Genomic DNA, 64,771 nt, shown 5'->3' with positions numbered 1-64,771 from the left:
AGTTCTAGGAGAAAACTTTCACCTTTTTTTTGTGTGTGTGTTTGTTTTTTTTTTCTTTCGTTGTTTTGGTTTTTTTGTTTTTGTTTTTTGTCTTTTTTTTTTTTTTAGAATATCGAAGGTTCCAATCATTTAAAAAGTTTTACGAAAAGCTGGCTCTCTCTTTTAGATGAATGTAATTTTGATACAAAAGAGTATCACTAAATTGCTACGTGCTACGTGCTTCAAAAATCCCTACATAAGATTTTTCTGTTTAGAAGGAAATGTCCAGCTCAGCTCACAAGGAGCAGCTCAGAGAAGGCCCTGATCAGGTGGCACAGCATGCACTAACACCTGGAGAACCTGCCTGTTCCAGCATCTCAGCTGCTTCCTGAGGAGCATCCTCTGTGGGGAGGAATAGGCTGTCAGTGAGCAGGGCCTGCAGCCCCTGGAACCGAAAAGAGCATCCTGGCCACCTCTGAGATAAACAGTGATGGTTTGTAAATACATTCCATGAGAAGCAAAGCAGACCAGTTTTTCCCAGCTGGAAGCACTCAGAGCAGAGTAAGATGGGAGTGTGCAAAGGTAAAAGGTGAGAAGATGCTGGTGTGTGGGCAGGCAGAGCTGCACACCCATGCACAGAGGCACCTCCTCTCCTTCCCTGACAAAAGCAATGCTGGAATGGGACAGGAGGAGCCCTTACTGCTGTCTGCTGAAGCAGTATATAGATATGTATAACACAGCCATGGAAGGCTGTAATTAGCAATAGTGTAACCATTAATGGTGAGATACCACTCATTAATGCAGGTAAAGTAGCCCTCAGTGCAAGTTGGCTTCCTGAGCAGAGGCAGCTGCTGCAGGATTTAGCACAGAATCCTGGCAGCACAGTGCCCGGCCTCTCTGGGCACATCCCCATCCTGCAATATTGAAGGGAAAGCAGCTCCTTCTTTCAATTATGTGTTCAGTTCTCCATTGAAGTCCCTGCTTTAGTTTTCCCAACACAGGCATTGGGAAAGACAAATTCATCATGAAGCACATAAAGTGATAAAAGTGATTCTGATTCTTCCTGACTAGTATCTTTCTATTTTTAGGGATTATTTTTCTTATGTAGGATCCAGGTATTGTAAAGTGAGAAGGATTACACAGGTCATAGGAATATATAGCAAAACTCCTTCACTCCCACTCTTTACAACAACTGGTAGCCAAGCCTGTCTTTTGAAAACCTGCTCCTGGTATATGCTTTTAGTCCCTTTTCCCTAAGGACATGCAAACTCCATGAGAAGTGTCTCTCTCTCTCTCTCCCTCTCTCTCTCTCTCTCTCTCTCTCTCTCATCTTCCATCAGTTTCTGGACTGTTGCCTAATTTCAACCAGAAAGCCAGGGGTTTCAAAGAGATCCAAGTTTCTGCTGATCTCAAGGAAAGAGTCAAGAGGATGGCTGTGAGACAGCAGGGATCCCAGGAGGGAGGCTTCCAGAGGGGCCTGTGAAGCCCAGGGGACTAAGCCTGCTGGTGAACAGGTTTTCCAGCCTGGGTGCTTGCTGCACTACACTTTTGGGCTTTATCTGAGCTGTCCCTTGTGAACTGAGGTGGACATTTCTTTCTAAACAGGAAAAACTTACATAGGAGTTGCAGTGAAGCGTGTAACAATTGCTACTCTTTAATCTCAAAATGACTTTCTAAAAAAACCCCAACCAGCCTTTTGTAACACTTTTTAAGTTTCAATAACTTAGACATTATGCTCAAAAAAAGCCATTATTTTTATCAACACTCAGAGTTTCAACAACAATTGTGATGATTTTTTCATTCAAAAAGCATGTAGATTTTGAACACGGTGAAGCTTTTGTCCTAAAGCTTTTGTTCTTTTCCATGCTGTTCAAATCAAGCCTTCAATGTTATGAGCTAAGTCAGATGATTGACAAATGAGGAGATGGAGCCCTTGATATCATGGCTGGGTTTGTACACCGGAAAACCTCTGTTAGCAAAGGCAGCTAGAAAAATTACCCCGAAATTTATGGAAAGATAATCAGTGTGAAACACTGCCACTTGCAATTCCAAGTATTCAATCCTTCAAAAAGGCCTTTTCAAATTAAAATCTTTTGAGGTTTCCATTTTCTGCAGTCTGTACTGAATACCAAGCCTATTCTCTAACCAAGAAACATGAGCCAATATTTCCAGGAGTGTGGTTTTGGTATGCATGGTGTCTAGACACAACATGACGCTAACTCAGGTGATATTTGAACTACCTAGGTAAACCTTAGATCTATGGTGATTATTTTTCTGAAATGGATTCAATCAGTTTGCACTTCTGAAATCCATTTCTTCCCAGCTGGCAAGGCAGCATGGGAGGGAAGTGAATTTGCTCTGGAGTGAAAGTTTTGCGAGTCTTTCTGCTGATGTATGTCCAAATCACCACCAAATGGCTGTATGTGCATAGGGAAATACTTGGGCACTATGTGCAGACCTTGCTTGGAAACCAAGTTTACAAGAGCAAAAACAGGGAGGAGGACCTTTCCTGTAGGAATTTGAGTACAAACCTGGCAGGCTTTGGTGGTGCTACCAGATTTCACACTTCTGCTGCTTCGTGACCTTTTCAGGTGAAAATTAACTCTCTGAGAGAGGAGTGTGTTAAATAAAATCCTGGGGGCTTTTTTTTGAGTTAGTCAGTTCTAAGTGATCTCTAGAGCAGCTGACATGAGACCTGTGTTAACCTGTTTGAAGCCCCAAACAGTTTGGAAGCATTGTTTTCCCTTGCATGTCGCTACAAAACCTGCGCAGAGTAAGCAGTCAGGAGTACGCCTCCCGTTTGGGACCTTCCCAAACATGGGCGAAAGCTCTGGATAGCCACAGCTATTTGTGCTTTGTCTGTCAACAGGGTTATTTATGCAAAGAAAGCAGGAATTTGTTTCCATCAGGTTTTTTGCCTAGATGCAATATATTCCTGAGCATCTCCTGTGTTATAGGAGGGAGAAAAAGGAAATTAGGAAAAAATAAGGAATTAGGGGAAAAAAATGAGATGCAGTAGGGTAAGTCAACCTCCTGAAATGTCTTCCAGTCACTCAACGTGCCTCCCCATCACTGCCTTTACACCCCATGGTTGTCACAGCATGAGCTATAATTGATATTGAAGAAAGAAAAGAGAACCTGGAGGAATAATAAGGACAACTGATGCAAATGAGCTGCGTGTGCAGTCCTCCCCACAGCTTTCCACTCCTCTCTGAGGAGCCCTAGTAGGATGTGCTCTGCAATTAGTATTTCATCAAAATGATAGCTTTTTGCTGCAAGATGGTTACAGCTGGTGGTAGCTTCTTAATACAGTGTGCAAGGTCTGGGGGTCTACAGAGATTTCATGTTCATGCAAATGAATGCAAATGATTTTACAAGGTGTCATGATGTTGCTGTGCTTGTTCCTTCCCTACAATATGGGGACCATGCTGTCCTGCAGAAACTCAGCCTCTTTCCCTTCCTTGCTTGACAAAATAGCCACTAACCCAAGGCACTTGTGGCTTGGCCCCACTGACACCCAGGAGGATTATCCATCATTCATTTTGCAATTCTGTTCTCACATGTTTCCACAAATAGTGCAGTCATTCAGGAGAGGAACCATTAAAATGGCCAGGTCTGTGCATGTATCCACCTGCCTTTTATTTTTTTTTTTTGCTTCTGCCCAATGCCAGTGTGAGTTTTGGGCCTATCCTGGGGCAGCCCTGAGCTCTCCCTGGCTGCTGCACACTCTGTGTGGTTCTGAGATGTCACTGCGTGGTCAGTGCCATCCGAGGTCTACAGGTACTTGCATATATGACTTCAGCAAATGGTTAATAAATCTTTCCAAATTGTTTGGAAAGATTGTTTCAAAGGAAAAATGCTGTTTCAAAGGAAAAATGCCGTGTTGTACTGCAGAGACTGTACCTGGCATGCAGTGTTTTTATCTTGTGTATGAGTGTACAGTGGGAACAACTTAAAAGTGGGAACAAAAGAAAAAACCCTGTGTGTCAGAAAAAGAGGTTGACCCTGATCATCTTTGTGGAAGTACATTCCAAATCTGTCTTTTTTTCCTAGGACCTAGTGTTTAACTTCCCTCATTGTAAAGCTCTACTGAATGATTGCAGTTCTCTACTGATACGACACAAATGGTTACAGGAGATTTTCTCAATCTCTTGATAATGAAATCTCTTAGTTTGCTGTGTCAAGAGGATTTGTCAGTGTGATGTTTCTGTGTCCTCTTGTCTCAGGGTGCATTATCTTCTCCCACCACAGAAGTGATTGCTCCTTCCAGAGGAGCAGTTCACATTGCCATCTGCTTCTGGCAGGGACTTGTTTCTCACCAAATACCAAACAGGTTTTCTCTCAAGTCTGTCAAGTACTTGAGCCTTTTTTCCCATGAAAGTTATGACTATCAAATTCAGACCAGCAGATGAAAAGGCTGTATCCTGCTGTCTTTTGGCAGCTTTGCTATTTTTACAATGTGCTTATGGTTTTGTTTTTTTAAAATTATCTTTAATACTTAGTATTATTTATAGGTTAATGTTCATTCGCTTTATTCCCATCCTTTTACCTTCTGTAGGTTGAGGGCACTCTTGTTTATTTCTCCTTTTATTCTCTTCCAGATGGTGCTTTCCAGTCCTGTATTAACCCTATGGCTTTTCAGTTGAACCCTGCAGTGTATTTCGCACAAAGTTGGTACTTCTGCTTTTGTACTGCCATGTCTGTAACCATTTCTGTGCTGCAAACCTTAAGCTTGCAGAAGACATCACATGGCTCCAGCCACGATGCAGGAATGTGTCTCATAGCCACACCCTTTCCCAGAAGCAACATCACTGGGCTTCTTGAACTCTGAGGGCAACTATGAGATATTGGGAGGGAGAAAGGCAGTAGTATTTCCCTGTTTGTAAGAGCAGTGCTAGAACAGTTGCAGGAGCATGTGACATGGATGTCAAAACAGGCCCTGGTTGTACTGTTCCTTCTAGTTCTGCACAGACCTCACAAAACACAGTACAGATCCCCACCGAGTGATTCTGGGCAGAAATGTAACAATTACTGGTAAATCCAATTCAGTCCTTCTGCTGGGGTGGTGGCCTGTGTGGATGCTTTTGTTGTGGAATAAATGCAGCACTGTTTTTTCATTTGTTTTAGACTGACAATTTTAGCACGACATAAGCTAAACCAGAAAAATCCCTGTGTGTCAGAAAAAGAGGTTGACCCTGAGCATTGCATTGGTGGGACAACAGCAGTTTGAGCTCACACTGTGGCTTGCCTTTGCTCTGCTCCTCTGTGTAAGCAGATCTTTGAACCAGTGACAAGACCTGGTCCAGCTCAGTTGCACAGAACTTGACTGGGCTTAGGGGGTTGAGAGTATTTTCCTCCCTTCCTCACTTGTTGGAGAAAGTCCAGAGAAGAACCACTAAGATGATTAGAGGAACAAAGCACCTCTTGTATGAGAAAACGCTAAAAGAATTGGGATTGTTCAGCCTGGAGATGAGAATAGTCTGGGGTGACCTTATTGTGGTCTTCCAGTACCTGAAGAGAGTTGACAAGAAAGATGGAGAGAAACTTTATACCAAGGGCATGTAGTGACAGGACGAGGGGGTTAGAGTTAGGTTGGTTAGAGTTAGGTTTAGATCAGAAATTTGTAAGAAATTCTTTACCAGGGTGGTGAGGCATTGGAACAGGTTGCTTAGAGGAGTTGTGGATGCCCCATCCCTGGGATTGTTCAATGCCAGGTTGGATGGGGCTTGGAGCAACCTGGTGTAGAGGAAGGTGTCCCTGCTTATGACAGGGGATTGGAACTAAAGGATCTTTTAGGTCTTCTCCAACCCAAACCATTCTATGATTTGATGATGATGATGATACAGGGCAAAACCAAGAATGGAAGACAGCAGGAAGCTCTGTATCTCTGGAGATGTTGGGGCAAGAATATCAATGCTCCTCTGCCATCTGCGGGCACATGTCAAGAAGAAACAAGAAAGAGTAAATCCTTTATCTCTCAAAGCTGTTTTTCTTTTCATCTTGCACTTCTACATTGTTGCCTTTTAATGACTGTGTTCTTAGCACTTGTTCCCACTGATGGAGCACTTTGCCTCTCTCCTCTAATTTTGCTTTTTCTTCCACAACCTCTGCCCTTGCATCAGGGATGCAACCCCTGGAGTAGAACAGGAGAAAAAACTTGCTGATGGGAAGGGTGCTGGCACTTTGTTGTTTTCTTCACCAGAAGAACCCTCTGGGATTCATCTGAGATACATCATGTACCATTTCTGTTACCTTGAAGGTCTTTCATGTTAAAAAAGTCATCCTCAGGCTGCCCACTTTTCATTAAAATGGATAGCAGTGTTCACATAAAGTCACCTTTTCTCTGGTTGCTGCCTGTGCTGGAGCAGTGCCAGACAGGTGGATATCCCTCTCTGAGTGCAGTTATGGTGCTTGGGAAGGTGACCCTGGCACAAAGGAAAGCCAGCCCTGGCAGCTTCCGTGCTGTGGCAGTTGCTGTAGAATTGCCTCATTTTTGATGTTATAATTTCTTTGCAGAACAACAGCTATGGAGAGATGGATTTTGTTTCATGCAGTCCCAAGCCTTGGAGTCTGTTTTCCTAAGGAAGTGCAGCTCATGCTGTCACACTGTGTGCCCACACCAGTATGTGCATCCTTCACTGCCCATCCTGGTGACTGCTGAACACATTGGGCAGCTCCTACCAAGCCTGCAGACCAGTACCAATCTCTGAGACTATGTGTTCCTGTGAATTCTAGGAAAGGTGCAGCTGGGGAAAAAATAAGTCTCAAGCAGGGAGAGGCAGCAGTTTGAGTAAGCTGCTCTTAGACAGCAAAAACACTGCCCAGGAGAGAGAGAGGGGCCCAGCTACATAAAAACTTCCAAAAGGAGTTTGTTTGTCAGAAGTAAAGAGACAGACAATCCACCAGAATCTGATTTCTAATGAAGCACTCACCCTTCAGTCATACAAAAATCACTCAGCCACAAGATCTGAATTCAATGTAAACAGGTTGTCTTAGATTCAGTGCTTTGTATGGGCTTGTTTTTCTGTTCATATCTCAGAAAGAGCTCTTCTGCACCAAAAATTCAGCTTGCCAGACAAGTTAACGATGTCAGGAGCAGCCTTGGCAGAAGTTCTGCCTCAGAGCACATCTATTATTCACGGGGTTTGCAGAGTGCAGGGATATACAGAAGTCATGTCCTGCCGAGGCACAGAATGTCTCAATGACAGACAGAAGGAGAATAACAATATTTTCTTCCAAGGCACATGTGGCCCTGAGCATCTCTAGGGATGTGCATTTGGTAGTTGATTAGAAACACACTTATTTTATTCCTGCCTGCATAGAAAGCCCTGATTTTTTTTTTTAAGCCAGAAAAAAAAAAAAGAGAGAAAAACATGCTTTCAGCAAGCTAGGACAGGTCCTCATTTCTTCCTTTACACTCACAGGAGCATTATGAGCGGGCAGGGAGGCTTGTGCAGGGAGGGTGTGTTGCAAAAACAGTTATGAATTGGCCCTACTTGAATGAAAAGGGGCGTTGGAAAATAATGAGTTACAGGACTAATTGCAGCCAGAGGTTGTCACTGATCTAGTTAATCACGACTGCTTTATACCAAGTGCTCCTCTGTCATTTTCACTCTACCGAGCACTCAAAAAAAAAAGTAAAAAAAAAAGTATTATCGCCTGGCTAGTGCGAGGCCGATGTGACCACCAGGTGCCACTCTCGCTCCACGGGGAATACGAGGAGACAAGGCTGGGCACCGTCGGCAGGAAAAGCCAAATCGGGCAGCCATCACTCCTTGTGTCCGTCTCTGGATTTTCCTACCGGCTGTACGTAGCTGGGACAGCAGCTTCTCCCCATCCTCCAGTGAGGAGGATGCTGGAAAACCGTGAGTACCACTAAACCTGGTCTACATTTGTTTGCCAGCAGCGCTTTTGCACAGGGAGGCAGGGATGCAGATGGAAAGCTGAAAATATGCTGCTTGAGAAGGCTCTTTGACCATCTCCTCATTTTGCCTTACATGGGAGAAGTTGGTGCTTTCTCCAGCCCACATCCTGATGAACACCCTCTTATTAGCACTGAACAAAGATTTTGTAGTTGCTTGGAGTGCAAGAGCTGCCCCTTCAGTTTTGGCTATGGAAACCTCAAGCCTGAGGTTTCCACCACGTAGCCTTCCTGGTTTTGCTCATCTTGTGGGCACAATTTTCTGTGTCCTAGGGAACAGGCTCCTGGCATTTCCTGGTCCTCATGTTCACTCATGAATGAAATATACCCCTCCTGGAGCCACAGCCACTGCCAGTCTCTTGGGCCCCAAGTACACTGGTTTTCATGGAGAAAAGCAGATTTTCCTACCTGCCTGCCACATGAGAGTTGTCCCAAAGGCTAACTGGTGTTACCAGTGCTTCAGGGGACAGCCTGTGATGGTGTGCCATAAGCAACAAAATTTTTGAAGATGAAGGGGGTGGTAAAGCATGGTTTGCACTTTCACTCTTGATTTTTCTGCTTTGGTGATCAGGGCAGATGTTTGAGTGCATCAGGGTTGAGAAGCAAAGGGCTTCTAGAGCTCTTAGGGTCAGATGGGTGCCAAGTGTACTTCTGTAAGTAAGTAACCCCAGTTCACTTCAATAAGTTCTGTTTTGCCTTCTGCTTGCCTTGCTTCTATCTTTCTGCAGGTCTCCATTCTGTCCTGCCCTTAAATGGCTCATTAGACTTGTTTTCTGAGGTAGCCTGTAACATCCCAATTCACTTCCCTAATCAGATCTCTTTCCATTTGAGTTCCCCATGGGCTAAACAAGTCTGACATTGCCCTTCTTGTCTACTGGTTTATCCTTTATGTGTTTACCTTTTCTCTTCCTAGTTCATGAATAAAGATGTTAAATACAAGGTCACTGGGGGCTGCTGATTTCCAAACCCAGGAGCTAGTGATATTTCAAGATCAATTCCATTATGTGATTATGTTTCCCTTACTGAGTTTTCTCAGGGAAATCATTTGTCACAGAACAGCGGGCTCCAGCTTCCTGTAACCCTCTTAAATCAATCCCATCATATCACTGAAACCTTATTTTAATATATTCCATTGTAATTGTTTAATTGTTTACTTGAAGGAGCCTTCCTGGTGTATTTAGTAGCAATCAGGTTTTTAAAATAGATTACTATTTTTAAACAAAAGAGCTAAAAATGCCACCCCCCATTAGCAAAGAAACATCCAAACAAATCCAGGTTTTCTGGGAAAATGATGAACTGGAAAATCTGTTGAAAACTGCCATCTCATGTTGATGCTGGCCAGCTCTTTGGGGTCCTTCAGGTAGTGGGTGAGGTACCTCATTTAGGGTTAATAGGAGTTTACAATATGTTACAGGGTGAAAAGTGGGGAATTCAATGCCCTTATTTGAATCTAGGGTGGTTACCCCATGGAGATTTTTGCAAGCATATTTTCATATTCTTGTTCTGATGTGCTCCCTGGAGAAAACTGGATCAACTGATCTGCAGAAACATTTAAAAAGATTTAAATCTGCTGTCTTATGTTTTACATGTGTGTCCTGCAGAATCTATGCTGCTGTTAGGACAGGGTGATGTGTTTGTTGAGCTCAAAGTGGTATTTCCAAGGGAAAAAAAGAATCATAGTCTCAAGAAATCTAAGTCATTGGCTTGAGATCCTGCACCATATCTGATGTGAAGGATTTATGTCAGGGTGGGGAAAAAAGCAAGTATGCTGTGGCCTTTTCAACAAAGTTCAACTGCAGCTGTTTGTGCAAGGAGGAAAAGTTGCTGCTATTTCTAAAATAGTGGGGTTTTTGTTGGGCTTGGAGACCACTGTTATCTGCACACCTCTGCCAGTTATAAGGACTCTATCCCGGCTGTGGCAGTTTTTGGTTAGCTGGAACATTTCACTCTAGAGTGAACACTTTCTTTGTAGTATCTAGCATCAAAACCCTTCTACAGGCCAGCCTACTGGTGTGTTTCAGTGTAGAGAGCACTCATCTATAGATTTGTCTGCACCTGCAGACAGACCTACCTGTTCTGCAGAACAAGTTCTTCCTGCAGTGATAAACACGCCAGGGAGTTTAAAATGCAAAGCTATTGCTCGAATAATCACAATGGCTGATCAAAAGTTGCACTTTGTTTTCCCCTCTCACCTCTGTTCCCAAGAGAAGTGTGCTTGTGCAAGCAAGAAAGCAAATACCTCTGACTGTTTTCTGCATGCCTAGTCCAGCTTGCCTCTTTGGAAAGGCCCTTTTCCCATTCTGAATCAGGAGTCATCTATGGAATTAGCCCTGGATCTCCTGCTCCATCAGAGGCTTCTGATCTCATCTTCCACTCCTGCTCCCTCCTTTAACAAGCTGGGTGAGCCCAGTATGTGCCATCAAAGTGTTGTTTTTTCACACGAGGTCCCTCAGTGTGGTGAAAGAAAGGCATTAATGGAAAGAACTGTTCATGCCTCAGGGCTGGGGTAAATGCAGTGTGCCAGCACTGGAAAGACGCAGCCTAGGCATTCTTTCTAGTTCTCGTGTCATGTGAAGGCAATACAGGGTTATCAAAACTATCTTTTTTGTCCAGGTGAAAACCTAACTGTGATCACATCATGGGGGAAAAACCCCAGTGACTGTAACTCCTGAAAGGACAAACCAGCACTGCCTGTAAAACAAAACAAAACAAAACAAAACAAAAACAAATAAACAAACAACCAAATAAAACAAAAACTCAAGCAAAAAAACAAACAAGCAAAAAACCAACCCAAAACCAAACAAACAAAAAAAAAACCCAAACCAAAAAACCCTCAAAAAACCTGGTGCATTTAAATGACCAGCTGTGCATCCAGTGATGCCTTAGTCTATAGGGTTGAATGCCTCTCCTAAAGCAGAGCTTTCCCTCATCTATTCTGAATTAACTGCAGCCATTGTTCTTTTCTCTCTTGAGGGCTATACCTATTCCTAGAGCTAATTCAAATTAGCTGTCCCAGTTAATTAAAGCATCTTAATTAATGGAAAAATACAGAGTCTTTATCAGGCTGGAACACAGCCTAAGATACCACAGCTGAGCAGAAGAGAGATATTTTCTTTTATGCTTTAAATAGCTTGCCAATATGAAAATGTGGTTATAACCAAACTCTTGTGAGGATGAAGTTGTTTTCCCACAGCTATAACCCAAATGTGGATTGTTACTCCATTTCCACTTGAACTCCCACTGAAAGCAGGGTGGTGTTGCCTGAGGAAGAGTTGGTTTTGTGTGGGATGACTTGCAGAGGAAATGCAAGCAAAGATATAAGCAGGGGAGAGTGTGAAAACACTCTTACTCACTTCCCTGTGAGAGGAGACAGGGGGTGACCACTGGAAGTGGCTGGTGTTCTTCCCCTTTGCCTGCCCAGCACTGTGGTCATCAGCTGGGCCAAAGATGGCAAGGGGGAGGACAGGGACAAGCCAGGGTCCTCCTTGCTGAGACACCTGCTCCAGGCACAGGGTGTGACAGCCAGTGGAGCCATCCAAACAGCCCCAGATGAGCCCTGCAGCTCCATGGGCCAGGCAGCCAAGGGCACAGGCTGACCTTCCACCAGGACACGTACAGTTGCCTCCTCACGGAGACAATACTCTTCTCTTGCTGTTTCCAGATTCACCAACTCAACAGGAGAATTTTATTTGGTCAGTAACTTCCTTCTCTTCAGGTTTTCTGGGAGTTTCTCCATTCCTGTGTAGTGCTTGTGGCTTCTCTGTTGCTCAGGGTCATCTGGCTCCCAGCAGAAATGGGTCTGAGCAGCAAAGGATGCAAGTGTTGGAACCCGCAGGAATTCCCTCTGAACAGCAGCAGCAAAAAAGAGAAGCATTTTATAAGCACTCACCAGTATAACAAATAACAATGGTACCATTTTTAGAGGACACATTAAAACAAGCAAGGTAATTACTATGCAGTTTAATTAGCTCAGAAATTTAATCACCCTTACAATTGAAAAAAAAGATCAGAGTCTGTTTCTAAATTAGGCAGTACAAAATTTCTCAGTGCCTGTCCTGGAACATCAAGTAGGTAAATCTATGTACCTTTTATCTCTCAAGCATGTGACACAATCATCTCTTTTATTCCGCATTCCATCAGTGATTCCAGTGATCCACTGGATCCTTTAGAACAATCTGCAATAAACAAGAGTGATTGTGAAGCCCCCTGAGTTGCAGTTTATGCAATACTTTTTCCAACACTTAATTTTTTCTGCCACCACAGATAAAAATGTACTTGGCTGATATGAACAGGACAATCCCATTTTTATTTCTGCAATGTTTGCAGGAGAATGCCCCAACCATTCCAGTTTAGAGAGGGAGAGGGATGAGAAGCATTCCCCTTGTGAACATTTTGCTGTGCAAAGGCCATGCAAGATGAATAGTTTTTGGCCTGTTACATCAACAAAGCAGATAATTTCTTCCATTTCTTTTTCAAGCTGTTGTGAGCTTCTTTATGCTTGGCTCAGACCAGATCCCTCTCTTCCAGTTGGCCTTCATTTTTCTTTCCTGTTTTGGCTTTTGCTGAGACTGGGAAACTGTCTGACAGTCAGCTGGTGCCCCACTCAGGTGCATTAGGAAAAGAGAGGGAGGATTTTTCCAAATAGCTAAACACATTGTGTTTTGCTGTATGGGATGCAAGGAAGGTAGGAACACAACTGCAGTAGGGTGTTGTAGGTCTAGCTACCCTTATGGATAGATGGGCAAGAGGAGTGCATTGAATGAACCCCAGGGACATGAGAATAGAGGTGAGTTGGAATGCAGATCTGCAGAGTGTAACAGAGGTAGCTGGAGCTGCTCTGAATTAAAAAATCCAGCTGATGAGGGTCACTAATGGAAGAATCAGAAAGTTTTAAGTAGAAGCAAAGTGGACTTTAGCAAAATGTTACGAAGAATGAGTATAATGAAGCATGAAATCAAGTCAAAGATGATTCAACCCAAGAGAGCCGTGTGCAATACTCAGCTTTCAATGTCTGCTTCTTGGTATTGGCCATCATTTAAGGTGTCTGTAGCTGTACTGTTAATGTGTCAATATGTCCAGGCACTCCAATGAAGAGTTATGTGCCATGCATGGAATCAAGCACACCACTGTCCTAGGAGCCCTACTCCAAAAACACATGTGAGGATACCCAATGCACACAGGAATATATATATATATATGTCTGTGAAGAATAGATATATACATATATATATATATATATATATATATATATATGTATACTTATAAGAATGAATGTGTGTGTATGTGTGCATAAATGTATGAGATATATATGAACTATTCTCTTATATTTCCAAGAGGTGTTGAGAGTTGCCTTGTCTCAAGACCAAGTCAAACAGGCACAGCCACCCAGAACTAGTTAGCCTGTGTGAAGGAAGGAAGGAAGAACCAGCAATCTACTTTTCCCAGGCTCTTCCCAGGAAGAGGTAATCTTATTTTCTCTCAAAGAATTGTTAGAAACTTATTTTACCATTCTGGATTATTTAAAACTTGCTCAATTTTGCAGTGGGTTCGCTGGGATTAATATTTTGAGTGCTCCCATAGTGAGCATTAACAAAATTTGGGAGAGGCGATTGCTGCCTTGTTGGATATTGATTTCTGTCGATAAGGAAACATTTTAACTGTGTTACAAAGTGTCCTTCTCTAAGATGCTTAAAATAGGACTGAGGAACCATTATGATATAAACTAATCTGCTGGACATCAAATTCAGAGATGATCCTGAAATTGTTTAGACATCGATTCTTTGTTATCTTTTCCTGTGGAGCACATTGCTCAATTCTGTTACCATTGAACTGCTGTCAGAAGGAAATTTCAGTGAGCAGCAGCAATACAGAAAATTTAAAATTTAGCTGCTTTTTTTTTCCCCCTACAGAAGACTTTGGTCTTTTTGCTATTTTCACAGTAGGGGTGTGTAATCAGAGAAATTGCAGCTTTTATATATTTTTACTGCACCTCAGTGGAACAAAGTTATTATGGTGACTAAGCCAGCTGGGCATGAAAGAATGGATGTTTCAAATGTGTCACAGTGCTACTCTCAAAACTGTAAAAAAGACACCAAATTAAAGGATATCAGGAAGTTACCTAATCCCATAGAATTGGTCTGTGCAAAAATAGGGAAAAACTGTGACCTTTCTTCCCCTTCTGGCTTCATTCCTATTTGTTTACTACTTCTGAGAGCCTAGAATGAGAAGAGCAATCCACAGCATGTGCAGTGGAAAATATCTTTCTTGGGAGGTGGACTAAGATTGGTATTAATCACAGACTGCCAAACCTTAAGTGGTTGTGTCTGTGCTAATGCAATGTTGTATTGCATAACAGGCCCTGCTCTGATCTAAATCTTCTCTTTCTTCCTAGAAGGGGTAGGTTTTATATTTTAAAGTGCCACTGGCATGAAATGAACAGAATCTTGCAAGAGCTGTGGGAAAATGTTCTGGGATCCTTTTTGTATGTGAATATGGTCTCATGAGTTTCTCAGTATTTGTGCATCTGAGAGCAGGTTTCACCAGGTGAATTAGAGCCCACCGATGGTTCCATGCAAGATGTGGGAGATCTTTCATCTGTTGGGAATAAGTAAAGAAATTTGGTTTTTTTCAAACTGACCCAAACATCTTATAACATTCTAAAACCAGCAAGGAAACTACCTGGAAAAAAGCAAAATCTTTGTGTTTCTTAGCTTGTCTCACCATCCTACCTGTGTTTGTTCTTCCCCTCTTGAATGCATTAACTTTTTTTCCCCCCCATTTCCATCTCCAGCCTGTCAGGTCACCACGCAGGCAGTGTTGTGGATAGCTTGACAGTATTCTAAGCAAGCTGGAGCTGCCATTTTAAAACTCTTCTTCTGAATCATGAAGACTATGAAATAACTGATCCCCCAGGTATTCAGAGTGGCACAGCTCTGTCCTGGCTGCATGTACTCTCGTACTGAAGGTCTAGATATAAAGCTAATGCATTCATAAAGAGACCCTGGGAAGAAATGCTTGTATTTTTTAGGAGACAAAATCTTGTTCACTTTTTTTAAAATAGGTGTTTTTTCCTCTTTGCTCAGACCACATTCTATTGCCTTTCAGGGTGGGATTAGCTGACAAAACCAGTCTAACCCAAGAGCCTCGACCACAAACCCTGGGAAGGAAATGAGGTTTTGCCATAGCTATTTCCTTGCTACCTGTATCCAGAGACAAGATACTGTGGTGGAACCTTTGCTGTCCTTACTCAGTTGGTGGTTAAGAGTAGAAGTCCAGACCTAGCAGAGAAAATAGGTATCTCCCACACATTTATCTCCTGATGGAGAGCACAGCCATCAACTAGTCCCTGTGGCTCTCTAGATTGTGCATGGAGGCAGAGAAGTGCCTCCAAACAGACAACTCCATGATATCCTCCTCAGAAATTACAGCCACAGAAAACAGAGAGGAAAATAGAGAGGGGTAAATCTTAGTTCCTCCTTGTCTCCAGGAGGGAAGAGCCAAACTTTGTGTCACAGAGAACCACCTTGTTCCATTCATGTAATGGCAGCTTGTCCTCCTTTCCCCCAAATGGGTATCAAGGAATTTTTTGGGAACTGGCAAAGGAAAATTATCCTTTGAAGCTAAGCAGCTGGCAGGTGTTTTATCCTTTTTGCCAAAAATAATGTCTGTTAAAAGCTCTCTTCCACAGCATGAGACACCCAGACCCAGTCATTGTCTCTTTCAGTGAGGATTGACATGGACACATTCCATTTCCCACAACAACGTTGGGACCAACAGGCAACTAACTATTGGGAAGGGCAGGCTGGGAAAGCACTTTCAATCTTTCCTGTTGAACTCAGCCCATTCTTGCATTTTCACCATTGTTTCTGTGGGCTGATTTAATGTCATTTTTGCTGTAAAGGATATTTTTGATTTGGAATGAAAATTTTGATGAAAAAATGCCAATCCTATTGAGAAATTTTCACCTCCTAGCAGCAGACTGATTTTTAAAAATACTTTTAGGTGAAGAGGATTTTAAAAATCTCTGCAGAAAGCAGTAGTCAGTAATGAAATTGTCATTTTATGAAGAGACCTCAATGTAATTTTTATTACAAGTGAAAAGACAAATACATGAGAGTCTTCTTTTGTGTCTCATTTCCAGCCTTAGGGAGAGAATGTATCCAGAAGCAAATTTAACTATCAGTAAAGAAAGAGAATTATATGAATTTGTTGTATAAGCTAAGTTCACACTGTTACCTTGTGTGTATGAAAAAAAATCTGCAAAGAATGGGAGAATTTTGTCTGTGAAGTTTAGCTTTGTAAAATTTATGACTACAAAATGCAATAGAATCAGTAGAATTGAATCAATAGAGAATTCAACTTCAAAAGAATGAATATCCCATGGTCTCAATGGACCAGCTTGTCAGTGGGCTGTCAGCTCCTAGAAATCAACTGCATTTGCTCTGGAAAACAGGGGTAACTGTAAACAACTCTAACAGAAGTTTTAGAAAATATTACATTCTTTCATGTCTGGGTTTTCTGTTTCATGTACCCCTATCTAAATGAGGCAAAATTGCTAGTGACTTGGAAAGTGTGTTGGGATGTCTCTAGGTAAAAGGGATGAGACAGGTGTTGGGAAGTGGAGTGCAAACAGCTGAAAGAACTGAGAACAACAAATTTGCTGTGCATTTTCTGTCATTTTCGTCTTATAGAAATATGAGGTGCTTAATGAGAGCTGCTTCTCATAATACCATGTTTCCATGCCCTTGGCAGCACTACAGAGGTCAGATCTTCTCAGAACAATTATTTGGTGATCTGTCTGATGTGCTGAGCACAAACATGCTTTTCTTTGCCCTGGGCATGCTGTACTACTTCTATTCCCACTTGCTTCTTCAATAAACGTGTGTACTGTATCAGAAATGGAGAGCTCCCACTGGCCTCATTTCTGCAAGCTGCCTCTGAGTCTGACTCAATGTATTTCACTGGGAGTCTGGCAATTCAGGAGAGCACTTCTCATTTGAGCAGTTCCTTAGTTTCCAGTCTGTCACCTTCAGTGAATGGTGGCATAAATGTGGATGATCACTGCGGGCACACATGACAGCAGTAGGTGTCATGTTTCTTAATATTTCACCCTTCCCAGGTGACAGCAGCAAGCCTCTTTTCTGAAGGAGACCAGAATGGAAACATTGTGGGTTTGCTTGAATGTTTGAACTTTCTTTCACTTTATTTTTTTGGTTTGCTACTAGGATGAGGTGGCACTAACAGTCTAGCTCTCTTGCTAGATTTTTCTTGTAACTGTGCTCAGGAACAGATGCAATTTCCTCATAAGATCAGGTTGTTCTAAAAGTCTGTGCAGAGTCATACAAATGTATATAATTTAATGCAAATGTGAGTCTTTTGTTTCTCAGAGTGTATAGGCTGAGACTTTAACTCTTGTTGGTTGTTAAATTCTGACCCTGAGAGCCCCTAATTCACACGGTTTTTTCATGTGTTTTATTGTCCAAAACTCTAGTAAAGTTATACCTTGTGTAAATTAAAGTCTGCTAGAAACATGAAGGAGTGGTCAGAGGGACCTGCAGGAGGTGGCATGTGGGTCACAGACCAGGCCCAGGGTGAGTGCTGACAGTCAGACTCCCAAAAAGATGTGAAGTTTGAAATTCACATTTGGGTCAGAAAGCTCTGCCCAGGTATGGCTGTAAAAGCAATCCATGTAATCAAGCTGATTATGAGACAATTTAGTACTGATGAAATCCAGCTTGTGCAGGGAGCCAGCAAAAAGCCTCTGTAGCCCATCACACTCCAATTAAGCTCTTTTTGCTGCTGTATACACCTCATGAAAAGACATTTCACACACAGCAAAGGCCACATACACACACTGAGATTTTCTGTGATGCTGTTGGAGTCTGGTGTTCTCTGACCAGGCTCCTTCAGATAATCCATGAGTGGGGTTTAAAGCTCAATATCAAATTATTAGTGTACAGACTTTTCTAGTCTTACTTGGGCTTTCACAAACAGACTTAAGAATTTAAAGCAGTGATGTTACAGCAATTCATATTTTCATTTTTCATCTCTACACTAAAACTAATAACCCTATCATAAGCAGTAGGCAAACATAAATATACCCCCAAAAAACCCCCAACAGTTATAAAAATGGATAAGCATCTACATTTATGAAAGAATTAAGCAAGTCTCAGATAATTTAAAGAAATAAATTTTTGGACACGTTTCTCTGTGCAAGTCTAGACCTTGCTGAGAGAGCCAGGCTGTTTAAACCAGATCCTTTCTGGCATTCAAGCTCCATTTGAACCTTTAAGAAACAGCCAGGCACCTTGTGGATTCGCCTGCTGCACAAGCATTTGCTCAAAAAGCCATCAAATATATTCAGAGGCAGAGAGGTCTGTGAGGTGCTATTAGACCAGATATAACATCTGGCTCAAGGAGTCTCTAAGGCCTGAGATGGCAGCAATTGAGAGGGTATTTCAGAGGAATTATCCACTTGTGGTAGCCCTGTCTCAACAGCCTTCTCATCAACATCTGCTCCTACTGATGCTTAAAAAGAAGGCACATCCACCTTCTGTCTGATCTCAAACATCTGTTGGTTCTTTTCTTTTAGTCTTGGAAAGTGGGGTTAAATTACTGTGTGAAAAAAAGAGAAAAAAACTGAAAAATACAAAGTGTTAAAGTATGCAGAGACACACTCCCAAAATACAGCTAACCTTGCTCAGCAGATAGAAGTCAAAATGAAAATGCCTGTCTGGCAGCCTCTCCCATGTAAAACCTTGCATATACAGGTTTATGTAAAAAGCTGTATATATAGAGTGCCAAATGAAACTAATCTGTTCTTGGCAAATAAAATAGATTGGAAACCATAGAGAAGTGATTTGTTTCCCTGTGGGTCATAATTGTTTGCACTGATGTGAAGTGACCCCAGGGAGATCAGCTTTTGTGCTCATGGATCTTAATCAAAGTCAGCTGGACTAAGAGCATGTTTGGTTTCATGGAGCCCCGTTTCAGGTTTAGGGTTATTAATGCATTTTGTCACAGTTCTATCCTGTACGCTGGCCAAATGAGGGCTCCACTGTTCTTGGCACCATTCCCCTGCCACTTCAGAGATAATCCCTCCCTCAGAGACCTCTCTGGACAGACCATGACTGGGGGAAGATCAGAGGAGGGTGCCCTGTCTGCTGGCTCAGATTATTCAGTGTATGCATATGCTTTTTAAGGAGATAATTTTGATTCCTTTATTTAAAGGAATCTGCTACCACTGCTAGGTAGGAACACTTTGGAGAGAGGTCTTACATGTGTGAGTCATTCAAGAAGGAAAACCAGAACAGCAAAACCGGTGAGAAGAAGCCTGAGTGAGGAGCAAAGCAAGACAGGTAAGATGGTGCAGGATGACTGCCATGCTGAGGGGCCAAACAGTGCATTTGGCTTTGGAGGAAGAATGGTGGGACAGGATACCATTAGGAAATCTCACTGGGAGAGGCAAAGAAAAAAAAACACCTGAGCAAACAGCACCAACTTTCAAAGCATCCATATGAAATTATCACCCTTCTTATTTTGTGCTTCTAGGAGTGATATGGCCAAGCAAGTAACTTCAGTGTTTGACAGAGACAGGACACTCATGAGGGGCTGGCCAACACAGCAGCTGCCTTTAATGTGTCTGACTTTACTGTGCATGCACAACGAATCCTGGCAGGCAGGGCTGACTGCTCAGGACCACCATAACAGACTGGAGTTGGAGGCAGGACCTCTGTCATGTACATGTCAGATTGTTTCTGGCACTCACTTTCACCCAGGGCTGAGTCAAGGCACAAACCCACCTGAGGCACTCCCTTGAAGGTTCACAAAGCCATCAGTCAATGCTAAAATGATCTGTGGGATATGCCCTTCTGCAGGTCATAAACACTCAAGGCACTAGAATGGAGAGAAAAGGAATGAAAAAAAAGAAGGAAAATTCACAGATATACCAAAAACTGGACGTATTTTTCATGTCAGGTGCATTATTTACTATTACTACCATGAGGTCGAGAGGTGATATTGTACTTGTGGCTGCAAAAGTGAATGAAGATAGTGAAACACAGTCAAGGCTGTAGGAACATCCCAATCAACGCGCACTTCATGCCCTCCACCAAACCCAGCCTTGCAATGCATTTAGCAAGAGGTTCTCTTCCCCCCCACTGGATAAGAAAAAGCTTTTCAATCTGTTGGAATAATACCAGGCATTTAATTAAGTGTCTCTGTATTTGTTCAGTTAGTGAGAAAACAAGCTGCTTAGTGCAGGCTATTTTCGAGCAGGAACTACACAAGGGTGAGTCTGCAAATTAGGAATGGTTGTTAGAATCACTATTATAGGGATCATTCTACTCTTCTGTGTGCTGCTTGTTTTCTCCCACAGGCTTCTTGTTCTGTACAACTGACTTTAATGGCTATAGTTGCATTTCTGAGCCTGTGAAGAAAATCTGCACAACTGCAGTTTAATGTTGGTGAATGGAAAGTGAAAAAAGAACTTGATATATTAGCTCAGAGTTAGGGAAACAAAGCAACAAGTGAATAACAGTACTGGCAGGTGAACTTGGAAAGAGGTGTAATAGAACTTTTTTTATTCACAGATCTACTCAAAGAGATAACCTGACCTGTATGGAGCTGCAATGGGAAGGATTTAATGTAGGAATTTTAGAATAATTCAGCTGATTTGATCCATTCCTGGAAGAGCACAAAAACATGACAGAAATATTGCTACAAGGACTGCTTCATACTTTTTGAAAATATCTCTTCTCTAGCAATTTGTCAGCAATTACTTCTGGGCCATGGAAAGTGAAACATTTGTTTAGAGTTGTCAGCTGCGCAGAAATCTTCGTGTTGAGCAGTTTTTCACACAGCAATTTTTAAAGGATTAAACCCTAAGGAGTAGTATCTGTAAATTTATGCCCATTCACTGGAGGTGGTGCATGTCTTTGAGTCCAATAGTGAATTTCTTGCAAGAGAATGGTGGGTTTTGGTCAGATTCCTGTGTCTGATGTTATGACAGTGGGATATATCAGTTGGGACATAACATATACATTCGCAGGCATGGCTAAAAAGGAATGGGAGTGGCTAAATAGAAACGGGAGGAGTTTGCTGGCAAGCTCCAGGAGCTTGGTTTGCAGCTGAGGGGCAGGGAGGAAAGGGATGGGAGCAGGCACTGTTACTCCTGGAAAGCACCAATCCTTTCAGCAGCACAGCGGGGCTGGCACACACCCTCTCCTGCCACGGCAGCTCGTTTGGCTTGCTAAAACTCGGGCATAGCAAAATAGACAAAGGGACTGTCTTTTTCTGCTGCCCCAGCAATCTGCTGCCCTAATTACGTGCCTACAACTTGTGCTGGCTCATAACCATGTGATGAAGGCTGTTCCTGAGGGGTTTTGATTGATTGAAGCAGCTCTTGATTCTTAGGACAAGAGAGGCAAGGGTATAAAGCTATACGCCCTCAGGAAGGGAAATAAATAAATTAGAAAATATTTTGCTTCAGCCTCAGAATGAAATTTTTATTTGTTTCAAGGCCTTCCAAGATGATGTGGACCAGAAAAGTGTTCCTACAGTACAGAGTCATATGCATGAGGCAGAAGATTCAGAAACTAAATCTGAGATGCATCATTAGCTTTAGTGCTCCAGTAAAGGAATAAAAGCATAAACTAACAAATAGGTCTCTAAGGTATTTCAAAGAAGCCATCAGTGAAACACTGAGAGAGACAAGGCAATGTCTGTATCCAGCCATTACTCAAAACAATGAGAATATCTCATGAGCAATTTCTGAGAATGTATGAGCACTACACACACTGAATTTCTCATGCCATAGCTATGAATTTACATTATAGGGTCTTTATGGGGATGTGGTGGTGGTGTTATGGGGATGTGGTGGTGGTGTTTGTCAGTAATGACAGAAAACTGTAGGGCAGCAGATGCTTTAAGACTATTAAAAATCAGTTTTGCAAAGGCATAGAACAAAAAAAGTGCATTCATGATCTCTGAAAAGAATTGCATTTAACATTTTTCTAAATGTAGGGTCCACATGTGGTTTGTGACTTCCTTGCTTGAAAGCATGGAGAGCTATCTTCCTGAATTTGACAATTCACATAGTATGCTGCTATAATCATAGAATCACTCAGGTTGGAAACACCTTTAATATCTTTGGGTCCTACTGTTAACCCAGCACTGCCACATCCACCACTAAACCATGTCCCTAAGCACCACATATACAGGTTTTTAAATACCTCCAGGGATGGTGACTCAACCCTGTGCAGCTTGTTCCAACGCTTGACAGCCATTTCAATGAAGGAATTTTTCCAGTTATCCTATCTAAACCTGCCCTGGCACAACTTGAGATCATTTCCTCTTGTCCTATCACTTGTTCCTAAGGAGAAGGAGGGCTACACCCTCCTTTCAGGTAGTTCTAGAGAGTGATAAGGTCTCATCCTCTTTTTCTCCAGGTTAAACAACCCCAGCTTCCTCAGCTGCTCTTCGCAGGACCTGTGCTCCAGACCCTTCACCAGCTTTGTTGCAATGCTTTGGATGCACAATATATAGAATGTTTGTCTGAACCAAGTAGAAGAAGTGCTTTTTGCCTTGGAATAACATGTTAGTCACAAAAAAGGCCTAATTGTAATGTCCTGACTCATGCTGGCCCAGAGGGCTCCACATTCTTTAGAGCTCTGCCTGCATTGCCATTTGTCACAGTTGATCCTGAGGTGAAGAGGTGAACATGGAGGTAGGAAGTCTTTGGGAGCAGAAATTGTGAATGAAGGCTCTTTGTCAACACTGAGGAAAAGTGCCAGGAGGAAAGTATCCAGGAAGATTGATGGAAGTGATGAGCTGAGTGGAAGGGCATCACACCAACCTGCTGACAACACAAATAGTGGAAAAGGCTGTGCAAAAGGCAACACAAATGGTGTAAAAAGCATAGGATGAAGAGGAGAAGCTTCCCTGTTTACTGGACCTTGCAAAGAATGCACAGAAATGAGGGATGGGTCTTATTCCTATGAACTGAAAAAGTACCATGCAAGAAAGCAAACTTCTCTTCTTGCAGCCACCTGTGTCTCCTTAGCTCCATTTTTTACATAAAGATTTCTCCCCATTTCACCCTTTGCTGTCTTGTCAGAGGATATTTGGAGGCCTCTTGATATTCCAGCATTACACAAGGAACAGATGCAGTTCCATGGTGTCTTGGAATGTGTAATCATCCATCCCCTCTCCTGATGTTGCTGCTGTCACTCCGTAGGGAAATGGGGCAGTATCTGCCGTGGGTCCTGTGCAAACACAATACCATAAATGCATTGCAGAATGTGTCTCTAACAAATACTTTATTTGTATCCATTATGTTTTTGTTTCTAGAGACTTGCTATTGATTATAGACACTGGTATTCAATAATAATCTGCCAATATCAGTCATTGTATTTTTACTCCACATATTCATGCTCAATGGCAGAAAATGCAGTAAAATTTTCCTTGAGACTGTTGGCAATCCAGCTCATTTGTCATTTTTAAATGGACACCTGGGGTAGATACTGTCCAAGCAAAACAAATCAATACAGTTAGTTACAGTAAGTGCATTTGAACAAGGATATTTGAAGGCAGAGAAGGAAAAGGTGCTGCAGCAAGGAAAAGGATGGAGAGGAGAGGTGTGTGTGCTGCAGGCTGGAGAAATGGCACCCAGCTTAATCTATGCCTTGGGAGTGGGGAAGGGATGGAGGATCAGGAGAAAAGAACCATAAAAGGGTGGACCAGGCTGATGAAGAAACTGAAGAAAAGCCAAAGGAGAAGGTTTAGGAAAACAAGAAATTAAAGTAGTGGATCTAAGGTGAGTCCCGTGGGTTGAAGCAGAAGAACCAATGAAACACAGCCACTGGGCATGCCTGGAGGGGAATCTTGTTTCTAGTCCATCTGATTTTGGAGCAGGGTCCTGGACTTTGAACCAGCTGGGGGATTTTTTAGCCCATATCACTTATGCTGCCATCATGATTTTAGCCTGGCTATAACAGTCACAACAGCAGCTTGGGCAACTGCCCATCTCTTGGAAATGATGCAGAAAGAAAACAATCTTGTATGTCTGTTTTTATAGAAGTAGATTATATAGAAGGGAGGTTTGCTGTCTTTGCAAACATTAAATTTTAGTCACTCGTGTAGGACTGGTTGACATCTTACTTTCTATTTCAAAATGTTCACATTTGATTGTATAAAAATAATGTTTTTCTGTGGGGTAAGCAATCCAGCTCACTTGTCATTTTAAATGGACACCTGAGGAGATTCAGGTGACTTACCAATGCAGTCAGTTGGACCAAGGGCCTTGAATACATTTGGATGGGATAAGAAAAATACGCCACATGAATGGAAATAATACAAAAGAAATAAATTACATGCAACAGTCAGGCAATCAGGAGGGATGAAAGGCTTTGTCTTCATGTGCTAGAAATAACTGAACTGATCTCCCAAGATCATCATTAAATCAGCTTTAATAATGTGTTGTCATCAAAAAGAGAAAATTGCCTCCACTCCCAAAATGATTATGAAAAGATGCTTACAGATGGTTCACAACGCTGCAGCTGGTTTCTTGTTCTCCTTTATCCAAAAATGAAGATGCTGTAATTCTTCAAGATCTTTGTGAGAAAAAGAATCAGAGGTGCATTTGGGTTTTTACATTATGTGACTCTGAATCCTAGAACAATGAGCAAATGGTGGCAGAGCAGCTGGAGTGTCTCGCTGTGATTCCAGAGCTCATGTCCCTGGCAAACCCATCTGCAGGCTGTAGGATGATCTTTGGCTGTAGTTGGTCACACAGATTGGACAGGGCAAGATCTGTGACGCTGCTTCTGGGAATGTGCTAAGCCCACTGAGCAGCCTAGGTTTGGCAAGAACTCCAATAAAACTACAAAATAAGTGGTGCCTGTTCGCTAAAACCTGGATGGAAAGGTAGCCCTAAGAGTGAAGGGACTGCTGATTTCTGGGTTCTGAGAAATGCCTTCCTGAGAAAGCACCTGTTCCTTTTAGAAGACGCGGGGGTTCTTTCACCCACCTCCAGACAAACCCCCTTCTGCCCTCGCTTTGGGAGGGAACTGAGGAATGTGATTTAGGGGCGGCCAGCAACACCCTGCTGCAGCAGCTGCGGCCAAATCCCGAGCGGCGTTTCCGGGGAGCCCCGGAGGAGGGGAGGGCAAGGAAGGGCGGGAGGCACGGCCGTGCCACGGGGGTTCTGCGGCGGCATCTCGGTGCCCTCCCAGCCCCGATGCATCCCCTCCGGGCTCAGCCCCGCCGCATCTCCCGCTGCGGGGACGCCCCGGCTGCCTCCTCTCGCCGCAGAGCTCCTCCCTCCGCTTCACTCAGTCTATCCGGATTTCATTTCATTTCATTTTTTTCTTTTTAACCTGCAAATTGTTTTTTCGTTTGTTTGTTTTCCATCCCTTTGGAAATACAGGAGCACGGAGCGGGCACCAGCGCGCTGCCTCTCCACAAATCCCCCCGGGAGACGCTCTCCGAGGGCGCCGCCGTCTCCCGGCGCTCCGCATCCCGGGAGCTGGCGGGCAAGCCCGGCTTGTGGAGGTACCTTGGCGTGTGGTAGGGCCGGGATCCCCGGACTGAGGCGGGGATTAGGTGAGGAAAAGGGCGGCGGCCACCCCGGCAACACGGCGGGGGTGTCGCTCTGCCTCTCCGAGGTTATTTTGGGGGGATAGTTTGGTGTTTTCTCGCAAATCACGCTCATCGTGTGAAGCTTTCTCATCCGGGACGGCAGTGAGATGAGGGAAAGCTTCAGCCGCGATTTTGTGTCCATGTGCTTGTTTTTACTTAATTTCTCCTCCGAAGGGAGGCGTGTGAAACCTCCTCGCAGGTTTTCACCATGCGGTTTAAAGTGCTGTGGATGTTGGGGTTTTAGTGCTATGGGATTTGTTTTGTGGGGGTTTTTTGTTGTTTCAGTTTTTATTGGTTTTGTTGTTGTTGTTTATTTGTTGTTGTTGTTGTTTTTTTCCCCCCACAGCACTTGAAACATTCACCTGTCGACCTCGTCTGAAATAAATGGTAACGTGTTTGCATTTCTCAGGTTACAGCGTTAAGAAAGGCACACGCTTACCCACCCTATGAACAAACAGGTCAGTGCCTAAAAGAAGTGGGTTTGGTGTTTCAAGTTACTTGGGAAAAGGAATTTCAGCGCAGTAATTTTTACTGGTGTGAATTTAACTTAGTTAAAATGTTGGTGGCGTAAAGAAGTCGAGTGTGTTTTCCTTTGCAGGCAGGAATTCTTTTTGCTTGCAGGTAAGGTGAAGAAAGTGATCCTTCCAGTGTGCTCACGTGTGGCCTAGCATAATTAACTGGGTGTGGAAAATATGTATTTATGCTGTTTCTTGCTTCAGGATGATGTTGTTTTAATAATGGAAGGCAACTGGGCTTTGATACTCAGTTAACACCTTTTATTTGTCTTTTTGCCAACAAGTGCACAATGATAGCAAGAGTTCCTTGCCTTACTCTAATCTGTGGAGTGAGTGAACTCCTCTGTCATAGCTCTACAGATTTCACTGAATGGGCAAATGTGATTGTATTCCCTGGTGTGTGAGGCTTAGATCTGAGTGTAGCCACAGGTAAACTCAGCCCTGTGCTTCTGATCCAGTTATGTGGCAAGGCAGCAAAGGTCCCAGCTGGGTGATGACTTCAAGGGGTCACAGATGATGATACAGAGGCTATTGTGTAAATCAGGATTTGCAGATTACCTCTGATGAAATTGCCCTGATTGCTGATGGAACACGATTGTATGAGGAATGTCTCCAGTGATCTGCCCTTACCTTACATGCTCCCTCTCAAAAAAGAGTTTTGAAAAGAGAAAAATCACCTCTGATGAAGAGAAATCCCACTAGCAGGGGAAGGGAAATTCAACATGGGAATTTCAACAAACCAAGATTTCCCTTTTTCTCCCAGAAATGGGAGCAGAAAATATTTAATCATTCAAGACTTAAGTGTTAGGAGTCAAATAGTCATTATTGCTTTGTTTTTTAGTAATACTTTCGTTTTCCAAAGAGTCATTTGCCCTGCACGTTTTTTCTTTGATGATGACTTGGTTTTTTCCAGCACTGAACATCAGTGCTTTGATCCAGGAGCAACTGATATATATTGGGTTGTGAGCAGATAGTTCTCTTTCAGTCACTTTATAATATTATATAGAGATATTCATGTACAAATGAAAGCTAATGACTTTTTGTCTCCTTAAAGTATTTTATCCAGATGGTTATTCATAAATGTGTAGTTAAGAATCCATTCTCTCCTTTCAAAAAGGAATTGATCTGTATAAATACTTCTAATTAGTATGTCCTGACATTAAAATACTTCTTATTAGTATGTCCTGCAGGTTACAGTATAGGTGTTAACATATTTTGTAATGGTAAAATAAAGATTTCATTTTATCATTTCTGCACTGTGTACCTGATGTTTCAGTGCCTCAGGATGGTGAAGCAATGGAGAGAAGTGAATAGATCACCAATGTGGTTGGTAATTTTCTCTTTAAACTGACTGATGATTAAGATAATAAAGCTATTACCAAGCTGAGAAAGAAAGTATTGGAAGAGTAGATAGGCAGTAAACAAGGAGCCCATATGGATTTAGAAAAGGGAGTTAATTAATGTAAAAAATTATGTTGGAAGTAAGATATGTCAAAAGATTTTCCAAAAGCCAATCTGAGATAGTTTTCACAACAGAAAGAGCAAGAAAAAGAAGGAAAGGAGTAGCCATAGGCAAAGCTCAGTGTGAAGCTAATCCCAGAACAAAACAAATTTCTTTCTTCTCTTTTGAATATGAACACAGATGTTGGACCATGGGTATCCAGGCTGCAGAGCCCATGGGGTTAGAAAAGGGAAGCTGTGTGAGAAGCATTCATTCTGCCTTCTCCCTCATCCCTAGGGCTCTGGTTGGAGCTAGGGACAAGACCATGTGTTGCAGGTACAATGGGGCTGACCCAGAGTGCTTTGGCCATGGACTGGAGAGCACCTTTAAGCTCCTGTCCTCAGCTCAGGTTGGCACTGGTGATTGCTGAAATAGCAGGACAGTCCTGAGCAGGCACTGGTATGTTCAACAATTGGTATGGAAGAAGTAGGAGATGTGACTCAGGATAGATCACACCAGGCTTGATTTTTCTGTGCCAAAATCAATGGTTTCTCGAATAACAAAGGCAGGCAAGTTCTCCTTGTTGTGCTCCTCTGACACTTATAAGCTTGCCATGTCCCTGCAGTTGTGTCTCTCCTCCTCAACCCCTGGGGAGCATAAGGATTTTGATATGTGGATTGTCAGTATTCAGAGGTACTGGATGATCTCTTGGGGTTAAGACATGTCTGGTCAGGGACATGGAAAAGGATGAGCGGAAGTTCCAGGAAACCTAAATCACATTTGAAATCTAGGAAACCTTTCTAGAGGATATGAACATATAAATAGCCTTATTGTTAGTTAGCATGTTCCATGCCACCTTGGGGTTTGTCCAACATAACTGTGTTAGACTTAGATTTAGTAATTTTTCATTGCAAAATGTCTGAGTTAGAGTGTATATTTAATATTTTATGTGCAGTGCAGAGTGATAATAATAGGAATATGCACACACACACACATTTCATCAACTGTTAGTAGAAAGACGCCTACTTTAATGTTCTTAAAACCTCCCTTTTAATTTATTTTTTATTTCTTTCTTGCTGAAGAAGCCTGCACCTCTTGTAGACACTGACCTTGCATGTCTGGCAGAAGCGTCCAGCTGCACTCAGTGGAGCAGCCTGGCCCAGGTGTGTGCCTGGCCGTGACTGTGGCTGTGTTGCAGGAGCCCAGGGGAGTGTTGGGCAAGCACTAGCCCTGACCTGTGTGTGCCCACAGCCTGCCCTTCCTGGGGCCTGGGAGCTGGGGAGCAGGCACCTCCACACAGGCACCACCTGGTGAAATCTGGCATTGTTAGAATGACAGTACAGACACGGCCCTTCCAGACAATAAATAGTTAGTGGTTGCAAAACACCAGGCAGTTCTTGAGGAGGAGATGGAATTTCCACTAGGTGATCCAGTTGATGAAATTAGATTTATGAGTTTCATCTGATTCAGGACTTCAGGCTTTAAGACAGAATCGCCAAATCCTTTCAAGTTCCCTAAGTGCTTCCCACTTTGTCGTTTCAGGATGCTCACCAGAACCCCGAGTGTTGTTGCCCAAGTGTTCCTTCTTCTAAGCGTAGTCCTTGTTATTGCCATTGCAGTCATTCAGATAAATCAGCAGCAGATCCTCTCCCCAGGGCTTAAGGTAAGTCTTAGGCAACCTCAGGAAGGAGAACAATGTTTTGAACTGATATTTAATAATGCCTTAATAGTGCCTTTCTAAACTCATTTTATGGGGTGATTCAAATGAGCTTACAACCATAAATTAATGTTTAATCATATCATGATGGGAAAACTGAAGCTGAGAGAAAAAGATAATTGGTCAAGGGTCAGTAGTAAAGCAGGAAAAGTATTTCTTGATTCCTTCTCTGTGGTGGCTATCACACAATGTCTTCTTCAGGACTGAAAGGCCAAAAGGGGAGAATATCTCACTCCTTTTCTTTTTTTTTTTTTTTTTTTTCCAGTTTTGTCAGAAATTGGAAGTAATTTAAAAATAATTTTGAAGTGGGAAATACCCAGAGTTTAAATTCTGGCCCCAAGCACAGCTGGGAAGTTTATGCTGACATCTTTGCAAATTGCTCCTGTGTATCAAAAGCATTTGGGCTCCAACTATGCACTTGATCCTTTACCACGTGTTGGGACTTGCTGGATGCTAACGGGAGCAAACTAACTTCCTTAAGGGGGGCAGAGCAAACTGCAAAACACAAACTGAAGCTCAGGCTTTGCCTTCTGCTGTGGAACATGTGTGCAGGTTCTTCGGTGAGCGATGTAAACAACTGAGGAAAAGCTGTAGAAAATATCCTTCTAAGGATGTGTAGGGTGCTGTTTTTTCCCACGATTCTCTTGTCAGATTTTTCTTTGAAGTCCATTCTGCCTTTCCATCTGCATGAGTATTTAACTGGATAGTTCACACACTGATAACGACAGGTTAATGCCTCGTTGCACTTCATGCGATTATAAACACCTTTGGCTTTGTCTGAATCATTTGGTGGTGTGTGAGTCAGACAACGGGATAAAACTGTAATTCTGATACCCCTTTTATGTGTTTGTGTGATGTGGCAGGGGGAGTGTGCTGGCCTTGTGCATGGGGCCACAGTGCCTCAAGCATGTGCTCTGTTGAGCCCCAAATGGCTGCTTGCAGCGGCCTCACATCCCAATTTTCGTGCAAGGCAGGACTGGATGGACATGTATCCCAGCTGAAGCCAGGGCAAGGCTGAAGCCATTATCTAAAAGACAGCCTACACATCTTTTGTGTTTGTCATTAATTCAGTTTCACATCCAAAATGATAAAACTGTTTACCTTCCTCTTTGAGGAAGCATTGGAACCACCTGGACTCTCTGGAGCTGGTTTAAGTGGGGAGCTTTGCTTACTGAATCACAGCAGCTTCTGTAGGAGGGCTGCTCTTTCCTCTACTGGGTGTGCCTCAGCTTTGGATTTGAGTTTGGGCTGTAAGCCTGCTAATGCAGGTGATATGGAGGACCCTGAGTTTGATTCCTGAGACACTGAGTTGTCCTCAGTGAGTAATTTACATTCACAAGAAATTCACAGGTAGAAGGAGGACCTTGGTAAGCCAGTAAGGAGGCCTTGGTAAGCCATACCTGGCTGACATGGAGCCTGGAAATGACTTAACTTAGTGTCCTGAACTTAATGGTTGATTAAAATTAATTATGGCAACAACATGATGAAAGTGGATTTATTTTTTGTAAACGGCCTTGTTCTTCTGTTACTACTGTTTGTGTTACCTGTGGCATAAAAGCTCTTTCCCAAGATGTATGTTGAGAGCATCCATTGTGGCACAAGAGATAAATTATATGCTGTGTCACTGGTGTTTTAAACTGTTGTTGCAAAATTGAATGTTTTGGATCCTTGATGGCTGGATTATCTGAAGACTGAGTCAGTGATTAGTGAAGGAAGGGCCTGCCCATTGCATGAGGCTGGGGCACTGAAAGGACTCATGACTCACTGATACACACCATGAAGTGAGAAGAGTGATGAAGAAAACACCAATGTCCTCAGTGGAGAAGTCTGCAATTGTAAATGATGATAGTGCTGAATGAAATAAGGCTTTATGCCAGTCAAAAAAAAAAAAATCAAATCTGTTTGTCTATTGCTGTTTTGTGAGCCCTAGAGAAAAAAACCCCACTTCATTATTGTATTTCTTTATTTTGCCCCTCAAGGCGCTACAATTTTCAATACCTAAATTTTTCACGTCTCTTTTGGCTCCTAGGAAGTGTTTTGCATTGTTTGTGGCTGTTGTATTTGATTAAAAATTGTTCAAACCCATGCAGCTGAATTGAATCATACATCTAGCAGAGATCCACTTTTGTGACCTCCATCTTCCCTGCAACTGGTTTAGCTTGTCAGCTTCTCTCCAAATTGTTTGGCAGTTTCCAAAGTGATTGGAAGGCAGGTGATCCATCATAACTGTGCCTGCTTTAAGGGTTTGTGCATCTCTGTGTCTTCCTATTGGGATGATAGGCTGAAAAGGTGATTGATCCTGGGGCTTGTGCTTGCTTATCTGTTGGGATTACTACTCCTCAGGATGTACCTACAAAGCCATATTCCCATAATAAACATTTACCTTCATGTCACTTTGTTTCTCCCCTTTCTTCTTTCTTTTTTCCTCTGGACTAGAAAACAGAACTCTGAAACTTTTCTGGGTTAATGTTGTCTCCCTGTCTTGTCTGACTAATCTGGTCCATTGAGTAGATGGTGCAGTTCTTGGATATCATGGAATCACCAGGCCTTTGAGATGATGGAAATACTCAGGAAGACAGTTGAAGGAGAAAGGAAAAAATGGAGAAAAAGTAGCTCTGTTCTTTAATAGCTGCTAGCCTGGGATAAGGGTCTGCCAGCGCTCTCACAGTGCATTTCAAAGCAGGAAGGCCTTGCTTGCCCTTAAAGGGCAGACAAAGGTGATCCAGCCTGCAGCTTGGACAGAAATCTAACGTCCCCAGAAAATTTTAATCCAACCAGTTTGTCTTTGGCAGCCTGCTAGACAAGGCTTGTAGAATTCTCTCACCTTCCTAAGATGCAGTGTCCTGTGTCATTTCTGTTTTTTTAATTAAAGATAAATCTTTGTCCTAACGTGTGGTGCAGTTGTCACTGGTCACTACTTTTTGAGGCTGCATGGGCCGGTTTGCACACAGGGAACTCACACAAGTCCTGAGGAGCTTCACAGGTCACCTTGAAATGGGCCCAAGAGACCTTTTCAAAAATCAGCATCTCTTTTAAGGATGTGTAAGAAACATAGAGGAGGAAAGGGAGAAAGAAAATTAAAAAAAATTGTCAGTCACACATTGATTCAGATAAGTACACCACTACTCTTTGGGATGGAAATCTCTTACTTCTAGAAGGAGCCTGGGAAATGCAGGGGAAGGAGGAAGTAGCTCAAAAAGCCCCCAGTTAACTGAGGTAAAAATGCTTCCATTATCTTCCAGCTCTCCTTGGGCATAGTTAGCTCTAAAAGTAGCCAAGTTAAAAGCTTATGTTTGGTACTTTAAGCTGACTGAGACTAGATTTAATTAGTAGTCCTTAAGCAGATTGACCATTACTGTGTTATGTACCTCCAGGGTGCTCACATCTTCCAAGGAGAGGAAATAAACTCAAATTATTTTTGCTAAAGTAGTTACTGAAACAGAACCTAATGATGTAGTTTGATAGTATCTGTGGAGGAGTATCTGTGTAGTTTGGTAGTATCTGTGGAGGCTTTTAATCTTTTAGTGGATCAGGGTAAATATGGTCTGCATAACTATAAATGAAATTTTCATTATCTAACAGTCCTCTGTGGAAACAGACTAGACTGGTATTGCTGGTATTCTTTGGGGGCCAGGAGTTTTTAGGATTACAGTAGAAGCTGGGAATAATCAGGTGTGGAAGCCAAATGGTTTGCCACCTGAAGCAGTGATCCTTCCCAGTTGGACTTTTTGGTCCCCCAGGGAGGCAGTGGGATGAAATTTATCAGCCTGCTACAGGGGCTCTTACTGCTTTGCAGACAGATGGAGGCTCTCATTTTTCAGTACTGTCAGGCTCCTGGGCATCTGTCTGCTCCAAAAGAAAAAAACTGACAGAAAAATGAACCCTATACTGTGTGACTCCTACCAGTTGGGTGACTTTGGAAGAGCTAAACACTTGCAGGGATCATAAAGAGGATACCAAAATTGCATTTTGCTTCCCTTTATGAGATTGCCTTTCCAGTTACTTCAGTTTTCTCCTGCCATAAAATATGGGAAAAAGGGAAAGACTGGTCTGGTGAGCTGTGGGGTGGGATGGAGAAACCTGTGCTTTAATCCCAAAGTCCAGGGGACCTGGGGCAAATAATTTAAATATCTCTCATTTATTTTATAAATACTCATGGGGTAACATTGATTCTCTTTCCCTCTGTGTTGTCTCATACTCTGGCACAGCCTGTTCTCAGAGGTGAACTCTCAGGTGGAGTAAACCACTCCAAGGGAGAGGTTTATGGGGCAATTAGGAAAGAACCAGACTTCTTACATCATTCTTACTGTCAGCTCTCAGATACTTTACCTCTTTGCTCATAGCTTTATGGATCCCTTGTGCATCCTTGAATCTAAAACCTGTGCTTAGATATCAAACCCTTCTGTGTTCAGGGAATGGACTGGGATAAAGGGGAAATGAACCTGCTCCAAAATCAGGCCTTAACACAGTGTTATCTATATGTCAATGTGGGTTTTGAACCTGATGCTGAAAGGAGATGAGCATTCTCCATCCCCACTGAATTAATTATTGAAGATATGTATCATGTTCCTTGGTTTGCAGCCAGGTTCCTTCTGTGCTTGGCTGTTGGATTCATGCCTAAGCGCCTGACACTCAAATTAATCTCTCTTGTAAATAATACACTGTGCATGCATTTTCTAAATGTCTGCTGGTGCAGTGCAGCTGCACATGGGCATTTAAGCTGTCATTGTTTGTTTCTTCATCTAATGTATTCTGTCTTAATCCCCAGTATGGAATAGTCCTTGATGCTGGATCCTCTCGGACTACAGTCTATGTCTATGAGTGGCCGGCAGAAAAAGAAAACAACACGGGAGTAGTGAGCCAAACCTTCAAGTGCAATGTGAAAGGTGAGCTCAAATGAAAGTTCCTTACTTGTTTTTAGCCTTGCTTGTACTGTTTATTTCCCTTCCCTTCCCTTCCATTCCCTTCCCTTCCCATCAAGACTATGTCTGTATCTGTCAGCATTAGTTCTTTTCCACTGATACAATAAGCTGCTCTAATCATTGCACCAGAGAAAGGAAATTGTGGCAAAATTTGATTTACTCATGGCAGTGCATGATTGGTGCAGACAGGATTCAATCTAAAGACAGTCAGGACCCGTAAATGTTCAGTCCTTGCGTTTCTTTCAGAATAAAAGTATTATATATATTTAAAAACAGCTTGGAATAAAAGGAGTTTTAGAGGAATGGGAATCTATCTCTTGTTAGGTGTTAGTTTAATTAAGCTTCTCCACATTACAGAACTAGTAGTAATTTGAGTAATACTGAGTAAAATAGCTAAATTGGCAGAACTATTTCTGACAGGACGTCATTGTTTTATTAAATATGTAGCTGTGGCCTCTGTCTCAGGAAGACCTGTGTCTGTGCACAGCTAAAGATGTCCCACAGGTACCACTGGCTACCTGCCCTGTCTTTTTTCTGAGGTTTTGAATTGATTCCTCACAGACAGACAGACGGACTAGGCTGACTTCTGATCACACTCCAGTATGGTTAGGTGGTTGTGGATTCCTTCATAGAAACTCTTAGTCAACTTCAGTGACATCTGACCCAGCTTTCAAAGTTATGGATATGCCACACATTTTGTGAAGACAGATGGCCAGGGAGGGGAGGGAAATCAGGTTTTCTGTTCTTTGATAATAACTGCAGTGTTCAAAGAAAGTGTTTTCAGTATTTTCCTTCTGTCTCAGTCATGATCTTGCAAAGTCTTACATCCCTCTTTGTGTCTGGAAATAGATGCTGGAGATGTAGCCACAGAGGCCCATGAGTAACAGGGAATGGAAGGCAATGGTTTCTTAGCAGCACCAGCATTTTTATCTTCATTGTTAAATATGTGTGTGGACATTCTCAACAATTCTAGAACAAGGAAAGGAAAGCAAGTGTAACATGAACAGGAGTAATGCACTGTCATGTCTCTAATGATGAAATGTCCTTACAAACTGCTGGAATGGTGGCCACCCCGCTGAGGGGAGGGGTACACTGCTAACTCATGTCTTGACTCATTAGGAATGTTTGCCTTTAGGAATTCTGGTTTGGGAAAAATGCACAGAGAAACTGCATTATTCTTCTTCTCAAAAAACCCAAAACAAAACAGCAGTGCCTTGTGAATTTTCTTGAATTGATTTAGATTTTGTTTTACCTTTGGGGAATGCAAATAAATTACAAAACAGAGGAGTCCAAGTTGCTGTGAACTCTCTAGGTTCATGGCCTTAGCCATGGGCAGCCAAGTACTCCCACATCCCTGAGTGTACAGAATCACCGGGGCTCAGTCTTCTAGTCTTGGATAACTCTGCACTGGAGGAGACAGAGGACTGGTTCCTGGGAGATGTCCCCAGCTGAGCTGTGGGTGACAGTGGTGAACACCTCTGTCAGTGTTTCTTTAGTGACCCTCCAACCACAGTCTTAAGCACTTAAACAGGGGATAGCTCTGGGCATAATAAAAAGCAGATTTTCACACACCTACTGAACTTGAAGGTCAAGTCATCAACTGCTGTGTGAGTTTTGTGGTGGTTTTATGACTTCATTTCTGCCTTTATTAAGTACCTCTGCCTTTGTGTATAGGAACCAGCCCCAAATCAAAATCCTTACTCTATAGTGCAGTTAATCTATCCTGATAAGACTCTAAGCATTGGTAAAGCAGGCAGTTGTCCAGAAGAACATGGTCATTGCCTTGTGACCTGCTCTGTCTGAACACTGGAAGATGGGAATTTGCAGCCACCAAAGGAACATGAGGCAATGGCAGCTGCTGAGGATGTTGCTGCTCTGTTTTCCTCTGGGAGTAGCTTTCCTTCCAGTTTCAGGTCTGTTTGTGCCAGACTTAAGACTTTCAGAAAGTCTTATTTCAAAACCAGGGCTGTGAACATCTAATGGTGACATGGTAGTGTTTATGTTGAAATTCACACAGTCAAAACAGGAGCTTTGGAGTGTGGAATCTGTAAAGGCTTACATATTTTTTTTCTTCTGTTTCTGTCAATGCAATGTGACTGAACATAAATGGTTTCTCTTTTCAACTAAGAAATTAAATTAAGAATTAAGAAAGGTGGCTAAGAGCCACCTTTTGCTTAGCTTGGGACCAGGTTGTGCAAGACATGGCTGTTACAGAGGCAGATGGAGTTCTGGCACTTGTTCTCCATGGAACTTACTCAGCTAGGGAATTTCAGTAAGGAATGTTTTATTTACACCCAATTTGAGCCTGAACAAGTCAAGATCCTGATGGTCCTTGGAGTGTTGAGCAAGGCAGCACTTTGATGTTAATAGTTCAAATAGCTATGCCTTGTGCAGCATGATGTGGCTCTCATTCCTGCTCTTTGAAGGCTTTGGAAATTTGGAAAGCTGTTCACTAGTTCATGCACCACAGCAGACTTGTACTTCTATGAATTCAAGAGCCATTTCTGTGCATCTTGAAATGCACAGGCACCACATTGTTCATTCCATAAGCACTCCTAATTTTCAGCCCTCCTACCCTTGTTTGCAGTTATGGTGGGGGGTGCAAGGGGGAAATGTTTTTCTCTTAACACCCGTTTACTAATTGGGCTAATTTGTAGTTGGCAAAGCAGGATGAAATCTATCTTCTTGTTCTCTTTTAGGCCCTGGTATATCCAGCTATGGGAGTAGCCCTGGAGCTCTTGCCAAGCCTCTTGATGACTGTCTGAATAAAGTGAAGGAGAGAATACCAGTTCATCTGCATAAAAACACTTCTGTTTATCTGGGGGCTACAGCTGGCATGAGACTGCTGAGGTATGGCAGAAACTTGAACTGCTCTGTATGCATACTAGCAGAGCAGTCTGTGAAAACAGAACGTGAAAAATGTACTGGATGCATTTTTACCCACTGGAAATTGGCCATCTCAAAAGGAAATGGAGCCCAGCCAATTTAATTTAATAAACTTTTCTGAGAGGGAAAGCGTGTCTGCATAAAACCACTCTGTTATGCTGTATGGAAAAGAAACTTGCTTTATTTTGGAGAAGGCAAGATTTTAATTTTCTCTTTCACATCTGTCATAAAATACAGTGTTATGTAAACAGATAATGTTTGTGCACATCCATGGGCAGCAAAGGCAGATGGAAGGTAGGCACTGCATTCTGAGTATGGATGTGATCTGAAGTGATATGGCTTTTGGGATCTGTCTGTAGCTTTAGCCCTGGCACAAACTGGCTTTATTATATTTGTTCTGTGGCTAAACAGAGCTGGAAGAGAGATTCCAGGACTGTTTTAACCAGAAGCTGTCATATAAACACTCAGTTCACAAAGAATAAAGAATATATGAAGAGAAAAAAACCCACCCATGAACTTGCATGATAAAGAATGGAGTTGGTACATACTGAGGGAGTTGCTTGCTGAAACAATGCTGGATACTGGCTGTTCCCTCTCCTAAGCTTCCCCTTTAGGGAAATAATGTCAATTTCATTTATTAGGTGATTGTAGGAGTTTTCTTGAATTGCTAGTCAGTGAACAATAAACATGAAATTGCCTTTCCAGATGCTCAGTGTCTCATGTTTTGTGAATTGCTTAGGTTGCAAAATGAATCGGCAGCCAATGAAGTCCTTGCAAGCATTCAAAGCTACTTCAGAGCACAACCTTTTGAATTTAGGGGTGCGCAGATCATAACTGGGCCAGAGGAAGGGGTGTATGGATGGATAACGGCCAACTATTTAATGGGCAATTTCTTAGAGGTGTGTGGAAAAAACTGCATGCTTTTCTTTGCACTGTTTCTCTCTTATAAATGAGAATAAATGTTTCTCTCTTATAAATGAGAAGTTTGAGAGGACATGCCTGTTAAAATGTCATAGTTGCAACTTCTGTTTTTCCCTAAGTCTCTAGCAGGGTCCTTTTGTGGCAGTCATAGGACAAACACAAATCATAAAGAATATGTTGTTATGGGAATGGGATATGGCAAAGGTAAAATCATTGATCCACAAAAAAGCTCTCCTCTAAACGACATTGAGCGTCTTACCTAAAACCAAAAGGTGAGATCACTCTTAGATGCATTGGTATGTTTAGTGTGACAGGTGTTGATTGTCTCGACAGTGGTGCCAACTGAAGATCTTTTCTTCTGCTTATTTGCTGTCCCTGCTGGTGAAGGACCTGCTTGGCTTAGGGGTCTCCAAATTGCTTGGCAGTGTTGGCTTACTTGTCATAAGCAGACAAGACTGTTTGAAGCACTGAAGGTGGTCAAATATGCCTCAGCTGAGCCAGAAATCATTCATACACAGCTCCTTCCAAGACTGCTGACATGCTGCAGGCTACCAGCAGTAGACTGCAACACACTGTCCTGTGCAGACCAAGTGATACCAATATAAACACACTCATGCTGTTCTTGAACTTGGCATAGGACCAGGCAGGAGCCTCAGAGCAGAGAGGGAGTCAGATGTGTTGGAAGATCCCTTTTTGGTGCAGGTATTCAGTGTGATTTCATTCAGAGTAAAAGCTGTACCAAGATGATCTGCAATCACTCATCTGCATTTGTGGCAGGAGTGTGCTGCCCTCAGCTTTGACAGCACTTCTGCCAGATTATTTTACCAGAAATGAAATTAATTTAATTTAATTGAAACCAGTACTGTTGGTTACTGCTAGCTGTCCTGACTGAATGGTTCCTATCAGATCATGGCCATTAAATAAGAAGGAATTACTTGTTGGTGCTGTTGCTGTAATAGCTCATGGTGAATGTGCTGGTGACTTGCAACGTTAAGAAAACAAGTTTTGGAATTACACATTCTGTAGGAATTTTTCTTGTTGTGTGCATTTCATGCCACAAAAATGACATGATGAAGTTCAAGGCAGTGTCAGTCGTCTACCACATGAATTTTAATCATCCAAATATCAAATTCCATATGGCAAGTTCATAAAAATGGACTGCTAGATGCTGTGAAACCATTTTAGTCTAGAGAGTTCTGTGAAGAAATATATGTGGAATATCACTAGTAGAAGAGAGAAATTCTGACCTTTCTTGTGACAACAGGCTGAGAGTCAAATTCAGTGAGGGGTTCTTTATGGGAATTTTTCACTGTAGAATTTTATTGTGAGTGCATTTGCTAGCCCATAAATTCCATAGTTTCCCTTCTTGTGTATGCATTCATCTCATCATGCTCATTGGGTAAATATTGAAATAGATAATCATGGAAAATCTATATTTGGCACTGTGACTATGTAGATCAAATACAGAATTTGGGGAATATTTTGGGTAGTAGGGAAAAATGCCATCTGAATGGATCAGACTGCAGTTTCAGTGGAGGAAATGTGCAGATTAAGGGTCCTTGTTCTTCTGAATTTGATGGAGCTTTCATCTGACTATTTTGCATTTTTCTCTCTATTTTCAGTCTCTTTTCACTCTCTGTCTCTCTGTGATCTCTTAGTATTCTATTCCTTTAATATTTCTTCTTGCCTTGAAATAAGCAAATCTTGATACCATTTCCATCCAGATTTGTTCAAGTTCTCCTGGTTATCTGAACTTCAGTTCCCTACATTCTAGGACAGACACTGCTCTGGCTAGTCCTATGCTTTGGTCATTGTGCTGTCCTATTGAGTGGAACACTATGCTGCATTAGTTCTCCTATCTTTCAAGATCATTTTACTCTCTGAAAGTACATCCCTCTTACATAAAAACATCTGCACCTTTTCCTCATAGTAATTTTTTTTTTTTGAAAGAGTGTAGGACAAAGAAGGGGGTGAAGTTTCAAGAAGTAAAGAGTAGAAAAGCTTGTGGGGAGAACAAGCAGATGATATTTCTAAATTGCCTTGTTTTTAATTTTGCATGTAGAGAAACCTTTGGAGGACATGGGTCCATCCTTACAGAAAAGAGACCATGGGTGCACTGGACCTTGGAGGAGCTTCCACTCAAATTTCATTTATCCCCAAGGACCCCGAGGAGCATCTCAACAGCACCTTGCAAGTGAAGTTGTATGGTTACAACTACAATGTCTACACTCACAGCTACCAGTGCTTTGGGAGAGATGAAGCTGAAAAAAGGCTTTTAGCATTGCTGCTCCAGGTCTGTTTAAGACTCTTTGCTATATTGCTCTTGCAAGTGTTCAGTGACTGTCTGGGCAGCATCTTAGGCTTGTGTTCTCTTCCCTCCAGACTCCCTGCTGGAGTCTGGAGACCCCAGTAAGAGCTCAGCTGTGCTTTGTTGTGGCCAAACACACTTAGGTTTCATACAAAGAACTTCATATTTGTTAAAAATTAGCAAGAGTTCTGTGCCATTTGACCAAAAGGCCTTGTAAATATTTTGTTGATCTTGCAAACGACTTCTGGAGAAAAGAGTTTCTATGAATTATACTGATCAGCAGTGTTGTGCTGACCAGTCATGTCAGTGAACAAAAATACATGCATCTGCAGTTCAAAAAGATTCCTGTAGCTCATGCCAAATTAGGTCTTTCTTACTTTTGACTAGTATTTATTGTTTGGGTTTTCTTGTTTGTTTTTGTTTGATTCTTTTCCCCCCCAGAAATCAAAGACCAGTGCCAATGTGGATAATCCCTGTTACCCTCAAAACTATAACACAGCATTAACCATGAAGGACTTCTTTGGCAGCCTTTGTACACAGTCTCTGAGACCAGCAAATTACTACCCAAACCAGCCTGTGAATTTCCATGGAACAGGAGACCCAGGTCTGTGCCAGGAGATGGTTTCTTTATTGTTTAACCTCACTGCTTGCAGAGACAGAGAGGACTGTCCATTTAATGGAATACATCAGCCAAAAGTTGAAGGGAATTTTGTGGTAGGTTTGCAAATAGTGTCCTTCTTTCTGAGCTTGCTTGCTCTTGATTTCTGTAGTTCTGAAAATAACCTGTCATCCACTCCTTTTCTATAGGCTTTCTCTGGATTCTACTATACAATTCATGCTTTGAATTTATCTGGGCAATTTTCCCTAGATGACTTCAATTCAAGTATGTGGTTTTTCTGTTCACAGAGCTGGGCACAGGTAAGTGGGTTGGTTGGTTGGTTGGTTGGTTAGTTGGTTTGTTTTTGGTGTTGTTGGGATTTTTCTTTTCCATTTTAAACTTCTAAAAGAGGGATATAAAAATAATATGGACCAGCTATGTGTTCAGAACCTTTCAGAAGGTGTGTATCAATCCAGCATTTGTTTTTCCACTGTGCTTCAAACCATGTAGTATTTCTGTCATGCCTAACACTTGGAATAGGTTTCAAAATTTCATTTCAAGTTCTAACCACACTGTAGAGATGACATGGACATTTTAGAAACCATAACATCCTGAATCTTCAATGTACAGTTTTATGTTTATTTTCATTGTTTACTACATAAGCTATGTCACTTTTAGAGTCTTTCTGAATCTCTGTTTCTAGTTGTCTACATCTTTACTTGGTATTCCTGAAAAATGTTACTAACTTCTAATTAGAACCCAAATATTTTCTAGTTACAAAACCCAAAGCATTTGCTTTTTCCATATTAACATGTTTTTTTAAAAAAACCCTTTTGCTTTCAGCTCCAGTTTATGCTGCCTAAATTTGAAGAAATATATGCTAGATCCTACTGTTTCTCAGCCAATTTCATTTATTACTTGCTTGTACATGGTTACAACTTCAATGCAGAAACTTGGCCACAGATACATTTTCAAAAGGAGGTGAGGAATAATAATTTTCTATTACTGTCATTTTAATCCAATGAGTTTGAGGAGGAGACAGAGGATGCAGCAGCCTGCAAAAACAGAATGGTTGTAAACAGCCTTGGTAAATGACTGTCAAATGTTTGGCATAAGACAAAGCACTTTTCAAACCTCAGGAGCAATCTCAGCCTGTTTTCAGGGGTCTCAGCGTTACTTGGAGATACTACACAGATTCTTTTAAAGAGCTTTAAGTGAAGATCAAACACTTGTGTTTTAAACATTTCCACAGTATTTTGCTCCAGGCAGTAATCTGCCTAAAACACCTCACCAGTCAAGGTCAGTTTGAGCCAACCCTGCTGAGCTGGAGAGCAGAACTGTGCTTTGCAGTCTCCTGGCAAAGCCCTGGAGGAACTGGCAAAGAGGCTTGGAGTCAGTGAGTGGTGATGAAGCAACAAGGACAGTTTTCATCCTCACCCAGCTCATCCATCTGTGCCATAATCTGGCTCTCTGGAATAAGAATGTATTTTGATGGGGTACTGCCTTTCAGTTGACAGAGAGAGAAGAGTTACAATATCTGCGTCATAAATGCCTTTATTTTCCTCTCTGCTGCTGCACAAAGCCTTACTCTAAAATCCTATGCCAGACTGTCTCCTAATGTCCATATAGTTTGGAAATGCTTCAGCACTTGCTTGCAAAGCCAACAAAAGAATAGGCTGTAGATCTTCATGTTGTATGCTTAAATCCCCTTAGATGCAGGAGATGCTGGCAAGCTGTGAATGAGTAATCAAAAGCAATGTTTTCTGAACAGTCATATCTATTCCTCGTGCACTAAGGAATCAAGTAGCATTTTCTTGCCTTATTTTGACCTCTGGTGGACAGTCATTAGCAGCTCTGGAGGAGTGTCCAAAGTTGAGCTGTTCCACCAGGAAAACAGCATAGAGTACTTTGAGATCTTAATCTCCACTGGGCAGGGGGTGGGTGTGGATTTGTCTTGATATTTAAATATATATTGTATTGTCCCCAGCAGATAGGAGCAGCCAGAAAAAACAACATTTTCTTGTTTTGTTTTTTTTTTTCTTTCTATTTAGCCAAGACTATAAAAATACTGAGAAAAACAAAACCCCAAAAGGCTTATTTAAAATTAATACCTTTGTTGCCTAGATTTTACACTCGAGTAATCATGAAACTCCAAAAGGCAAAACTACATTCTCTTTATTAGATCTGCCCCTACTAAAACAGTAAGATCTAATGTTGGCTGATCAGCTAAGCTACCCTAGAGATAACAGCACAATCTTACTATGACTGGAGGGTGGGTTTTTTGTCTATGCTAGGACATATATTTCCTTTTAATTAGTGAACACAACCAATGAAAAGAACCTTGGCCTAACGCTAAGATCTGGGTGAGATCCAGAGCTACATGATTTGCAAAAATTATAAGTTTTAAACCTCATGATGAGAGGAAGACAGAGGACACTTTACCTTTTGATCCTTTGTTTATCAAGTGGCAGGACAATGACTTAATGAAAAGGACAGTGGAAAACTAGTAAGCTCTGTTGCTAAAACTAGAAGTGGGGAAAGACAGCAAAGCAGGAGGACCATGGAGCAAATACAAACATACTCCTTTGGCTGTTATTTCATCCATTTTGAAGTAGTTTTTAATTTATGTTTATTTTTAAAACGGAAGAGCCTAGTTTTGGTTCATTTGCAGGCACAAAACCAAACATGGAACAAAAGACGATAAATAGAGTTCCTGTTTTGGGGACTTTATCCTCAGTTCCTCTTTGTCCGTGTTGGTGAGACTCCTTGTGGGGTTTTTTTGTTTGCTTGAACTCAAATGACATCATGGGATTTGGCTAAGGTGAGGGGCTAATTTTAGGAATTGGCATAGTAGTAATGGGATTTTCTATTTGTTTGTTTAAAATTGCATAACTGGCTGCCTGCATATACACCACACATCTCTGTACCCCTCCAATACCTGTGTCTCGCTTTTTTAGCCCAGTGAACAATTTTATTACCATCTTCTGGAACTACAGAAAAAGGGTAATTTAAAATGGCTCTGTATCTTCTTTGCATATTCCACTAAAGATTTCTCCTTGCTAATTTAAAGGACAGTTGCCATTAACAGCAGTTGAGCTCTTGGAGTCTTTGAGTGAAAATTCCATGGGAATAGGAATCTTCTGTCTTCATTTCAGGTTGGTAACAGCAGCATAGGGTGGTCACTCGGTTACATGTTAAGCCTCACCAACATGATTCCAGCAGAAGGGAAGCTGATCCAGCTACCTCTAAAACCTTCTCTCTTTGCTGGGCTCCTTGTCTTCCTCACAGCCACGGCACTGCTGTGCCTCCTCTTCCTCGTCTACTTGTGCGTTGTGTCGCATCAGCAGAAGAACGTCCCTCGCATGGAACACGTGTTTATTCCAGAATGAATGAACTTGGCTGGAGACAAACCAAAAATGTTACAGTGCTACTAAACAGAACTTCATTTTGCCCCCCATTTTTCAAAAATAAAGACAGAAAAAATGATTTCTGGACCAGAAGCATAAATAGAGAAGGGGCACAAAGGAATCTGTGATACGGTGAATTGGAGTGGTTTTGAAATATTTTGGTAATTGTTTCTGTAAACTTAATTTGTCCAGTGTGCAGCAGAGAAAACATGGGCATATGTCACTTTGCTTTCTAAGGGATTATTTTTCCTGCCAGGTGTGTATTTTTTTTTTTTTTGGTTCATTAACTCTGTGCTAACTGGTGAGCTCAAGTAGTGAAGGATTTGATCACAGTGGCAGAAGTTTAAGGTAAAATTAAACAAGCCAATAGCAACTGTGGGAGGTGGGAACGTGGTAGCTGTCCTTGTGTGCAGTGCTGACACTAAAAGCCCTGAAGTAATCTAATTTCTGAAGCTGGAACAAGTACTGGATAATGACAAGAACTGAAAGGAAGAGCTGTGATAGAATTTTTTTTATTGCTGTTCCAAATGGATTGATCCCCATCACAAGAAAGTGTAATAAACTGTCAACACCTCTCAGGATTTTTGAACCTGTCTTAAACAGAGCTATATCTTTTTGATACCATAGAGACCCCAAAATGCCTCTGCTCTGGTACATAAGATTTACTTTAGAGGTGGAACAAAATGCTTTCTCACTTTAGTAACTGAACCTAAATTTAAATATATCATGATTGCCTTCAGAAGACACTGGGATTTTCAGTATTCTTTTCTAACTTTCACAGAAATGCTTTTTGTAGTTTTTCATACTGAAACCCTGACCTGCATACCCCACATACTGTTGGTCTCACACAGTGACAGTCTGTACTGATTTGACACGTATGCGTTATTTCAGCTGTCTGGACAGAATCTCAGACCTGAACATTCCATTAACACATTAAGCCCTTCTTTCAAGGCCAAGAGGAACAGGAGCCAGTCTCCAGGCCAGCAAACCACCCTTTCAGCTGCAGTCATGGCTCTAGTGCCTTGGTCAGCCTCTGCATTGTCCTTCAGCAGTGCTGGGATCCACCTGGCAGGTGCTTCTGTCAAATATTCTGACTCCAGAGCTTTCCTGCTGCTGCCTTCACGCAGCAATCAGCTGCCCTCCTTGGCAGCCCAGCCATTCTTCACCCAACCTCACACTCCCTTAAATCATAGCACTCTTTCAGCTTTGTCTATTCCCAGTATTGATCAGAGGATAGATAGGAGAACAGTGGCCAGTATTTTTACCCATAAATAATGTTTTTAATTTCAGTCTTTTGTTTCTGTATCACCTTCTTACTTATGTTTGGTTGTGGGGTTGAGGTTTTGTTTTCTTTCGTGCTTTTTTCATAGGCTGACTATGATTTGAAGGGAACTAAATATCTTTTTAAATGAAAAAAAGAAAAAAGTGATTTTTCAAGCAGCTCAATAGGGCTTTGTCCCTTCTCTATTGATATACTGCTAAGTCTTGTCAGTCTTTCTGGAGTAGCAATAAGGTAAAAGGCATTATACGATGATGAAGAGCTCTGTGGCATCAAAGTTATATCTGATAAAGTGTAAAATTGACTTCAGAGTGCATGGACATTACAGAGGCTGGCATGAGAGATTTTGTGTGATGGATCTGTAACTGCAGTTATGGGTGAAAAAAAACCCCAGACAGTTGGATGAGAGAATTAAAATGTTTTCTTTTGTTGTCAATTTTCAGTGGAAAGTTGTACTCTGGAATATTTACTTGCCCAACAAAACATTTGCTATTGAGTGGCAGAGCCATTCAGATGTGGTTTTACACAAATGGAACACACTTGGAAAAAACTATTTGGACTTCCAGATGTACTTGGATAGGCCCAGTATCTGTTCAAAGAATCAAATTCTCCCCGTGAATCACCTGTTTTGCTTTTTTAGTGCTTCCCTCTTGTCCTTATGCATACAGCCTCCCTCAGTGTCACCAGGATACCCACCTGCTCCCTTGTACCTCTCCTGGCAGTTTCAGATGGGAAAGCTGAGGGTGTTGAACTTCCAGCCAAGCAGCTTCAGTGACCACAGCCAAATCCTCCCCCAGGTGTGAGCTGGAACCAGATCAACAGGCCAGATCCCTGTCCTGCTGTCTAGAACTGAAAGGATCTCTGGGAGAGACAGGGAAGTTGACAACACGTGGGAATGTGTAAAAACCAGAGGCTATTTATCTTTTTACACTCTTCTGTGCCTGCTTATGAAGATCAATAAAATTGTGAAAAATTAAGCCAAGCAGACTTTTTATTTTTAGCATGTCTTAGAGGATAGCACCCCCTCACCAGTATTTTCATGCTGGTAGAAAAGCTATTGTTAATAGAAAGGGAAGAAATACTGTTCTAGGGGGTGGAAATTTGCAAGCTGCAAAACTGACCCAGGTTCTGAAGTGGACAGGACTCATTATTTCCTGAATGCCATGTTCACAGCAAGAAAATCCTGATAGTTAAAAGCAAGACACTCTTATATATATTTATATAAGCTGCCTGTTTCACTGATAAGGTCTCCTTTCCTGCTGATTAGGTTTGAAATTTGTGGTTGTTTACCCCCATCCAGCAGCCAAGCCCCAGGCAGCTGCTCCCCCACTTCCCCACCAGCAGGATCAGGGTGAGAATGGAAGGGTAAGAGCTGGAAAACTCATGCGTTGAGATAAAGACCAGTTTAACAGGGAAAGCAAAAACCAGACACCCAAATAAATAAAAACAAATAATTAATTAATTGTTCCTCATGGGCAGCTGCTGTTCAGCCACCTCCAGGAGAGCAGGGCTCCATCATACATGGTGGTGATACGGGGACACAAACGCCATCACTCCAAATGTCTCCCACTTCCTCCTTCTTCCCCTACGTTATAAACTGAGCATGATGTCCCAAGGTCCGGAATATCCCTTTGGTCACTCTGGGTCACCTGTCCCAGCTGTGTCTCCTCCCAACCTCCCAAACTGCACTCCCAAATTCCCAGCCAGTGTGGCAGTATGGAAAGCAGAACAGGCCTTGGCTCTGTGCAAACCCTGCTCAGCAACAACAAACACATCTCCGTATTACCAACCCTGTGTTCAGCACAACTCCAAAACACAGCTCCACACAGGTTACTGTGAAGAAAGGTAATTCTACCAGCCGAAAGCGGCACGAAGTGTACAAGCCCTCACACCAAGAGCGTTCTGACTTCAGTCTCGGTGTGTCCCACACTTGGCAGCGCAGGCTGCGCTCAGGCTGGGCGGCGGAGCGACCAGAGAGGCACCGCTTAATTTAGTGCCTATGGAGGAGGGCGGGACGTGCAGGCGATGAGAGAAGAACTGATTCTCCTGGAAAGCACCTCCTGCCGCCGTGCAATCCGACAGACGGACACAGGGACAGGAGACCGAGGACAAGAATGGGAACCGACGGGCGCCCTGACACCACAGCGCATGCGCGCGGAGGAGCCACTGCCACACGGAGCGCGCGTCCCCGCGGCCGCCCCGCCCCGCGCACGCGCAGCCGCGCCGCCTCGGCGGCTTCCGGGCGCGTTGGGGCCGCCCCGCCCTCTCTGCTGCCGCCGCCATCATGGTACGTGCGGCCATGCCCCGCTCCGCCGGCCCCGCCGCTTCCCGCCGTGCTCCCGGCGCGCTCCCGCCGCTTCCAGCCCCTTCCCTCTGCCGCCCCAGCGCTCCCGCCCGCGCCTCCCTGCGCCGGCACCCGCGGTGGCGGCGGCGGGAAGCCCGCGCCCGCTTCGGCCGCGGTGGGCCGGGGCCGCGCTCCGCGTGTTGTGCGGGCTCGGGCAGGGCCGGGCTCGGAGCGCCGCGGGAACGCGGCCGCTGTGCTCAAGCGTGGGGGTTTCGTGCGGTCCGAAAGCTTTGCAGGAGCTGAAGGGAACTTAGAGGAACGATGGGGTAGGAGTGTGTACAGGAGCATGCGGGGATGGCTTCAAACCGAAAGAGATTAGGTTTAGATTAGATAGTAGGAAATAATTCTTTACTGTGGGGTTGTTGAAGCACTGGAACAGGTTGTGCAGAGAAATTGTGGATGCCCCATCCCTAGAATTTTTAAAAACCTGGATGGAGCTCTGAGGAAGCTGGTGAAGTGGAAAATGTCCCTGCCTACGGCAGGGGGTTGGGACTAGGTGATCTTTAAGGTCTCTGTCCAACCCAAACCATTCTGTGATTTTTTTGGGGAGTTATTTTAAAGGCTCTCAGAACGTTGAATCTGAAGATGGCCTTGGGTGTGTTCTTGCCTAACTCTGTCCATTCCTTCCCTCCCAGGTGTTCAAGCGCTTCGTGGAGATCGGCAGAGTTGCCTTCATCTCCTTCGGGCCGCACGCTGGCAAGCTGGTGGCCATCGTGGATGTTATTGACCAAAATAGGGTAAGTTGTGAGTGCTGCCTCTGTATTTCCTCCTTTGTGCCTTAACAGAGGCTTGTATGCTAAGGCTGTGTGTATTGACTTCAATAGAAATTCTGTTTTCAAATAAGCAGTTGATAGAAGGGTAGGATTTAACAACTGTCATATTTGATACCTTTAGGAGCACGCTTTTGCCCGCCAGCAAGTGATACATCCCCCTCTCTGCTGTGTTTCCTTGGTGTAGAAGTGGACAAGGGATATCAGTTGGAATCTAAACTTATTAATTAAATGGCATTAATGTATGTGTAAAGTGACTGTTTGGGGCTGGGGACTCTTCCTGTGCACATCTTAGTTTTGTCTACCTTTTTTTTTTTTTTAATTCAGTTTGTTTTTTTGTCAAAGGCAGGCCTTCAAATTTTCTTTTTCTGTAAAGCCTGGGTTGTACAGGCAAGATTTAACTATCTCCATTTCTGTCTGCTTAATATGTATTTCAGTTTGGGATGAGTGTTGTCAAGATACTGTTCATATTTTATTAGGAAGCAGCTGTCTAAATCAAATGCAGTGAGAAATCTGCTGCAACCCCCCCATATTTGTTTCCGTTTTTCAGGCACTGGTGGATGGCCCCTGCAGTGGTGTCAGGAGGCAGGCCATGCCCTTCAAGTGCATGCAGCTGACTGACTTTGTCCTGAAGTTCCCACACAGGTGAGCTGACATCTTTCTTGACCTGTCTGAAAAAGCCCCCATGCTGTCACTTGATGGCTGATCCTTGCTAAGTCTAGAAGGTTCAAACAGTAGTGGATTAACAGTAAAAATTTGGCATACTGTGATATCATAGTTGAATATATTTAGGTTTTCATTGCCATTGTTGGCTGATAGCTGCTGTTGAGGAGCAGAGGAAGTCTCACAGGTAGTTCTGTGGTGGATGGTGTGGGGGAAAGCAGTGTAAATGCTGCTGCAGCTTTGCTTTTGCTACTGCTTCAGTCACCTTCAGGCATTAAATAGGCTCCCTGCCTACAGAACTACACTGAAATTGCAGGAGGCTGAACCCATTCTGTTCTTTTAGCTCAGTTAATGAATTTCTGTAATTTAGAATCAGAAAAGGGCAGTGCTTCTGATCCTGAAGCAGTGCTAGGAGCAGCTGCTCATTTGAACAGTGAGGTGGCTTGGGAGCAGATCCCAGAGGTCCACGGTCAGTGGCACGGGGTCTGGTTGGTGGCCTGTCACCTGTGGTGTCCCCCAAGGTTCAGTACTGGGCCCAGTATTGTTTAACTTACTCATCAGGGACTTGGATGAAGGGGCAGATGCCTCCTTAGCAAGTTCATTGGTGACACAAAGCTGGGAGGAGTGGCTGATATCCCAGAGTGCTGTGCTGCCATTCAAAAGGATCTCAGCAGGTTGGAGAGACAGGCAGAGAGGAAACTTTGGAAGTTCTGCAAGGGCAGGTGCAGGGTCCTGCAGCTGGGGAACAGTAATCCCGAGCACCTGCACAGGCTTCAGGCCAACTTGCTGGAAAGAGCTCTGCAGAGAAGGACCTGAGGGTTCTGGTGTACAACAAGCTGTCCCTGAGCCAGCAGTGTCCTTGTGGCCAAGAGGGCCAATGGTGTCCTGGGGGTGTAAGGAGGAGTGCAGCCAGCAGGATGAGGGAGGTGTTCCTGCTCTGGTAAGGCTGCACCTGGAGTGCTGTGTCCACTTCTGGGCTCCTCAGGACAAGAGAGGTGTGGATCTCCTGGAGCTCAAGTGGCTGAGCACTGAGCAGGTTGCCCAGAGAGGTGGTGGAGTCTCCCTCACTGGAGATACTCAGGAACCCCTGGACACAATCCTATGCTGTGTGCTCTGGGAAGGCCCTGCTTGAGCAGGGAGGTTGGAGTTGGTGACCCCCCTGTGGTTCCTTCCAACGTGACCCATTCTGTGATTCTGTCAGCGCTAGCACAGCACTTATTCAACAGAATGTTAATTAGGCCACAGAGATGCATGTGGTATTGACTTGAGATAAGGTGTCTGAAGTAATATAGTAGAGTTATCTTCCCTTGAATGAAATTTGGGAGGCCAGCATCAGGGAGAACCTTTTTTTTTTAATAAAGACTGAATGTGATTTTTTGACTGTTCCCATGCAGCGCTCGTCAGAAGTGTGTGCGACTTGCCTGGGAGAAGGAAAATATAAACGAGAAATGGTCAGCGACAAGATGGGCAAAGAAGATTGAGGCCCGAGAAAAGGTAACAATGTTTCACTGAATGAGGAGTACATGTACTGCTTCTGCTTTGTAAAATTAGGGACTAATTAGTCTAAAGGCTCCATGTTTTCAATAGTAAGTTAGGATTAAAGGTAGACAAGGCATAGGTTTTTAACTTAACCAGCTTAAACTTCCTGTATTTTAACAGTTAATGTGGTGTTGTTTCTGTAACAGCCTCTTTTCCTGCATCCTGGGATGGTGCAAAGGCCTTAAATTGTGAGCTAGTTCCAGAAGTGCAGCTAAACATCATTTGGAGATGATCAGTTACTTTAGGAATGCTTTGGAATGCTGAGTTGTACTACTTGCATATTATCAGAGTTTCATGACTGTTTGTTTTCACACAGAAAGCCAAAATGACTGACTTTGATCGCTACAAGGTGATGAAAGCAAAGAAAATGGTAAGTGTTTGAGTGCTGCTTCTTCATGGGGTTAATGCTTGTAGCTTTCACTTGAGAGTCACATCCAGTGTTAGTAGCTTACTTTCACAGCTGGCTTGGGTTATGGGATGACACTGTGGGTGTGAATGCCTTGAATTTTCCATGCTTTTTAGTATGTCACCACTTTCTCTTCTGTAGTTGGTCAGACTTGAACTTGTATAATCCATGTGTCAGTCCTCCCAAGTTACAGCTGAGGATGGAATTGCCAGCTGATAAAATCAAATATTCTGGATGGGTAGCTGTTAGTATTTCACCCTCTAATGAAAATCATTACACTTGAAATATTGAGATGCTTGAGCTACCAGCCAGAATGATAATGTCCACTTGGTAGATTAGAACAGTTTTAGGTGGAATTTGACATTTCAGGGTGATAATGAAAAGAGGCAGAATCTGAAAGCTTAGAATTTGAATTAAGGCACACTATTTGAACTCTTGCTCTTCTCATGCTGATGAACTGTAAACATTCTCTTTTTTTTAACAGAGGAACAGAATCATCAAGCATGAAATGAAGAAGCTCCAGAGGATCGCTGCTAAAAAAGCCAAGAAGCCTGGGAAGCCAGGGAAGGCCGGGAAGGCACCAAAGGGCAAAAAGCCAGAGAAGGCACCCAAGGCTAAGAAGCCGGAGAAGGCACCAGCACCGAAAGCACAGAAGGCACAGAAATAAAATGAACTTCTCATTATGTGTAACTCTGTGTCCTTGTTCTAATTTTAAAATTACAAACATTTGATTTAAATTTAAATCATACGTTTGTTTTTATTTCTGACCAAGAGTGGTTGTCTGTCTCATTTTTTAATGTCCAATTTTTTAATGTTGGATTCTAGTATTCCCCAGGAACATGCAGAAATGCTTTTGCCATGCTGTGCCCAGTACTCGGTACACAATGCCAGTTGAAATAATTGCATTTCCAGTTATTTAAAGTAGGTCAGATCCTGACATTTAAAAGCAGTCTGCTAATGGAATTGGTTGGGAATGTACAATGTTACTTGCAAAGTCTTGAGTGCAGAATATGTGAAAATAATCACACTAATGGTTCTGTATAAATTCAGGCATATGCTGAAAGGATGGATTCTGGTTAGAACTAATTTCCACTATTTAATCAAAACCATCAAGTAAAAGGGAGCATGACATAAAAATCAGTTCATCTGAAACACTGAACTGCTCAGTTTAGTCTGCATTGGAAAATGATGTTTACAAATCTCAGCATCAGCATCCATGTAATTTCCTGTGTTTCCTACTGTAGCTTCTTGGCAGGAGTTACATTTTCTTCACATTGGAGAGATCTTGTAAAGTCTGAGGTATCTGGTAATTTAAAATCAAATTACTTTTTTCAGTCAAATAGAAATTGAAGGAGGAAGTATCTATTTTAAACAATGAAGGTTTTGAGACCTTATTGTCATATACATACTCAAATATATGTTGTCAAATACACTGATAAGCATATATTGCTAAAAATGTGTGCTTTTAACTATTTACATGGTTAGTGCTGCATTATTTCAGCCAGCATTAGGCATACCCAAACACTTAATAGTGTTGTCTTGAGCTATTTATATACACTTGGAAATAGAGTTCAAGCACATGGTTGATAGGAAAGGATATAACTGCTGAGGGGAAAAAAATCAGAAATTATGCAAATTGGGACTAAAAGCCATGTTCAAATGTCTGGAGACCTTGATTTTAAATTGGATTTTGAAGTGATTAAGTCCACCTACTCTGAAACTCTTAACTTGAAAGTAACTTCAAAGTTCTATCAACCTTGAGGTCCTTTAAGGTGAAAGATTTGTCCCTTGGGGTTCTTGATTTTTTTATGTACTATTGTTAAGCTTGGTTATATAAGACTGGGGAAAAAATGGTAAAAGTGCCTGTACAGAAAATAGATGTGCCTTCAATCATAAGGAGCTCAGAAATGCTTCTTGTACAGCATTTATTCGTTTATAAAGGTACTGTCTTCCCCAGAACATCTTTGCCTATGACTGCAATTTATCCAGTGCTTTCATTCCTACCACTTGGCAGCTGCTGAGGCAGCTGCAATGTTTCCAGGATATAAGGTGTACAGTAATCCCTGGGAGCTGGGATTGTCCTGGAGAGCAACTTGATAGTGGTGTAAAACATGTAGAGGGTTGTGTCTGCCCTAGCACTGCACCACGAGAGTGGGGCATTGAAAGATTTAGGCACTGCTGGGGGGAGAGAGTGTTCTCTGCCTTAAAACAGGGCTATGTAACACCACAGCTAACAAGCAGTATTTCTGTCAAACGACTGATTTTTACAATTTGGCCAAAAGGGGATGTCCTGGTTCAGGGCAAATTTTGGAGAGAAACCCCGGAGGGGCTCCTCTAGGAAAGCAGGTTCAATTGTCCCCTCCCCTCAACCGGTTAGAGAGAAAATACCTCCTTGGAGAAAAGTGGAAAAAACCTGTTTGTTAAGCAATAAAACCTAAACAATATTAAACAATAAAACCTCTTGCTGCTCCAAAAGAGATGACAAACCCAGATGGTCCCCTGGTGGGCTGCAGTTCAGCTCACCCAGTCTGTTATCAGTCTCTGGCACTGGAAATGCCGCAGCCCAGGCCCAGCCCGGTGGGCCACAGGTGAGAGCTGCCTGTGCTCCTCTGGGTGTTCAGTCCAAAGCAGGTTTAAACAGGTCCAAAGAAAAGGAAAAAAACCCACAGTCCATAGAACTTCTTTGCCTCAGTTCGCTAAACTATCTAAAACAAAGGAGATCTCTGTCCTGCTGTCTGTCCATCCACAGACAACACAGTCCAGGAGGAGGAATGTGGAGGAGTGAGTGCAGTGTCTGAAAACAAACTTCTCTCCCCCCTTCACTCTCTGGAACAAGTCTTAAAGGTGCATAAAGAGCATAAACAGAACAAGACAACTGGGGATAAAAGCATCATAGTCAAGCCAGGACAGGGGAAAAGAGCAATAGCAGAATATATCAGGTTTTGGTACCTGCGCTGTGCATTTCTCACTGTTCACTGTGTTCCATGTGAGCAGCATCTGGTGCTCCTTTCAGCAACTCATGAAGCCTCTCTGAAATCTGTATTGTGGGCAAGCCACCCTCCTTTCAGTCCTCGGGCATTGTCCAGCCCTCAGGGCTGGTTCTTCCTTTTGGTAAAGCTAGGGGGGAGACGGAGAACTGCAGGAGCGCAGTTTATTTCTGAAGGTCACCACACGATGGCAACGTTAGCTCTTCGTAAGGTTGTTCTAAGGCCAGGCAATTGTGCTGCCTTCCCGTGCAAGGAATGGTGCCAAACAAAAAAGATGGCACAAACACTTGAGAGCGCTGGACGTGCTCAGCCAGTTCTTTATTTTGCCTTTATAGTTGACCAAGGTGTACTTTGCTGGACTATGGATATGCTTCTTATTTTGCTTGGTGGAGCTGAGCATAGAGAAATGGGGTCTGCTGTTTGAGCTTGAAGTGAAGTCCCTGTGTTTGTTTTCTTGTATCACTTCATGCAAGATGTGTAGTGGGCTTGCTGGGGGCAGAGCAGGGCATCTACCCCATCCCTGAGATCAGCAGGTAATTGCTGTATTTCCCAAACCAATACCAGTACTTGGCAAACCCAGTTCTAATCTCTGTGCTGCAAAGTCTGGGAGGCGTGAGCAATTCCTGGAGTAGGATTGGACTCCTTGGCATGATCTGTAGTTAAAAGGTGTAAAATCTGTTATTACCATGAACCAGCCACAGTTCTGTGCCAACTGATTTGCTGGTGATGCATATTTCTTCTTGAAAAATGCTGTATTTGCATTCTTTTGTTTCTTGACTAGCATGTCTGTTTACTGTGTTTGGCATCTGAATGTGTTTCAATTTTTTTTCATTGAGATGTAATAGACCTGAAAGAGAAATCTCTGCATTTACTGATTGACTTGTGACAAATCTGGTCTAATTTGCAGCTCTATTTATTTTGTCTTGCTTCAATTATAGTGCCTCTTAAATGTTTCCAGCCCCATAAGGATTCTTTGCTTTTCTCCTGTGCACACTGCTAAAGTGTCTCTGAAAGCTCCACGTGCCTGCCTTTTATCAACATGAAGGGGTGCTAATTTCTATTCACAGCATTATTGGTATATGAGTAAATACAGCTTGCAAGGAAGTGGTAAGTGGAGCAAATTACAGGGATGACTGTGTGGTCTACTCATTTCAGGTCTTCAGCTTTTTGTTATTCTATTCTATAATTCTGGGGGGATGGAGGGGGGCTGGGTTGGTTTGTTTGGGGGTTTAATTTGGGAATTTTTAATGTTGTTTTGAGTTTGAAGTTGCATGTTCTATTGTCACACTCAGGTACTTTTGAGTTTGTACTGGGATTTCCTCCACTGAAGCAGCAAGATCAGCTTTTACCAGTTTAAACACAAGACCCTTGGTTGTCCTGCAGTCCTTGTCCCTGCCTTGACACAGGCCCTGTGGGTACTGGTGGTGTACCCACACCCTTTTCCCTGCACAAGCTTCATTCCTGGGGGCTGTGCAACTTTCAGTTCATGGTGCCATTAAGTGGGAATGTGGCCCAACCTTCACTTTGTGCAGCTGTCCCTGTATTATATTCTTGTTTTAGATAAACAAAGAGTTGGTCATCTTTTCCTCATCTCCCTTTCAGAGATGATAAAACTGAGTGGGCTCCAGGCAAGTCTTTCTGGCAAACTCTCCACCTCCCCCATAAGCTTTCAGACCACTATATGCATCCAAATTAGGGACGTCTTCCACCTGCTGTCAAGTTTTTGTGCTGGTCACCAACATAAAAATTATGTCATTGTCACCAGCACAGAGCCACTTCCTCCTTCCTAAACTCCTATAACAAGAACTTGGACCTTCTTGACCAAGTTCTTGTTTTAGGAGAAATACTTTATAACATTTCCCTGGTGATCCTTGGTTGGAGGGTATTTTTCAGGGTTATTAATTCTATAACTGCTCCTCACACATAGTGAGGAGAGGCCCTGACCTGCTCATCATGGCCCTCAGCAGAGCTGAGCTCTTCCCTCATATTCACTTTGGGCTGCTGGTGGAGTGCAGGTGGTGTTTCAGAGCCCTGATAAAGGTTCATGTGGCAGGAAGCTCTGCTCTAATGAAAATGAGAGATACTTCAAAAAAGTAGTGGTGTGCATATTTAAATAGCATGAAAGAATATTATCTTTGAGATCTGATGGAGCTTTACCTAAGGATACACAGTGGGAGAGCACAACATCTGAATATTTTTCACAATAACTCACCAGCCAAGACTTCTTATTGCCATTGTTTGAGCCTTCTGTTTACAAAGGAAGGGGCCACAGCTATCTGTGTTATTGTCACAGTCAGGTGCTATATAAAAATATTCTAAAGAAGAGATGGAAAAGAGGCTTGAGGGCTTTGTCCTTCTTCCCTCTCTTCCTCCCTGGAATCCCTGAATAACTTTACAGGGAGGGGTTTCTTCCTTGTTTATCCTTTATTTCTTGTCTCATTCCTTGCTTGTCTCATTCACATTGCACATGTGAGTCTTAGCTAATCCTAGAATTCTCTGTGGATAATGCAAAAAAAATCAGAGTTCACGGCATAATGAAATAAATGAAGTCTGACTAGCTGAAAGTGGCATCATTTTTGCTCCGCTTGCTTGAAGCATTTTTCAAGGTCCAGGGAGAGGCTGACAAGCTGCTGCTGTTGGTGATGCATGCAGATCCTCATCCCAGATGTGAACAGGCTTCCTCAACTCCTAGACACCTGATTGTGACCTTGGAAGGAAGGATGTTCATACTGGATATGCCAGGTCTCTGCTGGCAGTACAGCAGGTCTAGAGTGGGAGGGAAAGTTGCACTTAAATGTCAGTGCAGGCAATTGTGACACAGGACAGTTATTCCAACAGGAGACTTGAAAGCATCAACACAATCCATGGTGCAAAATAATTTCCAGCATCCTACAGAATATTTGGGACTGTGGGTGGAAGAAAGTCCCAGTGCCACGCCACAGGATGAGAGGGCTCAGGGTCACAGGTGCTGCCAACAACCCTGGGTGGTCACTGCTCAGACAGGAAATTCAGTGTCTTCATGTCATTGGAAGGAGAATATGCCCAACAAGCTAGACCCTGACAATCTGACCTTTCTTTCTGGCCACTCTACTCAAAACTTCTGAGAAATTCGGCTCCAGGGCTGTTGCTTTGTATCATTAGCAGGTGATACAAAGCCATCCCTGGGGGCATGGACAGGATGAATTCTCCATGCCATTCAGTTTTCTTCTCTCTTCTCCTATGCTGCTCTACTGGGAATGACAAAGGTTCACAGCCCACTCCTGTCTGAAGGTTCCCAGAACCTAATCCTCTGATTATTAGAAACCTTCTAATTGTCAACCTAAATTTATTCATGACCAATTTATAACCAGGAGGCTCCACTTCTTGCTTCCATAACTGCAGGGCTGTCAGGAAAGATTCATGAGCCCATATGTTGGCCAGACCCTGTTTTCAGCAGCCACAATTCGAAGCTCTCAGATTAAATTCTGCCTGATTGCTCCATGTGTTGATGCATCCACTTTCCCCCATTCCTGGCATCACAGAGGACTTTCCCTGGTGCAAAGGTATGTACACAGCCAGGAGAGTGTCTTTGTGGTCCCAACTCAGGCATATGCCAATAACTCCTTCCAGGAAAAGAAACAGATTGCTTCTGTCTTGCTTTCTCTCTCTCTCTCTTTCCTTTTTTCTTTTTCTTTTTTTCTTTTTCTTTTTTTCTTTTTCTTTTTCTTTTTCTTTTTCTTTTTCTTTTTCTTTTTCTTTTTCTTTTTCTTTTTCTTTTTCTTTTTCTTTTTCTTTTTTTTTTCTTTTTTTTTTTTTTTTTTTTTTTTGGGAGGGGGGTGTGGTGTGGAAATGTTCCATGCATCAGTCTGTGTTCATTTCCCCCATGTTACTATGTGATCCTGCAGGTTAGAGCTGGGGGTTTGCTGAGATGCTCTTAGGAAAATGAAGTCAGATGCGAAGCCTGATGTCCCCTGGGCTCCTGATGCTGGCACACAGCAAACCCAGGAGGGCAGGCTCTGCCCCCAGGATCTGGCCTGTTCACATGCAGAAGTAGGAATGGACCTCTGGCAAGGTCTTGGAGAGCCACAGTCGCACTTAGTGGGGAGGCAGGGCATGCAGCACCAGGAGCCACTAACGTGAATCTCAGGCAGCAATGCTCTGTGCTCCCACCTGGCATTGCCTGTGCTCCCTTTCAGGCTTCCTGGAAGCTGCAGGGAGCTCTGGATGGTGCAGGAGAACCTGTGTTCACCCTGGCCCTGTCTGTGAGGTGTAAGAGCAGGCAGGGACGAGCTGAGCTGGTCCCTGCAGAGCCCCCCACACCTCCTTTTCTCTCCCCAAGTGCCTCCACAGTAAGATGAGCTTGGACAACTCCTGCTCAGGAGGGCAAGGGAATCAGCCATGAAGCTCTCTGGACTCCCCATACTAACTCTTAGCCCCTCTAAACCCAAGTAATTTGTGCACTAACTTTGCAACTCTTCAGGAATTTTCTTCTGTAATGATACAGAGTTTCCAGTGACTTTTCCTGGCCACCTTCCATAAGCCACTGATGCCTTAAGTTTTAGCTTTCATATTATCCAGATTCTGTACTGCATTAGTAAATAACTCTGAACTTCATATAAAGTGTTAGCAAGTTGTCCTCACAGTTTAGATAGACAAAACAATCCTTTTCCAGCCTGAGAACCAAGGACACCGTTGCAGCTTCAGGCCCAAAAAGTATAAACAAGGGCGAATTGAGGAGAGCAAACTGGGAGGATGTGACTTCATAACCTGAAGCTGTAATTGGACAATTAACCCAAATATGTAAATTGATGAAAGTTCATAGAAGTGTAAAAACTCGTGGCCTATTGTCCATCTTGAGTGTAGCCTCAGCCAGGCTCTTGTACTGTCCAAGGTGCATCCTTTGAAAGCCTTTTTAATAAATGCCAATTTTATTCCTTTAACACTGTCTAGTCTCTGTTCTGGGTAGCCTCTCAAGGCATCAGCACAAGTGGATGGCTAGGCAAAACCTTTGTTAAGAAGAAGTGAGGAGCTGTGAGTGTAACAATTGCCAGCAAACGTCAGTCAAATGGCATCTGTGCTGGCAGAGCACATCTGGGCATCTCCAAAGCAATGGACACAGCATCAAATGCCCTTTTTATTTTGCAAATAGTATCATTTACAGGGACTGCTTTACATGTTCGATGAGAAACTGTCTCAGCAACAGATCTCAAAATGAGACATCAGTGCTAAAGCCTTTATATGTGGTGGGGTGGAATTGTTCTTCATCCAACATCCTGTATTTTCAAACAGTGATCAAGTTAAGGATACACAGACACACACGCATTTATTTGCTGGTGAAGATTGCAGATGGTGCAGGATTAGTGGGATGCTAAATAATTGAGATCTGAACCTCATGATTTACATGGTGACAGTCCAAAAAAAAGGTGTTTCAGATTCATTGGAGTGGTGGGGTTTATATCTAGAAAGGAGAAAGTGAGAGGAAGAAAAGATAAGGCTTTAAAAAGAGGGGATCCCTGCCTTGGGAAGGACTGACTGAAGAGGACAGGGGTGAAATAAAGATGGAAAGTCAGTGTTGAGGTACAAGCTGTTAACACCAGCTGCTGGGAGCGATGGAACCCAGTGGGATGGAACCCTGTTGGGGCACCCATATTGTGCCACCTGGAAGGTTCACCCTCTCCCATGGACTTGGGGTGCCACAACACTGCTGGACTGTCAGTGACTGTTTTCACATGGGGCTGAAGTTCAATTGTTTCCAAAAGCTGGTGGGGGGTGGAGGCTGAGACCCTTGGTGATGCAGGGGGGTTGGCTTTTCTTGGAGGAGCAGGCTAGGAAACAGTTCCTTCTCTAATTACACAGCAAATGTCTTGGACACAGAACATGGGTGGTTAGACTTTTTTTCTGGCTGAACATGGGAAAGCTTTAAAAACAGCCCTTAGAAATTAAAAAATGAAAAGAGAACCCTAACTCATTTGACTCAGCTCATGTTCTGTAAAAACAATACTGTTTTTGACAAGCAATTCAGATTTTTGTAGTGTTTATCAAAAATGCTAAATTGGAGGAATGAGTAATTACCTCTGAAGGACTTAATAACTCTTTGTCCCTTCCTCCATATGCTTGTGTTTGAGTCATGACAACAAGGAGGATACAATAGGTATTTGTGGGAAGTATAAAGCCTGTGCACTCAGGGAACGTGTGGTTCCTCTGCAGATGTTATTGTTTCCTCTGGCGTCTTAAACACTGCTTACAAAGGATTACTCTCCCTTCAGGATGTGACCTCTCTGCCTTTTGTCTTGAGTCAGACAAACGGTGACAAAGGCATCCCAGCAGCATTAATTTACTCTAATTACTGCATTGGGGGTGTGCAGCTTCTTCACCATATTCATGAAAATTCAGTGCATTCCATAAATGACTGGGGTGGGCTTATTTCCATGTGAACAATGAGGAAAACCTGAGGTGCACGAGTCGTTCCCACACACAGTGAACTGAAAGAAATCACCCACATCCAGGTTTTTCTCTGAGTCAGGGATTCCTGCTTGTCCACTGTGGGGATATTGATTTGGGAAGTGGGTCATGGGTGCGTGTCACGCTTTGAAACCAGACGCAAAACTCAGTTTTGCACTTTACCTGCTTCTCAGCATCTTCTGTGTCCCAGCACCAGACCCAGTCTGAACCCAAATCTCTCTTCATTCTGCTTGATCCCTATTGCCTTAATTTCCCATCTCTTTCACACCTCCTGCAAAGAAAGGGTGAAGTACCAGAGTTTTCTCTACAGTTCCTTAGTAAAGCATTGAGACCCATTTCTAACACATACAGGAGATAGTGGGGTGGGGTGGGAAGGGAAGATAAATGTGAAGGCTTTCTGAATAGCATGTTTTTAATCAGTGCTTGATAGGTATGATTTATCTGGGCAGGGTTTGGGTCTCAGAAATTCATTCAAGCTTATAATTATCTTGGCAGATGTGAAAAGTCATATTCATAGCCCCTCAAACCCATTAGAGTCTCACACTTTTCGAAAAGGAAGAAAAACCCTTCAGCTTTACATTCTGAGAGGCAGAATAGCTTTCTGTTCCTTGACAGCTCTTGAAATCTGTCCCCTTTCCACTGCCTGTCTTTAGTTCCCAAGGGAGAAATGAATGCAGGTCTACTGGGACAGAAAGGAAAAGAAAAAAAATATTTCTGAGAGAGAAGAAAAATAATCAGCCTAATAATTTCATCCCTCTGCAGCAGGCATTTCTTTATGAGGACAAGGAAGTGGAAAGGCAAGTCAGGGTCTATGAAATGGAGTCAGGGTTATACCAGATTTTCTAGTGCCTCCAGTGGAGTCATTTGGGGGACCTGCTGTGGGTGCAATAGCACCCATGGTCTTCTTTGCTCTCCATTGGCTTCCTTGGATTTTGGCCTGTTCAGAGAACCCTAGGGAAAGGTCTCAGCTCTCCTGTTTCCTGTCTCTTGCTCCTGGCTGAGCTGGATCTGCCAGGAGATACCAGCAAACAGAGTCTCCCCACACTGCTGTCCTCTGCCTTGCAAGGGGGACAGAACAGCTTTTCCTCCTGCCTAAGGTGAGAGGGATCAGGCTCAGGAGATCCTTGGTATTAGAAATTGTAGGTCTGAGCACCTGGTGAGAGGCGTGGTTGTTTTGGGAACTCACATTTTGCCTGCAAGCTGGGTGCAGTCTCACCTCCCTGCTCTCCTCCATCTCCCTTTGCTGCCTGCATCTCTTGGGAGTTTCTTGGAGCGAGGATTGTCTCTCATCCTCCAAAGGTGGTGTCTATCTGATGGAAGGATTTGCCTCAGCTAAAGTCAGGGAAATGTCAGGGAAATCTCCGTGTGGGTGAGTAGGAATGGCTGTGAGAATGTGAGGAGAGGTGGTCAGGGGATAGAAAAGAAAAAGAAGATAAGAAAAGCAACTTCCCCTGTTCACATACTGTTCCAGATTGCAAGGCAAGATGCATTCTATTACCATCTGTATGGCAGATTATCTTTTGTCAAGTGGGCAGCTTGCCTTATCTCTCTCTTTGAGTGACCACAATCACTCCTCCCTCCGGAGGGGACATTGCTGATAACAGACTATTGAATGTCACTGCATGACTGATAAGAACTACAGCATCCCATTGTGAGATGCTCTGCCCAGAGGGAGGAGCCAAGCATTCCTACCTGGATATAATCCAGAGGTTTTGAGACACCAGCACAGCTTTCTCCACTGGATTCCCCAGAGGAACAGCAGCTGCCTCTTCTTCCACTGGATCTTTGGAGGAAGAATACATCCTTCTCTACAGATTCCCCTTGCTCCAACAGAACCACACCTGACACTCCAGGAGCACTGCAGCCACAATTGCAATTGGACTGCCACCAACACCCTGGCCCACAGGGTGTCAGGTTGGGTTCTGACTCTGTCAGTGTTGTTCTAGTGTACTGCATTGTTTATTTTATCCTTTTATTTTTTCTTCCCTATTAAAGAACTGTTATTTCCTGCTCTCATATTTTTGCCTGAGAGCCCCTTAATTTAAAATTTATAGCAATTCGGAGGGGTGGGGAAGGGTTACATTCTCCATTTCAGGGGAGGCTCCTGCCTTCCTTAGCAGACTCCTGTCTTTCCAAAACAAGACACATACTCACTTATTTTCCAGGATGCAGTAGCAGGGATGCTACTTATGGGATCTGGGGCTGTGCTGATAGGCTTAGCACTACCCAGCTCAGCTACAAGGTAATCACAGTCCTATGGATTTGGGGAGTCCTCCTCAGGAAACTGGTTTACAATGCACTTGCTTCTTAGGTCTGCTTTTTAAATCTGATTTTTGCATGGTGAATGTCATTAAAAAGCAGGGGAAGGAGGGGGGAAATAAATTTTTTGAAATATCATAATGTTTGTTTCAAGGCCTGCTAGATTTACCTGACTGGTTTGGCCACTGATCACCTAAGTGTGTCTGCCACAGCAGCCATCCCAGCCTGTTTCTGATGTCAAATTCCTCAGCTGTCAGGCGTGCATTTTAAAGTGTTATTTGTGGGGAGAGGCAATCCAGAGGGACCAGCCAGAGAGCTCGGCCTGTCAGTCAAGGTTTGCGGTGCTGCCGCACTGACAGGAATCATTTTGACAGAAAATTGCATATAAATGGAATAATTTCAAAATTAAGGAAGGGAGATGAAAGCAAAGGCTTCTGAAATGAGGTGCCACTGATGAGTGGTGATGCACAGGGTTCAGCCTCCAGAGCCCTGCAGATCCCTTCCCTGGCACTCACTCTCTCTTTGGACAGGCCATCCTTGTGCCAAGGCCAACAGTGGGTATTGCTAATTACTTCATGTTGCTAATTGTATTAGATGTATTAGGTTATTATCTGCCCCCAGGGAGCTGGCCTCAAGGGAGGTGTTTTGGGATGTTCAACGCTGCAGTGTCCAGGACAGGCGGGGCTCAATGAGGTTGGTGGTGGCAGCAAGGAGGGGATGCAGGGCTTGGTTTCGGGCTTGGTTTCTGCACCCCTTCCTCATGCCCAAGGATGGCATCGAGTGGGCTGTGATGAAGCCAAAAGCAGGCACACTGCTTTGGTGTGTAACCTTCAAACCACTTCTTTTCCTAGCTATAGTTTTGAGTAGCAGTGGAAGGGGTAGGGAGATGTACCATATTAAAATAAGATGCACTCAGTGAAGGCCCTGGGGCACTGGGACTGGCACAAGAGCACACTGGGCAAGAGCTCTGAGTTGCCCTCATTGTTTACATCCACCGTGTTGCTCCACCTTGTGAAATGTTACTGTGGACTGTGCACAGTCAGTGAGCTAGAATGGGGCTTGGGGACACAGGAGCCTCCTCCTGGGTCTGCCACACCCCTCCTGTGCTGCCTTGGTCAAGTGACTTGGCTCAGTTTCCCTCAGCCTCATCCTCTTGTCTTTTTAGACCACCATATCTTCATTGTAGCTCACAACAGCCTGTACTGTGCCTTTATCAGATTTTTTAAAAATACAAATATCAGTAAAGAACAATGCTGATCAATCTGGTTTGATTTATAGTTTCCTGGAGGAGGTAGTTGCACATGTCAGGGAGCTGGAAAGCCCCCACACCTGAGACAGAGGGTGTCCTCCTGTCCCCAGTCTGGGCTGGTTGGGGCTGAAGCTGGGGAGGGGCTGCAGTAATTGGCACTGTCACCTGCCATGGTGAGGCACTGATGTGTGTTGCTTGGCCACACCTCAGAGCTGGAAGGGGAAAGTTTTATGAAAAAGAAATGCTTTGCAGCCTGGCAGCTGCCTGTGCATCCCGCCTGGCCATGGAGGGCTCTTGAAACACACTGCTTTCCAAAGCAATGCCTCCAGAGCCTCTTCTCCCAGGGGCCTGAGGAAAAGGCTCCTGGGATTCACCCTAGCCCAGGTGCTGGGTGCTGGAGCTGCACTGGGCACGGCAGGGCTCAGCAAGCTGCAGTCTGCACCGCTGGGGGTGCTGAGGGTCCTCTTCCCCTGTGCCCCTCTCCTGGCTGCCTGCAGGCACTGTGTGCTCCAGGAAAACAGGTGCCTGAGCACCCTAGAAATGGTTTTAATGCATTAATGACTTTTAATGAATAAATATAAT

At 43.2% G+C, this 64,771-nt stretch overlaps 2 protein-coding genes and 1 long non-coding RNA gene across 3 annotated transcripts; all 3 read left to right on the top strand.

Annotated features, from left to right (window-relative positions):
* Nucleotides 1–7,737: 7,737 nt before the first annotated feature.
* On the top strand, nt 7,738–23,378 carry LOC136560106 (uncharacterized). The gene is made up of 2 exons (XR_010784083.1): nt 7,738–7,844; nt 22,348–23,378. It is a non-coding gene; the product is annotated as an uncharacterized lncRNA (long non-coding RNA).
* A 2,590-nt stretch (nt 23,379–25,968) lies between these two features.
* ENTPD3 (ectonucleoside triphosphate diphosphohydrolase 3) lies at nt 25,969–46,508 on the top strand. The gene is given in 12 exon segments (XM_066555750.1): nt 25,969–25,995; nt 28,576–28,598; nt 28,600–28,710; nt 29,036–29,156; nt 33,979–34,096; nt 36,832–36,982; nt 37,758–37,917; nt 40,002–40,232; nt 40,689–40,961; nt 41,055–41,165; nt 41,689–41,826; nt 44,001–46,508. Coding segments are annotated over 12 exon segments (1,683 nt in total). The 5' UTR covers nt 25,969–25,983; the 3' UTR covers nt 44,235–46,508.
* Nucleotides 46,509–47,759: 1,251 nt separating this feature from the next.
* Nucleotides 47,760–51,996, top strand: RPL14 (ribosomal protein L14). The gene is made up of 6 exons (XM_066571681.1): nt 47,760–47,818; nt 48,511–48,612; nt 49,196–49,290; nt 50,703–50,802; nt 51,164–51,217; nt 51,738–51,996. The coding sequence occupies exons 1-6, from the start codon at nt 47,816–47,818 to the stop codon at nt 51,918–51,920; spliced, it is 537 nt and encodes a 178-aa protein (XP_066427778.1). The 5' UTR covers nt 47,760–47,815; the 3' UTR covers nt 51,921–51,996.
* Nucleotides 51,997–64,771: the final 12,775 nt, after the last annotated feature.

This window comes from Molothrus aeneus, chromosome 1 (genome assembly GCF_037042795.1).
Source record: "Molothrus aeneus isolate 106 chromosome 1, BPBGC_Maene_1.0, whole genome shotgun sequence".
NCBI classification, from domain to species: Eukaryota; Metazoa; Chordata; class Aves; order Passeriformes; family Icteridae; genus Molothrus; species Molothrus aeneus.
The sequence above is the reverse complement of the archived record's forward strand: the minus strand, read 5'-3'. Positions and strand labels throughout refer to the sequence as shown.

Excerpts from the sequence above, each read along its gene's own strand:
- RPL14 (XM_066571681.1), top strand. Across the intron at positions 49,291-50,702 it reads GTCCTGAAGTTCCCACACAG|CGCTCGTCAGAAGTGTGTGC; the intron begins GTGAGCTGACAT and ends GTTCCCATGCAG. Across the intron at positions 51,218-51,737 it reads TGATGAAAGCAAAGAAAATG|AGGAACAGAATCATCAAGCA; the intron begins GTAAGTGTTTGA and ends TTTTTTTAACAG.